The 72089-nt window shown below is 42.7% G+C and overlaps 2 protein-coding genes, 1 long non-coding RNA gene and 1 pseudogene across 3 annotated transcripts; 3 read left to right on the top strand and 1 right to left on the bottom strand.

The window, feature by feature from the left end:
* Nucleotides 1-13816, top strand: part of LOC117554381 — a 17372-nt pseudogene extending 3556 nt beyond the window's left edge.
* A 5432-nt stretch (nucleotides 13817-19248) lies between these two features.
* On the top strand, nucleotides 19249-21230 carry LOC117554385. Its single transcript, XR_004570266.1, has 2 exons — nucleotides 19249-19338; nucleotides 20339-21230. It is a non-coding gene; the product is annotated as an uncharacterized LOC117554385 (long non-coding RNA).
* Nucleotides 21231-25601: 4371 nt separating this feature from the next.
* On the top strand, nucleotides 25602-33120 carry eci1 (enoyl-CoA delta isomerase 1). The gene is made up of 7 exons (XM_034228797.1): nucleotides 25602-25756; nucleotides 26331-26450; nucleotides 26564-26691; nucleotides 27356-27502; nucleotides 28399-28520; nucleotides 31015-31193; nucleotides 32081-33120. Exons 1-7 carry the CDS (start codon nucleotides 25714-25716, stop codon nucleotides 32245-32247), a joined length of 906 nt encoding a protein of 301 aa, XP_034084688.1. The 5' UTR covers nucleotides 25602-25713; the 3' UTR covers nucleotides 32248-33120.
* Nucleotides 33121-37965: 4845 nt separating this feature from the next.
* LOC117554384 (deoxyribonuclease-1-like) lies at nucleotides 37966-51547 on the bottom strand. The gene is made up of 9 exons (XM_034228804.1): nucleotides 51456-51547; nucleotides 49645-49789; nucleotides 47321-47409; nucleotides 47124-47204; nucleotides 46900-47000; nucleotides 45714-45826; nucleotides 45470-45627; nucleotides 42807-42900; nucleotides 37966-38157 (listed from the first exon to the last, which is right to left on the bottom strand). Exons 2-9 carry the CDS (start codon nucleotides 49780-49782, stop codon nucleotides 38083-38085), a joined length of 849 nt encoding a protein of 282 aa, XP_034084695.1. The 5' UTR covers nucleotides 49783-49789; nucleotides 51456-51547; the 3' UTR covers nucleotides 37966-38082.
* Nucleotides 51548-72089: the final 20542 nt, after the last annotated feature.

The following is a 72089-nucleotide window of genomic DNA, read 5'->3' on the forward strand; positions in this document are numbered from 1 at the left end:
TCAATGATACAAACTCGCGACATTATAAACAAAAACAGACATCAAAACATGTGGCGCTAGGTAGCTAAAAACGCTAACATGGATTACCTGCGTCGTAGTTTGGTCAAAAGTGGTCTTCAATGGCATTAAAACGATAAAAACGCTGCTGAAGTTAATCCATAGGTTAATCCAATGTGTCTGTGTCCCTTTGAAATGATTTTTGATCATCCATATGCAATAAAACGGCTTTTCCGTTTCCAGATGTCAGAGCTAGAGATAGGTTCGCTCTGATGCAAAACTAATGCGCGAAGCCCACACCTTTTTTTTTTATACCGTGTGTGTGTGTGGGGAAATTCCCCTTCGATGTGCAAAATAGTCATTATATACAGTCTTTAATTAACTATTAGTAGAGAATAACGAGTAATGAATATACTTTATAGGGATCCTATTAATATCTAATAATAAAAATGATAAAATTCAATAACATGCTTTAACCACCAGGTGTCCCTTTCTATCAGCTGTGCACCGTTATGGTGTAAATACAGCCTATCTACCAATTGGATCAAATATAAAAGTCAGGCGAATTAGTGTTGATATTGCAAGGAGACGTATTGTGTGAAAAGAAATGTAAGATGTTGTTCAATTGCTTATATATTTATGATCCACGTCTCGTTTTCAGTTTTGGCGGCAGTTCTCCTGTTTGTCTAGAAGTCTTCTCATCAGGGCTCTATAAATAGAGAACTACGGCAGATATGTAATATTTAATGCAGCCGAACCGTGTATTACAATGCCGTTATGTGATGACTTTCAAAGAGAAAAGCAAGAACACTCGGAATAAAGTATTATTTTATTTTTTTTAAATGTTTTCGGATTACACATCACATAAACCCCATTTCCCAGCGTGCATTGTGGCTAAACCATCCAATCATCGAGCTGAGGATCTTGCCTACGTCTGTTTCCGGTATTGCTTATGACGTGTGTATTTTGTTGTACACACATTCCTTCACATTTCAATTTTAATGTACATTAAAGTATTTCGTGAGGCCTTCTAAAATGTTTTTCAATATAACTACGGTTGTAGTTGAAGAGTTTGTAAATTAACATGAACCAAAACTGTTGCCTGGCAACGCAATCGCACAACGTCACGTCCGTTAATTCCACATCCACACGCATGGATTAACATCGATTTAATACATTAATGTAGCCTTTGTTTCTGCTGAAAGAGGTGTCGACCAGCTGGGGCAACAAGAAAATCGGCGAAATCGAGTGTGACTATTACAAAATAAATCATTATTATATTAATATTGACAATAACCACCGACCGTCGTGGTAGAGCATTTGCTTGGCATTTCCGGGTATTTCTCCACTGGTTGGGCCATGTTAACAATACCGTGTAACTGTCACGTTTGAAGGGACGAAATCGTGACATCTTCACGTCTCCCAGCATGGTAAATCATCACATGTTCACGTCTTGCCGTGATACCGGGTTGGTCTCAGTAGATACAGGGAACATGTGCTCCTCTGGGTGGTCTTGAATCCAGACAGGATGCTGTTTGGTTTTTATAATAATGTGAAGTTTAAACTACCTACCTGATCGCAAATATATATTATATAGAGACCTTTTTAAAATACCAAACTAGAATTTTCCACCTTGTTGTACCTCTGGTGAGAATCAGCTCCACTAATGTAAAGTGCTTTTAAAGGATGTGTTGATCTCTACAGAGGGAAGAGGAAGAGTGGTGTTCCTGTGGAGGAGCAGCTGTCCAGCTGTGCTCTGTGTCAGGACGTCCTGAAGGATCCAGTCTCTACCAGCTGTGGACACTGGTTCTGCAGACAGTGCATCGCCTCATACTGGGAGCAGCGCCCTCCATCAGGAGACTCCTGCTGTCCTCAGTGTGGAGAAAGATGGAGCATTGTACAAAGTAAGAGCCGAACACATGCAGCATCTTTACCTCCGCCTGGGCTCTGGGTGTTTCCAACAAATATTGTCTCATCTGATCTGTTATATAACATTGTTTTTTAAAGTTTGTACACAAATATTTACCATGGGACAGCAGCAGTGTTTCCTTAAAAAAAGCTGTCAGTCTAAATCTCAGGAAAACTTTAGTCCTGCACAAATATAACACTTGCGTGTGATCAGAGGTGGGAAATAACTAAAGTGAATCTTAACTTAATCTTAATCTCAAGAACTGTACTTAAGTACAATTTAGAGGTACTTAATGCTGCCTGTACTTCTAGTCCACTACATGTATTTAATAGCTTTAGTTACTTCACAGATGAATGATGTGAAATCTAATCAAGTGTTGAATCAGACTTTAGTTCCACCTGGAGTAAATCCACCAGCTACCCTGCAGTATACAAAGTACTTCAGACTAGCTGCACCTTCACCAGCTTTGAGAACACTTTCATGATCAATCATTATAAAACATATCATATATATTATTCTGAAATGGACCAATCTGCACAACGACTACTTTTACTTTCGCTACTTTCACTATATTTTGATGAGAATACTTTCCTACTTTCACTTGAGGAACATTTTGAATGCAGGACTTTCACTGAAACAGAGTATTCCTACACTCTGGTACTTCTACTTTTACTCAAGTACAAGATCTGAGTACTTCTACTTTTACTCAAGAACAAGATCTGAGTACTTCTACTTTTACTCAAGTACAAGATCTGAGTACTTCTACTTTTACTCAAGAACAAGATCTGAGTACTTCTACTTTTACTCAAGTACAAGATCTGAGTACTTCTACTTTTACTCTAGTACAAGATCTGAGTACTTCTACTTTTACTCAAGAACAAGATCTGAGTACTTCTACTTTAACTCAAGTACAAGATCTGAGTACTTCTCCTACCTCTGCGTATGATAGTTATGATATCTGCCAGCTAGTATTTGGTTGTTCCTTCTGGAGTCTTCATGTCCAGAATTTGTTTATTTGGTTTATTGTTGAGTTGTAAAGCATGGACGACGGGGTGCTGGGTCTCCACTCTTGTATCACTTTATTATCAGATCTTCTTCCAGGTTTTTTGTGAAGTGTCACGATTCTTAGTTGACTTTATTTGATCATTTCAGTAAAAATTAACGTTCATATTTCTCTCTTTGATTATAATACTGATGAACGTTCAAAACAAAGCACTTTGGCAACTTACCACTTACGTTTTAAAATGCTTAATAAGCACCGTAACTTTCATGATATAATTTCTCCGTCATAATCGGTTGTTTCCGTGAACGGCCGAATGTTGTGTGACGGCAAATTCTGCGGCCGCAATGCATTGTGGGGCAGCATTTTCTCCTTTTCTTTCGTAAAGGAAGGTCCAGTGTTTCCTAAACTAAAGGAGGTTATAGAGGACATTTGAAACCTCCTTTCCTATCATCTAGAGCAGGGGTGGGGAACCTCCGGCCCCGGGCCATATACGGCCCGCAAGACCATTTGGTACGTCCCTCAAGGTAATTTATAAACGCACGCAAAAAAGAAAAAAATTAATGAAATCTAGACCGCAAAATAATTAAACAAGCGAGTGCCTGTTTTTCCTGGCGACGCGTGGTCAGGGTCAATGAACACAACACGAGCCTAACGTGTCATCACGTGGTATATGTCTCGCCTGGCAGGGGTGCAGTTCTGACGGAGAGCACCAGAACGCCGCTCCGGGCCGGGACTTCACAAATGTCAGTACCCATAAGGAGCCGTACACATGCCGCAGTTTTTGCCTGGCTGTGTCTTTAGCTGAAAGCCCAGTGGCGATCTGTTCATCTGTCATTCTGATCATACAGTCAATAACTTTGTTGTTATTAGCATCTGGTTAGCTAGCTATGCTAACGAATATAAGAAGCTTTTTCTACAACCAGTGAGGTAAAGGCACATCTTTATATGATCATTATAGTTATAAAAAAATAAGAGAATACAGTAAACGGGTATAAAATACTATATGACAGTAAACAAAAGTTGTTATTAATAAACAAGAATACAGTTTGAAAGGAGAGTGATTTGTAAAATATCTGCTTACAGGTCTGTTTCATCTGGGTGTTGAGAGATGTATCCATAGATCTCCTAATGTTGCTCTCAAAGTGCACCAGATTGATGCTTTTAACTTCAACATTTAAAAACAAATCTTCCCGGGGGAGCATGCCCCCAAACCCCCCGAGAGGAGGTTAGGTCCTCCCCCCCACTTAAATCATGTCCACATGGATAGGATACTAAATACCTTTGCACACATCTTGTGTCCATATCTTTCTGTTTTGGTGGTCATGCCACACCGTGCACGTGAATGCGTGCACGAGTCATGGTGAGATATCTGGATTCAGAGGTTGCTTTTTCTTTGCACAGAATGAAAGAAAGGCCAAATGAATGGGCTGTGATTTTAGTATTTTTAAGCAGAGGACAATAATTTTACGGCCCTCGGAGGGTGTTGAAAAAATTGAAATGGCCCTTGAGAGGAAAAAGGTTCCCCACCCCTGATCTAGAGAATTTGAACGGCTCTTATCATGGCGGCCACTGAGGGACTTCCGGGTCATTTCACTCCATTAGGAAGGTTCCTAAGCTAAACTCACAATTCGACTGCAGCCTTAGTCTTCTCTTCCCTTTTGCTCCCTGTTTGGTCGTCGTCTTTCCTGTCCATGTTACCTGCTCATGTCACACAGCAGTCCTTTATTTTCATCCTCAGATTCTCAAAAGCCTGTTCCTGATTCTCTCATGTTCCCTTCTCTTCCAGCAGATAGTGGTCTGCAGGAGGTTCTAGATGAACATAGGCTCAGTCTGAGGAGGAGATGTGAACGTGTGACTGAAGGGACTGATCAAAGTGAAACCCTCCTCAACAGCATCTTCACTGAGCTCTACATCACACAAGGCCTCAGTGAAGAGGTTAATACCCAACATGAGGTGAGGCAGCTGGAGACAGCTTCCAAGAAGAAGCCCCTCCATTACACTCCAATCAAGTGCCAGGACATCTTTAAAGCCTCACCTGACCAACAGACTCCCATCAGAGCGGTCCTGACCAACGGAGTCGCTGGAGTTGGAAAAACCTTCTCAGTGCAGAAGTTCACTCTGGACTGGGCCGAGGGTTTGGGAAACCAAGATGTCAGTCTGGTGATCCCGCTCTCCTTCAGGGAGCTGAACCTGATCAAAGGAGAGCAGTACAGTCTTCTCAGGCTGCTCCATGTTTTCCATCCAACCTTACAGAAGGTCACAGCAGAGCAGCTGGCTGTCTGCAAAGTGCTGCTCATCTTTGACGGCCTGGATGAAAGCAGACTTTCTCTGGACTTCAGAAACAATGAGGTTGTGTCTGATGTCTCACAGAAGTCCTCAGTCAACGTGCTGCTGACAAACCTCATCAGGGGGAAGCTGCTTCCCTCGGCTCTCGTCTGGATAACTTCCAGACCTGCAGCGGCCAATCAGATCCCTCCTGAGTGTGTGGACAGGGTAACAGAAGTACGAGGCTTCACTGACGCCCAGAAGGAGGAGTACTTCAGGAGGACATCGAGAGATGAATACCTGTCCAGCAGAATTATCTCTCACATCAAGAGCTCCAGGAGCCTGCACATCATGTGTCTGATCCCAGTCTTCTGCTGGATCACTGCTGCAGTTCTGGACCACATGTTGACTACAGACCAGAGAGGAGAGCTGCCCAAGACCCTCACTGACATGTACTCACACTTCCTGCTGGTCCAGACCAAGAGGAAGAAGCAGAAGTATGAAGAGGGACATGAGACGAGTCCACAGCAGCTGACGGAGGCTGACAGGGAGCTTCTTCTGAAGCTGGGGAGGCTGGCGTTTGAACATCTGGAGAAAGGACACATCATGTTCTACCAAGAAGACCTGCAGCGCTGTGGTCTTGATGTCACCGAGGCCTTGGTGCACTCAGGAGTTTGTACAGAGATCTTCAAAAGAGAGAGTGTGATCTTCCAGAAAACAGTCTACTGCTTTGTTCATCTGAGCATTCAGGAGTTTCTGGCTGCAGTCTACATGTTGCACTGTTACACCAACAGAGACACAGAGGTACTGAAAGACTTCCTGAAGGAAGACTGTGACTATTACTTAGGTGATGGCAGTGATCAGGATTACCCATCCCTGGATGCCTTCTTAAAGGGAGCCATGAAGAAATCCCTCAGAAGTAAAAATGGCCACCTGGACCTGTTTGTCCGCTTCCTCCACGGCCTCTCTCTGGAGTCCAACCAGAGACTCTTAGGAGGCCTGCTGGGTCGCACAGACAACCGTCCAAAGATCATCTAGAGAGCCATCAGCAACCTGAAGGAGATGAGAAGTGATGAAATCTCTCCTGGCAGGAGCATCAACATCTTCCACTGTCTGACAGAGATGAAGGACCACTCAGTACATCAGGAGATCACAGAGTTCCTGAAGTCAGAGAACAGATCAGAGGAACTCTCTGAGATCCACTGCTCTGCTCTGGCCTACATGCTGCAGATGTCAGAGGAGGTTCTGGATGAGTTGGACCTGGAGAAGTACAACACATCAGGGGAGGGGCGACGGAGACTGATTCCAGCTGTGAGGAACTGCAGAAAGGCACAGTAAGTCCAGGGGCCTCATTTATAAAGCCTTGCGTAGGATTCACGTGGGAAGGTTGTACGTAGGACAAAGCAAATAAATACGCACAGACATTTTCCGATTTATAAAACACTGCGTACCGGCGTAGAACGTGCGCACGGCACGTCCTACGCCGGTTTTCCCTTTATAAATCAACTCGAAATGCGGCACAGCTTTTGCGGGCTTCACGTAACGCCCATGTTTACCTATAAACAGTCAAAGAAACGCCCCGTATTAATATTCATTCAGACTGACTGCAGGAAGAAGATCTCAGGAAATTACGACAGAACAGCTTAAAAAGACTTTTCACACCGTGTCAGATTTAGGTTCTTTTGGGGAGGTCGAGAGACAAATTTGGTGGATGCCGTTTGAACCAGAGTAGCAGCATGGAGGTCGGATCGTCACCAAAATAAACAAGTGGTCCGAAAAGAGTTAATGACAAAATACACATAACCTTCCTCAGGCAGTGTGTCAGTGAAGGCTTCTCAATTCTCTAAATCCCCCTCCTGGACTCCTGGACTCCTGGACTCCTCCGGTAGTGACCCGGAAATGAATTTCAGCGCGCCATGTTGAAGGACATCTCATTTCTCTAAATGCACATCGAGGATCGAGCGTCGAGGAGGCTCTCTGGAGGAGCTATAATAATAATAATAATAATAATGCATTACATTTTTTTTTATTAGAGCGCTTTTACAGGTGCTCAAAGCGCTTTACAAGTACACATTACACATATTAGACATGTAAGAGTCATTACTGCGGACATTACCCACAGGAGCAAATGCGGGTAAAGTGTCTTGCCCAAGGACACAACGGCCTGACGCAGTGGCGGCCGAGGCGAGATTCGAACTGGAGTTCACCAATGATCTGATGACCAACGCTCTAACCACTGCGCCAAAAACGCCCCAATAACTATAACCGAGGATACACTGATGGTTCCTCCACGGCTCCTCCACGGATGTATTTCCGGGAACGGTGGAGGCGTGACGCACGGCCGAACTTATCTCAGCCAATGACAGCTCTGCATGCATCCCCTGGATATTATTTTAGAAACTGCTTTCATTGCGTCGCAATGTTTCCAGAGAGAACAGCTGTGAGGTCCGTGCAGAAAGCAGAGCAGTGTTTTTTATAATATATATCACTCAGTATAACAGGCCTACTCTCTTTATTTGCTTTAGTTTAGTAGGGATATATCCAGTCGCTGATAGTGTTGCGTTATTATGAGAGTGCTCTCATACTTGTTTGATTCTGAAATTATATATTTATATAAATATACGTGTGTGTATATGTCCGCATCTGTAGCCTGTTATAGTCTCATTATACCGCTCTGTGAATGAATCAAAGTAAATATAGAAGTGGTCATGAACACATCTGTCCATCAGACAGAGGGCTGCTGCCTCCTGTCATCATTAATGGACGTCTCTTTCAAATGACCGCTCAGAGGAGAGGAGTTCTCCTTTCTCTAACCGCCTGCTGCTTCCCCTCCTCTCTCCTCGGTTCCCCTCCTCGGCTCCTCCGCTCGCATCTCCTGTGGGCGGGACTAAGTATCGAGGATAGGAGTCGAGGAGGGGAAATTAGAGAATTGCCTTCAGTGTGTTTGTGCCGGGGACAGGAGACCCCCCCCCCCCCCATGATGAGAAACTATAAGAAAGAGTCAAAGAATTTAAATTGTTTTATTTGGTGGTTTGTGTTTCAGCTGTCAATCAGCTGTGCGCAGCGTCTCCACTGCAGCCTGTGCGTCTCAACCCCCCCGGCCCGCAGCAACTCTTACTTTCCATACCTGTGTTTTAAATAACATATCCTTATTTATTTATGTCTCCAAGTTATGTGTTTGTGTGCACAGAGGAGTCGCAAAAAGGCGTGTGTTTAATCATTTTAAGATTGGCTTTAATCAGATATTGTACTTGAGTAAAAGTAGAAGTACAAAGATCTAGTACTCCTTTTTATGCTAACACTTTTTGTAATATTTGTGTGACAGACTTGCTAACTGTAGGCTCTCAGAGACTCACTTTGAAGTCGTGGCCTCAGCTCTGAAGTCTGACCCCTCCCATCTGAGAGATCTGGACCTGAGTATCAACAATCTGAAGGATTCAGGAGTGGAGCTGCTGAGTTCTGGACTAAAGAGTCCAAACTGCAGACTGGAGACTCTCACGTGAGTTCAATAACTGTATATAATAAAAAATAATAATAATCTCATTATTATAATTATATATTTGTTCTCGTTGTTAGAGAATAATTCTGTCTTGCTCCTAAGATATTTAACCTTTCTGCCTGTTGACGTGTATGACCAACCCTGACTCTTCTATCTGTCTTAAGGAATGGAGGCCTCAGCTATAATGTTGATATTAGTTTTATGACCGGTCAACTCTCGGTCACAGAGCCTAAGAGTCAGACAAGTGATTGAGTGTCTCCAGATGTTGGGGCTATCTCCAGTGTTCCCAGAACTCTCTGCAGTCAGAACCTCTGGCTGTGTGACTTGTGATGTGAAATTCTCCGGCCGATACTTGTAATAAACCACCAGTGTTTGACATCAAAGCTCCAACTCTCCTCGTCTCTCTCTGAGTCCTGACTCTCCATGGCTGCAGAAGTTTCCCTTACACTCGTTATTTATGATTTGTAGATTTTGGCCGAGAACAAATATATTTAAAACGTTTTCTTTCAGTTTTTGCTTATTGATCAGAATAACAAAGATCAGATTCAGCTTCCACAGACTGTCAGTACTGATGATGTCATGGTCTATTTTTTTATTTTTTTTATTTTGAAATGTATGACCTCTTGCTTTTCTAGTTTGACTTCCTGTCTTTGGTTTCCCAGTGTTTATCTGATTGTGTTCACCAGTTGCCCTTGTGTTTCTGCTTGCCCTCCCCAGCTGTGTCTTGTGATTAGTATTGTGTCAATGGGTCGATCTCAAGTTACCTATTTTTCATTTCCTCGCTCCTCGGTCTCGGTATCACCGGAAATTGATTTGTTTGCGCCATCTTGAGGAGCGTCCCAGTGGCCTTATTTGTGCCGGAGGATCGAGGAGCGAGGAGCGATCCCAGCGAAGGGAGTTTCCCAGCGAAGCAGGGAAACTAATTTCCCTGCTTCTTCTCCCTTCTCGTGGTTTCCTTAGCTGCGTCTCACTTCTCTTAACTTCGATCCTTGCGTCCCTCACTTGCCTCTTTTCCTTGCGTCTTACGGCCCCTACACACGGCGGCGTGCGTTGCCGCTTCAACGCTTCTGCCCATTCACTTTGAATGGGGTGACGTCACGATTCGCCGAACTGCATTGTGGGAGCAAAGCGTAGCTTCTCTCGCGGTGCTCGCTGCAAAAGTAGAGCAATGTTCTACTTTTGACGCCTCGACGGAGGCGTCAGCCAATCAAATCCTGTTTATGCAAATCTGCCAGTACAAGCACTAGCCAAGACACGCCCACCGCCAAGCGGCAACGCACGTCGCCGTGTGTAGGGGCCGCGCGTCCCTCCCACCAGGGAAGCATGGAGAGACGTCCTGGTGAGTTTTAAGAGTTTCAATGGGACGTCCTTTCCTCCGGAGCGTCACGTGAAGCGACGCCCGTTTTTGATGACGCCGCACAGCTGATCGTCTGACACACACAAACACCCCCCCCCACCTGCTGTTGTAGACCCAAATAAATAAAATAAGAACAGCCATTCTTAAAATGTATAAACAAACAATAGTTTAATATTTATTTGAGTGCATAACAGAAATATTGTGGGTTAAATAATTGTGAACAGTAACGGTGTAATCGTAACGGTATTGTTAGGCATACAAATAACATGAAGTAACGGCACTACAATTGTGTTGGCTGTTAAACTGAGACAAATCACATAATTCATGTCTCAGCTGTGACTGAATGGAAATGACAATAAATAAAAATGTAAAACGAAAAGAGCTGTTCCTGCTCACAGACATTAAATCTTTCTCTCTTTTAATTGTATTGTGTTCATAATAAACATTTGTTGGAGATCATGAAATTTGTTTCCAATAAATTAATAAAATGATTTTTGTCCACTTTGTTGTTCAGATATATCACATATTTGTAACTAAATTATGCATTCATTGAAATAAAAAGCAGTTTAAACTGAGGAGTGAGTCCCGTGAGGTTCATGTGTTTTCTTCACTCCGCTGGGAAACTGCTCTCATGTCAAGAAGCATGAGATCAGTGCATGCACTGCATCGTCCAATCAGTGAGCGATACACAGTAAAGGGGGCGGGGCGAGTGGCTGAGGATTTCACCGGAGGATGGTCCGGTGGTTCCTCGGTTGTCGCTCCTCGGATCCTCGATCCTTCGGGCACAAATAAGGGCAATGGGACGCTCCTCAAGATGGCGCAAAAAAAATCAACTTCCGGTGATACCGAGGTGCAAGGAAATGAAAAATAAGTAACTTGAGATCGACCCATAGCGCCTCTCTATGCACCCCTGGAGGAAGGGTCTAAGACTCTGGGATGGAAGTTAAGAGAAGTAGCTTTAGTCTTGTCTTCCCTCGTGCTTCTCGTTGGTTCGTCGTTGTGTTCCTGGTTTGGTTCCTGTTCCCCGGTTTGTGCATGTTAAGTGTGTCCTTGTTATCTTGGTAATCTGCTTGTTGGTGGATTAAAGCTCGTCTGAACAGATTATTAAACCTTCACTTATTTGAAAAAAGGAACACTGTTTTCTAATCATGTTTTCTTTATTCAGACTGAGCGGCTGCATGTTGTCAGCGATCAGATGTTCTGCTCTGATCTCAGCTCTGAAGTCCAACCCCTCCCATCTGAGGGATCTGGACCTGAGTCACAACATTCCACAGGATTCAGGAGTGGAGCTGCTGAGAGATCTTCTGGAGAGTCCAGAGTGCAGACTGGAGACTCTCAGGTCAGTTCTCCATCTGTAACTTCTGTGCTGAGATGAAGAGAGTTGTGTTGACTCTGAGCTGCAGACATCAGGCTGATATCACTCTGATCCTCGCTGAGCATCTTAATGCTGACTCTCCTACCCTGCATAATGCACTCATCTCTAACACCTGGAACTCACCTTATATTCTGCAGCACGCTTTAAATACATTGTATTAAAAAAATACAACAAATGAATGTTTCTATTAAAACTCCGAAACACTAATATGTCTCTGTGTTCTGAAGCTACACGATGCTTCCACTGACTGAATAGTTCAAACTGAAGATGCTGTGATTTGATGACTAAAATAAATACTCTGGATGTTTTTCTTCAAAATTCATCCTGAAATATTTGCCATCTTTGTAAACGTTGTGATCTTGAGTTGAATCAGTTCCTGTGGGTTTTATTGGTCTGGCTGCACATCATGAGTTAGTGTAGATCAGGGGTGCCCACACTTTTTGGGCTGGTGAGCTACTTTTGAAATGACCAGCTCACCGAGGTCTACCAACCAAAAATAAAATCCCAAATTGCAAGGGTTGCTCAATAACACGTTTTATTTATACATGGGATAATAGGGCTGCAACAAACGACTCATTTGATAATCGATTAATCTATCGATTAATGAAACGACTAATCGACTATTCAGACTATTACTGTATGCCTTGCACAATTTCTCAAACCCTCTTGTTTAGCCATCAACTTTTAGATTTAGCTTGAGGTTGTTTTAGGCATGTGGAAACTAACAATGAAGACAATAAAGAGTAATACTTGATTCAAAAATACATATATTATTAAATTAACAAATTGTTTACAAAACTAACATTGCTTTTTATTTAAATTAAATAAATAATATTTCGCATCAAAAGAAACAACAATGTTTTAACAAATCGTATTAAATAATCTGATGACAGAACTGTGAACAGAATAGCTGAAACTTTAACAAAAGAGTAACTCAGTTTCCTCTAATCATTAACCCATGTTTGTATCATTGAGTTAACTGCGTGTGTTGCTGCTAGCATACATAACACCTGACGGGGAAACGTTACTCGTGGACGGGGCTGCAGAGCTGCTAGAAAGACAGTCGAACCCGGTGCATTCCTCAGTCTGGATGCGGTGCACTTTTGATAAATGTTTAGACACATTGCTCGTGTTCCCGCCCTCACATGCTGAACTCTCTTGGCAAGGAGCATTGTCCACCTCAAGACGGGTAACATGTAACCACACCTTGGAGCGCTTCTCTCCGCCATCTCCTCCGTGTGTTGCTACATGTAGCAGCCGCGTGTGTGTAAACTGCCCCGCCCCCTCGCGCACAGACGGGAGAGTCTGGATTGGAAAGGTCGAAACTACACCGACCATAGACGCATTTGTTTGTCTTTTTGCATGTTAGAAACGAGTTGGCGACACTAAGACTGCGAGATAATATTTGTGTAGCAATAATACATGACCTTTCTCTTTCTCAACTCGCTACTCGGAGGGAAGTCGCTGTCATATGCCTTGTGAACACTCCGATAATGCCTCTCCACGTTACCTTTCTTTGGCAGAGCGACGCTTGCTTTACAAATAAGGCAAATAACCTTTGAATGTGACATCACAAACAAATATTCTTCCTCCCATTCTGGGTGGAAGTGGTTTGTCTTTAGCTTCTTGCTCGGTCCCGCACTCATGTTGTTGTTTGTCTCTTGTTTGTCTCTTTAACTTAATTTGAGTTTTCCCGGCACTTGACTGACTTTGTATCGCTTTGCATTCTGGGTTAACAGACTGGAAAGCGATAGGTCGCTTTTTCTGTCAATCAAGTAAACTCCTGAATTAAGTGGCAGGGAGGAGGGATCAAAACCTGTTTTGTCTATTTTAACGGAACAGGATTTTTTTTTATGAATGACTCGCGATCTACCAGCATTGCCCTCGCGGTCGACCGGTCGCCCGCGGTCGACGTACTGGGCACCTCTGGTGTAGATGGAGCAGAGTCTCAGATGTGAAGTCACCTCTTTATTATTGAAGGAGAAGCACGTTGTCTTTCATATTAATGAGAGATCTTTTCACTTTTTCTCTCTTACAGCTTTTACCTTTGGAGTTTCCACTTTCTAACCTTCTTCTTCTCTGATCAGATTATTAAACCTGGAGTTATTTCAAACATGAACTTTGTTTTCTAAAGTGACATCATGTTTTCTTTATTCAGTCTGGAGAACTGCAGTTTGTCAGAGATCAGCTGTTCTGCTCTGGCCTCAGCTCTGAAGTCCAACATCCATCTGAGAGATCTGAACCTGAGTGACAACGATCTGCCGGATTCAGATGAGGAGCTGCTGAGAGATCTTCTGGAGGGTCCAGACTGCAGACTGGAGACCCTCAGGTCAGTGAGGGGTCTCTGCTGGTTCAGCAGTATTGTATTAAACACAGGGATGTGTTTCTCTCACTAGGATCACAACAAGTCAGTGATGTTACCCACTGACTGCAGGTTCAAAAACAAACACTGTAAGCAAAGCTACATTGAGTAAGTAACCTTTTAACAGACATATGGGATTTTACAGAAGAGTGAAAAGATACTCTATTTTGTTTTCCTGTTATGTTTTTTGTTTCTAGATTACTGAGCAGTTATTTCCTCCGATGCAGCTGAGAGCAGTCAGTCGTAGTGTTTGCAGAGAAGATATGATGGGATGTAAAGCCTAACGGCCCGTCCACACAGCGGCGTTGGAAGCTTCTGCCCTTTCACTTTGAATGGGGTAACGTCACTTTTCGTCGAACTGCATTGTGGGAAGCAGAGCGGAGCTTTCCTGGCGTTTCAGATTTCAAAGGTTGAGCAATGTTCAACTTTTGAAGCCTCGGCAGAAGCGTCAGCCAATCGAATCATATGCCAGTACAAGCTCAAACCGCTGCTTGTGTGTCAGGGGCGGGAGATTCATGTGATTGGTTGTTGGTCGAGCTTCAGACACGCCCAGCTCCAAGCTTTTTCCAAAGCCGCTGTGTGGACGGTCCGTTAGATCAGTCAGGACTCTGAAGCTGACTAACTCAAAGAACAAACTCTTATTTTTAAGAGTTTATCCTTGTTAATTACACAATATTGATTGGTTTAAATTGTGTACAATACTTTTGTGTTTTTAACCTTCGATTTAGAGAAACAAATAGTTTTTTCGGAATTTAGACACTACAGTTTCCGGAGACACTATACTACCCAGAATCCCCAGCTATCGTTTGGGACTACAACATCCGCCTTGCCTTACAAACCCCGTGATTAGTCATCAAGCTCTCTTACGACCACTAGAGGCGCTCTAGTGGTCGTGTAAGAAACGTTGGGTTACGTATTGTAACCCTTGTTATATTAGCACTAGGGATGCCAGAAACTGACCATGATCAAAATCGATTATTCGATTGCTGCTGGCTTCCTCCAAGTTTACAGTAAAACAAACTGGTGGTGTGACCAATGGCCATTTACAATTATTAATACTATTACTATTATTAGCATTAGTCTATATTTTGGTTGAAACTAAGCCGGAAAAAAAACTAAAAACATAAATAATAATAAAAATATATATAAATAAAATCGAATTTTTAAAATAATTTTCGATTATGGAGACTGTAACGAATAATCGAATAATCGCTGGCATCCCTAATTAGGGGATGCCGCCCTCCAGTAGAGGGCGGCATCTCTACTGGACTCTATGGGTACTACCCTCTATGCAAGCATTCACCTACTGAGACTTCTATAGACGTAGCCGGCCCCGGGGCGGGCCTACCTGAATCCGCGCGCATCTCACCGTATAAAAGCCTCCTGACTATCAACCTACACCTCTCTTCAGCGAGCGATATAGGACAGACAGTGCCCTGAGTAGAGGGCTCCGCCTGTGCTAATATAACAAGGGTTACAATACGTAACCCAACGTTATATCTCTCACAGGCTCCGCCCTCTACTGGACTCTATGGGTACAGTGGGTGGAGCCCTGATGTATACGCGCACTGTCGTCCAACAACATCATTCCACCCTACTGCCCCTGACCGGCTTTTCTGGTCAGCAGCTGCACTGCCCCACATTCTCCTTTAACCCGGTTGTGACCGTGGAGAAGTCTGGGCTGCGGCTGACAGAGCACACTCTGCTGCGCTTACCTCGCAGAAAGTGTGCTCAAAAAACAGTGCTGGAGAAAGAGCCAGACATGTCCAAGAGATAAAACTTTATGAAGGGGCCTGGCGTTGACCAAGACGCCGCTGTGCATATATCCTCCACACTCACACCGTCGAATAAGGCTGTCGACACAGCCACAGCCCGTGTGGAGTGCGCACAAATCCCCGTGGGGCAGGCTCTTCCTGCCTGTCCAGGCGATGAATGCTTGCATAGAGGGTAGTACCCATAGAGTCCAGTAGAGGGCGGAGCCTGTGAGAGATATAACAACATGCTCCCGTCCCGTTCATTGCAAACGCTCCGGAGGGACGTTTATTCACAAATAACCCTCTCTGGAAAATCCTAAATTGTGGAATAGTTTGGTCATTAAAATGCTTTTTGATTCGATTTCTAGCGAGAAGCGTGTATTGTACTCTTAGAATCCACGTCCAGTGGATGTGTAGGATCTATAGTTTGATAGATATTACGAAGATGATTTGAGGTCTTGTCAGGATAACGTGTATGCAGCTTCCATGTAAAGTTAGCGTGGGTGAAAACAGTTTTTCCGGTCTCGAAGTTTTCATAATAAAACCGGATATATTCCCCTCACTGTCAAATGATTACAGTGATATCTCCATTACTCATGCACTAAAAAACATCAGTTTATCCTTGTTAATTACACAATATTGATTGGTTTAAATTGTGTACAATGCTTTTGTGTTTTTAACCTTCGATTTAGAGAAACAAATAGTTTTTTCGGAATTTAGACACTACAGTTTCCGGAGACACTATACTACCCAGAATCCCCAGCTATCGTTTGGGACTACAACATCCGCCTTGCCTTACAAACCCCGTGATTAGTCATCAAGCTCTGTGATTGGATGTTGGATTGACAGTGCGACAAGGTTACGCTGAGCGTCACAGCTCTATGAAATGGAATGGAACCACTGCAGACTTTCCAAAAACTGGAATTGGTCGGGTCCAGCCCCCGGCTCCAGCCCCCGGGTCCAGCCCCCCCCCAAATTACACATGCTGGCTATTGTGTGTTTCGCAACATGTTCTACGGCACGTCTCTTTATAAGACGTTTTCGTATTTCCCACAATTAGAAGTTGCCAGTATTAAACTGTATACACCCTGGAGGTTTAGGGGATACGAAACACAGCGGTGTTATCACATTTAAAACATATCATTAATAAATGGGTGAATTAATAAACCCACATGCCAGCTAAGGTCAGAAGAGCTTTGTTTAACAGCTGGTCTTATGTCTGTGACCCCTCCTGTTGTTCATTGATAAGCATGAAACATGCACTTGTCAAGGTTCAGAGGCACATTGTGCAAAGATGGCAGTAGCCATCGATCATCTTAAGATAAGATAAGATATACTTTATTGATCCCAAGTTGGGAAATGTTTTTGTTACAGCAGCATACTACTTTGTTCTACTCCACTACAATTAGAGGTTAACCTGGTATTTTTACTCCACTACATTTATTTGAGTTACTTTGCAGATTGTGATTAATGATGTGAAATATAAACAACCCTTAAATCAGACTTTAGTTACACCTGAGTCAAATTCAGGGAAGGTGATTGTCAAGTGCCACAATAAACTATGCAATATATTAGACGTTAAGTACTTTGTCAGACTTCATATTTATCTGTTGATAACCCCAACGTTTTTTTCTTATTAAAAAGAAGACCTTAACTTAAAGTATTCTTTAATGTTTAAATAAAGCCTTATTAGTTGGTCTGTTTTGTTCCTCCTGTTAATATCTTTGGACGTCCTGCACTAAACTGTTTTATTGTAGAGATCACTACAGTATCTTCTTGATATTTTCTATTCTATATTTCTATCATGCCTTCTACTTTCCCCCAATGTTGTATGTAGGCTACTCTTAATATTTTAATGTTTTCATCAAATAAAACGTATTCAACAACAAAATGTAATAACGTGCTTTAACCACTAGGCGGCGCGGGTTCAAAAACCAGTGGTCTAGTTAATAAAACATAATAATATCAAACATAATATGACTATTAACTTTATTGTGAAATGAAAACAGAACGGTAAAGGAACATACAGTTTCAGTCTCTCGATGTGAAGCTTATGCTTTGTACCATGAACTTGTATAGACCTGTAACAGTCAACTGCTTGAGGAGTTGGAAAGGTAGTAAATAATATCTTTAAAAACTACAAAAAATCCCTTTATATCAGCTGTGCACCTTTATGGTGTAAATACAGACTATCTACTAATTGGATCAAATATAAAAGTCAGCCGAATTAGTGTTGATACTGCAAGGAGACGTATTGTGTGAAAAGAAATGTAAGATGTTGTTTAATGGCTGATATATTTATGATCCACGTCACGTATTCAGTTTTGGCGGCATCTCTTCCAGTTTGTCAAAAGATCTTCTCATCAGGGCTCTATAAATGTCTACGGCAGATATGTAATATTTAATGCAGCCGAACCGTGTATTACAAAGCCGTTATGTGATGACTTCCAAAGAGAAAAGCAAGCACACTCTGAATAAAGTATTATTTTATTTAAAAAAAATGTTTTTCAGATTTCATATCTTATAAACACCATATCCCAACATGCATTGCGGCTAAAACAATCGATGTTTTAGCCTGTCAAAACCTCTGAAAAAAGAAAGGTGTCTCTCAGAATCGAAAGAGAAAAACCTATGGGAAAAACACAAAAGCATTGGACACAATTTAAAACAATAAATGTCGTATAATTAACAATAAAGGATAAACTGATGTTTTTTAGTGGATGAGTTCTGCAGACATCACTGTTAAATCATTTGATCATTGGTTTTATTATGAAAACGTTGAGACCGGAAATACTGTTTTCAACCCGTAACTTTACATGGAGGCTGCCGCATACCTCAAATCATCTTCGTAATATCTATCAAACTATAGATCCTACGTATCGACTGGACGTGGATTCTAAAAGTACAATATACGCTTCTCGCTAGAAATCTAATCAAAAAGCGTTTTAATGCCAAACTATCCTACAGTTTAGGATTTTACAGAGAGGGTTATTTGTGAATGAACGACCATCTGTAACGTTTGCTTTCAACGGGAGCACTGGAGGCCGAACACTTTAAAACGTAATTATAGGACGTATTAAGCGCCTGAACAATCGGCCCATTTGGTCGTTTGAGTTGGAGGACTTGTTGAATTTATCACGTGTTTGAGACGTAAAGAGGAGCGTGGAGGCATTTTGGAAAATGATCAAGAATGATGAGAGACCTTCTGTCCTCAATATTAAACAAACTGACGGGTTATCTTCCATTAAAACAAACAATTGCACTGAAAGCTTTTGTTGAACAAAGATTTGTCACCTTAATTCTGCGGACGTTTAATTTACCAACTCGTATCAGAGTTAGGATTCAGTTTGTTGCCAATTAGGTTTTTCACATGTAAGGAATTTGCTTAGGTGGGAATACATTTAATTATATATCAGCTCATCTGCTGTGAGCAATGGTCCCGCCCCAATGCGCTGTGATTGGCTGGTGCTGGGCTTGTAATACTGTGCTGTGATTGGCTGGTGCTACTGTGCTGTGATTGGCTGTAACTCTGATTGGCTTGTAATAATGTGCTGTGATTGGCTGCTGTGCTGTAGGTTACAGTAGTGGACATGGCTCAGCACTACGTGACATGTTAACCCGTTACTTACCCGTTGGAAATCAACGATGAGCTGACAGGAACTAGACTCATTTGAATTTTAGATTTTTGTCTCATGATGCTCTGCTCTGGTTCATCGAGCTGTGCTTGATTTTTAGAACAATAACTCACTTTGTGCCTTTCATAATTCCAGGCTCCAGTTTCCATCCCACCTGAAAACACACCTGAATCTACAGACAGGTAATCAGGACCAAACACTACTTTCAAAATATTGATTTGTATTTAATATAATAATAATAATACATTTAATTTATATAGCGCTTTTCCAGACACACGCTTTACAAAAGTTACAATTAACAAACACAGTCATTCAGATTGGCGGACTTATGACATGGGGGGAGGACCGGAGTGACGTGGTCTCGGCGGTGGGTGGAGGTGAGCAGACGGGCGGGGGGGTTCTGGACGTAGAACCGTAGAGGATGCTATTACAGTACTCGAGTCTGGAGGTGATGAGGGCGAGGATGAGGGTTTCAGTAGCAGTAAAACAGTGTTCTTGAGTTGGAAAAAGGCAGTTTGGTGATCGGGTGAGATAACACAGAGGTTTCAGATCTGGGTGGAGGGGTCGACTTTGAGCTGTCAATGGTGAGTGAGAATCACTGGGCAGAACAGGTGAGGGAATCCAGGCCGATTCATGTTTGTGATTTATTGAGTTGGAGGAAGTTTTTTTTGCATCCATAGTTAATGGTCTGTAAGGCAGACGGAGAGGGTGGAGTGGGTGGTGGCTGTGATGAGAGGTAGAGTTGAGTGTCATCGGCGTAGCAGGGGAAATCGATGCCATGTTGGCGGAGGATATGACTGATGGGAAGGATGTACATGATAAAGAGGAGGGGGTCTCTGTGTAAGATGCTATACAGCAGTGGTTCTCAAACTTTTCCAGTCTCGACCCCTCAGAGTAAATTAAACTGTATCTGAAACATGTTGGATGATTCAATACAACATGTAGTCGTTTAGGCGATTCATGAGGAACTGGTACATGTATTGTATACTGTAAGTACATACATATTCATATTTTAGTTTAAGGGAACAAAAATCCACCTCGGGGTACGTTGAGGAATATAAATATCTCAGTTTTTCTTAAAGCAGAAGACAGGAAGTGATTCACAGAGCAGATGTTATCAGTAGCAGAGTCACTAAAGTTATAAGACCTCTGTATGAAGTGATTGTTTATTTTATCTTCCAGGTCCACGAGGGGAAACGTCCCATGGGAAAGATGCATTTTGCAGTGAAAATCAGATCAGAGCGTATTCCAAAACAACAAAGAAAACATGAACTGCTGAAACACTGCTGTTTTCTGCTGTATTAATTACAAGAGCTTAACGTGATAATAACATTTAAATATTGCAGCTCTGTTAAATGCATCCACTGTCATTTTAAAGTCATGAAATCATCTTCTATAAATCCTTATTTACACTTTACTAGCAGATTAACCCTTATGCCTCCCTCTGGCCTTTTTGCATTTTTTTCTCATCTCTTGAGTCCATTTTTTAAAATCCAATGTCTTTTATTCTTACATGTTTTTAAATCATATTATCATACATCAATATTTTATTCTGCTTTTTTTCATAAATCACTTAAAAACTTAAAACTTCCTCAAAACTAACAAACATTCAATCATTTTCAGGATTTGAACCCTTTACAGTAAATACCTTACACTATTTGAATGATTTAATTATTCATCTCAAAACATTAATTCTTTTCCATATAATAATTAGTAGGGGGCTTTGATATTCATTAGAGTCTTGAATATGTCCGAGATTAGCAGCAAAATTGATTTGATTGCATCAGTATTTTTTACGCAGTGTCAGATACTCCCTCTGGACTCCATCATGGTCAAAAATGCCTCATTGACTTCCATTAAAACCCATTGTTTTTCTTCTAACTGCTATTGCAGTGCAACACCATGCATTCTGTAAAGTCCGCATTTCATTTAGAAGAAAAGTAGTGATTATATTATGGAGCCGTGTGACTACCAGGGGCCCGAGAGGGGTGTGTGTATATCTGTGTATCTGTGTGTGTATCTGTACTTATGCACTGATAATTTCAGGGTTAAATAAAGGGTAACTTTTGAGGAATGTGTTTCATGTGTCTTTGAAGAGGTGCTAGCTAAAGTCGGCTGTAAGAAAAATATTTCCCAAATTGAGATCAATAAAGTATATCTTAGAGGAGCAGCAGAGCTCATAACATGAATAACACTGTACTGGGGCCTGTACTACGAAGCCGGTTCAACCTAACCTGGATATGTTTGAGTTAGCCGGTTGGCCTAATCCAAAACATACGCGCTCTCGCTAAGCGGTCCTACGACGCGGGTTATCAAGTGGATCGCTCAAGCCAGCCGTGTCCTATCTAGTTAGGCGTTCACATGAGAGGGGTGGTATCTGGAGCATTCGACCAATCACAGACATGGAGAAGCGTACTGACAGCGCAGCGTCATACTTCCTGAATGAAAAGTCAACTATATAATTAGACAAATATGAAGAAGTTAAACTTTAAACATCCATGACTTAAACACTTGATCCAGGATCAAAGCCACAGAGCTGCACCTGCAAGGTGAATACAGCTGGGAACAGAACAAGTGTTTGAATGCGTACATTAACAGGTTTATGATATCACTGCCCCGTCTAAAACACGATCTGACTTTCATTACATTTGTCTCGAGTGTTTCGTCAACTTAATGTGTTGCTTAAAATAATACTTCTGCATCCAGTCTGTGACGCTGTGAGTGTTGCACGGCCAGATAGCTGACTCAGATCAGGAGATATATGATACATTATGAAGTGATATGCCGCGGACTGTACTTAATGTTACTCTGATCCGGTTACTTATGTTGTGGCAGATATTTAAGTAAGCTTTCTTAACGCTAATGTTATAATAGTCAGATTGCTCTGAAGATGGAGGAGATATTCTATTCATGTTCACGTTCACACAGTCGGTGATTTTTGCCGGCCGTCTTTCCTGCAACGGCAGCTTTTCTGTATTTCCTTTCTCCTGTAATATGACTTGATCGCTTTAAACTCCGCACACTGAGCTCTGATTGGTCAGCAGACGTGGTGCTTTCGCTGAGTTGATCTCTTATCCTGGAACCTATCCTGCTTCGGATCACAGACTAGGTTCCAGGATAAGTCACCGTGGAGATCTAGCCCGCTAAAAAGTGAACCAGCTTCGTAGTACCGGAAATCCCAGAAGTGATCTTGCTAAACGAAAATCCTGCTTCGTAGTATACCCCCCTGGTCCCGACCAGGGGGGTATACTACGAATCTAATTCAACATATCCTGGATATGTTTTGAGTTAGCCGGTTGACTTAATCCAAAACAAAACCACTGTCCTACAACACTGGCTATCAACTCGTTCGCTCAAGCCAGCCGTGTCCTATCTAGTACATTATGATGTGATATATGATGTGATATGAATGATAATGGGACACATCGACGTCTGCACTCACAGTGCCGCGGACTGTAGGCAACGTAATGTTACTTTAATCCGGTTACTTATGTTGTGGCAGATATTTAATTAAGCTTTCTTAACATAATAGTATAATAGTTATAATAGTCAGATTGCTCTGAAGATGGAGGTGATGTTCTATTCATTTTCACGTTCACACAGTCGGTGATTTTGGCCGGCCGTCTTTCATGCAACGGCAGTTTAAACTGTATTTCCTCCGCACACTGAGCTCTGATTGGTCAGCAGGCGTGGTGCTTTCGCTGAGTTGATCTCTTATCCTGGAACCTATCCTGCTTCGGATCACAGACTAGGTTCCAGGATAAGTCACCATGGAGATCTAGCCCGCTAAAAAGTGAACCAGCTTCGTAGTACCGGAAATCCCAGAAGTTATCTTGCTAAACGAAAACCCTGCTTCGTAGTATACCCCCCAGGTTAGCCGCACAGCATAAGTTACCATGGAGATCTAGCCTGCTAAAAAGAGAACCAGCTTCGTAGGACCGGAAACCCCGAGTTTTCCCTGAAGTTAGCCGCTAAGCAAAAATCCTGCTTCGTAGTATTCTTTCACACACACATACGGGTATTGGGCCGAGGGCGACACCGTACTTCTGGTATCCGCCATTTCACACGAGGTGCAAGCAGAATATCATAGTCTATTGCCTTAATCAATATCTAGTCAACTCTAAAATACCACATAGGCCTATATGCAATGGCATGATAATATTATTGTGACAAGTGGGGTATTCACCTGGTGTTTCCAGAAATTAGACGTAGATGCAGCCAAAATCGACGAAGGCCACTTTCGAGGGTCGTTTTTCCATACATCTGCAGGCAGTCTGTAAGGGCAATCCGACAACCCACACAGCTCTAGTTTACGCTGGTAACGACCTAGAGCACACCCCTCAAGTCCAGAGATGTAATCCGAAGACATGCAGCGATTTCTTCGGTCGTTAATTCAGAAAAAAAAACTAGTGCGCTCTGCCTGGCCAGCTACGTTAGCTAGCTGTTTATATTTGCACCTCCAGGATATTTGCACCTCCAGGAAAATGGCATATTTATATATATATATATGGCGCGCGTTGCATTGTTGGTAGCTCGTGACGTCATTGTGTGTGAAAGAATACCCAGATCTTTCACTCCGGCTAACATTGGCCCTGCAGTAAAATAAAACACTGCTAATATACTGAGGACAGGTGTTTACTGAAGAGACAGGTGAGCTGGGCTGTGATTGGTTGTTCGTTGTCACCTGACAAGCGGTGAACACTGCTGCGTTCTGAAAGGTAAACTAACACACAGTTTATAGTGGGAAGATTTAACGGCTCAATTACCAGTAAAGCCATCATGGCTGTTTCCCTCAGTGTATTTCAATCAGGTAGCAATTCAGTAGCTTTTCCATTAAAAGAGGGAACAAGGACTAAACACTATTATATTAATATTAGTGCTGTCAAAATTATCGCGTTAACGGCGGTAATTAATTATTTGAATTAATTGCGTTAAAATATTTAACGCATGTAACGCATGTGCAGAATGGCCCGCCCCATACGTGCCACCAGTGGCAGCGCCAGGGTATGGCTGGGGTAGGCTACACCCATACCAAGAAATGGCTTAGCCCCACCATGAACAATGATGTTAAAGGAAGCAAAATAAAGTCTGCCAACTCGCGCGGAGTAAATTGCACAGATAGCAGTTAGTAAGATTGATTTCAGTATCCACGGTTTTGAAAACTTTTGTCACGTAGTGATCGTCTTCTCAATAGAACATCTTTGATAACGGCGTGGTGTTGTTGCAGGAAGTCCCGACGAAGAATACTTTTGCTGTAGTACAGGGGTGCACATAACTGGTACGCAGGTTATGTGCGTAATCTCTCTGAAATGCGTACCGTCACTTGTGTCACAAAGCGCATTTGCGTACCGACGTACTTGTGAAGCTTTTCCAGAAGGCGGTTAGATCACCGGACGACAGTCGGTCTCCGTGTGCACAGACAGGGCTGCTGTTAACGTCGGTCTGTACAACGGAATTGTGCCCAAACTACGCCAACCGGCTGCGGAGGGAGACTCCCCCCCTTCACTGGAGAACTGCGCTAAAACAGCCAAACACAACGTTCACACTCTGTGGTCACGAAGTACTCCACTAGCCGCCCCCCCCCCCCCCGTCGACTTTCCTGAAGTACTCCCCCGTTGATAGAAATCAACACGTAATGAATTAAGACCCCACGGTTTGATGATTGATAGGTGTGTGGGCTGTCTTTCATTTTGACACGCAGAAAAATGTTATAATAAACATAGATACTGTGTTAAATGGATATATCCGCCTTCTTTCATTTATCTTTCCATTCCCACAACAATATGCATAAATAAATGGCATATTTTGGACATAGTTCGAATGGTGGTTAATCATGATTAATTAATTTTTAAGCTGTGATTAATCTGATTAAAAATTGTAATCGTTTGACAGCCCTAATTAATATACTTAACAGTTCATATTAACATAATTTGTAGGCTATTATTTAAGCTCACGACAGGCCGTGGTATATGAAGTGAGCTATTGCTTTTATAAAACGGTTACCAAGTGTGACAATATGAAAGAAAAATACACACTCTAATTTAAATAGTTTGTATTAGTAAATAATGATGTTCAAAATAAAATAGTCCCTCGGTTGCCTTCTGCACGAAACAGTGCGAGGTGGTTGCTATGCAACAACACTATCAGCTAGCGAACATATTAGACAGAGAGCGTTGATCCATTATCTGGCTGTTTATTTACATGAATGTGTTTGTTGCCGTTTATTGTGCGCCCACTGAAAACCTGTCCAGCATCAGTAGAATGGCTTACGAGGTTACTTGTATAGGTTGAGGTTGTTCTAGGCTGTTGCTTTGCGTGACGAGAATATTGCATAAACATTTTTATTATTTAATTATATTTGTACCTGTATTTATTTATATTATTATATTACAGTTGTAATAGCCAACATGTCTTATGTCCTCCTCCGCAGCAGAGGGCACTAATGCTCTCCAGCTGCTGCAAAACACTCATCAGAAGAAGAAGCAGAGGCTCGGAGCTGCAGACTGGAGGAAGTTTAAGAAGCTTCTTATTTATTTAACCCATAAAGTAAAAACAACATGGCTTTAAGAGCTGCGTTAAGGAGCAGGAGCGGACTGACGGGTAAGTGTCTGAACATATAACAGTTACTGAATATCTAACATGACTCCTGCTGTTAGCTGTTAGCTCCAACTGGGACAAAGGTCACATCTCACTACGACTTTATCCTTCATTTGACCGTTAGGTTATAATGTATTGAGGATACATCGCAATATGGACTAGTGTCATATAAAGCAATGTTCGGTAAGATATCTGATACTTTGTGGAGCTGCAGAGAAGAGTCAGCCTAAGGACACTATTCTCCAGACTCTATAACATATACTACTTCTACCTTTTCCTATTGGCGTTATTTTTATATATTATTGTTTTTGGATCTCTGTTAACTCTAACGTGTGTGTGTGTGTGTGTGTGTGTGTGTGTGTGTGTGTGTGTGTGTGTGTGTGTGTGTGTGTGTGTGTGTGTGTGTGTGTGTGTGTGTGTGTGTGTGTGTGTGTGTGTGTGTGTGTGTGTGTGTGTGTGTGTGTGTGTGTGTGTGTGTGTGTGTGTGTGTGTGTGTGTGTGTGTGTGTGTGTGTGTGTGTGTGTGTGTGTGTGTGTGTGTGTGTGTGTGTGTGTGTGTGTGTGTGTGTGTGTGTTAGGTCTCCTCTCCCAGCGGTCCTCCTGCAGCAGTGATATCAGAATGTCTCCTCTCCTCGTCCCTCAGCAGAGAAACTACTCCACGCCTCCGAAGATCAGAGTGGAGTTCGACCAGAGCACAGGTAAACTTTTTAATATATCGTGTGTGTCAGGGTAAAATAAAAAAAGGCATCTTTTGAGGATCCTAATCTGCCGTTACATATTCCCTGTATTTTATTTGCGTGTGTGTGCGCAGGTGTGGCTGTGATGCACATGCAGAGTCCTCCGGTCAACAGCCTCAGTTTAGACTTCCTCACCGAGCTGTGCATCAGTGTGGAGAAGCTGGAGATGGATAAGAGCTGCCGAGGCCTCATCATCACCTCGGTACAGTGGGAAACATACTGTCTATAGACTTTGGATTATTGCAGAAAATAATCTCTGTGTCAAACAAACATTAATGATACTTACACGCTTCTTTTCTTTCAAAATAAAAGCCTATAGAGTAGCTGTATCCTAGCAGGAGTCAGGATGAGGCTTATTCTTTTCAAAATAAAAGCCCCATAGAAGAGTAACCGTATACCTACAAGAAGCTGAGTATGAGACATGTTTTTCAAAATAAAAGCCCCATGGAGTAGCTGTATCCTAGCAGGAATATACGGAAGAGGCACATTTTTCAAAAATTAAAGCCCCATAGAGAAGCTTTATCCAAGCAGGAATTGGGATCAGGCATGTTTTTTCAAAATAAAAGCCCCTTAGAGTAGTTGTAACCTAGCAGGAGTCAATGCAAGAGGCATGTTTTTCAAAATAAAGCCCCCATAGAGAAGCTTTTTCCTTTCAGGAAGCTCAGGAAGATGCTAGTTTTTCAAAATAAAAGCCCCATAGACTTACTATATCCTTACTGGGAGCTCACTAAGAAGCATGTTTTTCATAATAAAAGCCCCATAGAGTAACTGTATCCTTACAAGAAGCTCAGTAATATACATGTTTTTCAAAATAAAAGCCCTCATACAGTTTACAATGATAATTGACCCTGAGTGTGTGACTTCAGGCTCAGCCGAAGGTGTTCTCCGCCGGGCTGGACATCACGGAGATGTACGGGAAGAGTCCGGAACATTGTGGAGCGTTCTGGAGATCCGTTCAGGAGATGTGGCTGAAGCTCTACGGCTCCAACATGGTCACTATCGCTGCTATCAATGTAGGTACAGAACCCACTAACTTTAGATTTTATTAGATAAGAAAACAGCTGTGCACGTACATGACAACCCAAACAAAATAAACAATGCAATAGGCAAGGCAAGTCTATTTACACAGCACCTTTCAGCACACGGCAACCCTTTACAAAATAAAATAAAAGACATTTAAGAACAAATACAGTGGAAGCACAATATAAAAGGCATTTAAAGACAGGCATTTTAAAAAGCAAAGATAATGAAATAAACACGACAGGTATAAAATACATGGATAAAACTGCAGTGTGAATTTGAACAACTCATCTAAATGCTGCGTCAAAAAGATACGTTCTTCATCTTGATTTAGCAGCGGACCTGCAGGATTCAGGCAGTTTGTTCCAGATGGTCGGGGCATACAAACTAAATGCTGCTTCTCCATGTTTAGTTCTGACTCTTGTAGCAGAGAGTAGACCCGTCCCAGAAGACCTGAGACTCCTGGATGGTTCATATTTATGCAGGAGATCGTTCAGCAATAGTACTTTAAAATCAATTCTTTGGCCGACTGGAAGCCAGTGTAAAGACTTCAGAACCGGACTGATGTGATCCACTCTTTTAGTGTCTGTGAGGACACGAGCTATACAACTATAGATGCAAATACAGAGATAATATAAAATAAAAATGCAGTTTAGTCACGTTCTCATTTGTCAGAACGGTTCCTCTCAATCAGTCAGTATTCCTTGTCGCTGGTTTGAATCTTAAACGTTGACCATTTCTCCCATTTCTCTTCATATTGTGTTTCTTGCCGTCTCAGTCGATATGTCATTTCTTCCATTATATGCATTTCCTCCACGTTCTCCGTCCACGGTAGGAGGCTCCACCTTGACATCATCATCAGTTTAATAAAGGAACATGTGTCTCTCAGGGCTCCAGCCCGGCCGGAGGCTGTCTGATGGCCATGACGTGTGACTACAGGATAATGGCGGATAACCCTCGTTACAACATCGGCCTCAACGAGACGCAGCTGGGCATCGTGGCTCCTTTCTGGTGAGGAGGAATTATCAATTGTTGGAATTTCACAATTTCACTTTTTCTCTCTGTATCTGTGTTATTGTGTTCTCTGTTGGAGGAGCTCAGGACCTCAGATTTTCATCGTCATAACTACACTGTAGCTCTGTACACGTGACCAAAACAAACCTTGAACCAACATGTTCACAGATAGAGCTATTTTAAGAAAACTATAATAACATACATTTATTAAAATACATCAATATGAACGTGAGCATTCCTTTGCTAGAACAGTGATAATAAAACAGAGCTCCATAAGTCTGTGTGCTCAAAAAAAGAAATACATAATAAAATCCCTTTGCTAGAACAATAACTTCTACGCCACTTTGCAAAGAAAATGCTGATATTTGGTAAGTGTGTCCTATCACAGCATGAGTGGCTGCAATGACCTGTGTGGCTGCACATGTCTTCAGAACGGGGTCGCAGGCTCAGTGGCGGCGCCAGAGATTTATTTTGGGGGTGCTGTGGGGTAGCTTGACGTTTCATAGAGGTTGCTCAAACATGTAGGGTTTCCCATTAATGCACCGGGCGCTACAGAGGAATGTTCTACTGCAACACTCCCCACACACACACTCACACTCACACTCACACACACACACACACACACACACACACGATAGGGCTGCACGATTTTGGGGAAAAATCCAATTGCGATTTTTCTGACAGATATTGCGATTCGAATTGCGATATTTGTTTTTGAAGCGCCCCAACGGAAGTTTATTGTAAAATGCGACCATAACTCCGGCTAGGAAGGTCGTATCAACGTGCTCCCGTCTCTAGCGCCCCCGCAGCCCGAGCTACGAGTGAAATAACTAAACTTACATGAAACTTCCGTTGGGTTGCTTTAAAGTCGAGCTTCAGTTTAAGATTCACCCTGTGATAGAAACATGTGATGGAGCATCACTGACCTGACTCAGAAACCATCTAAAGCTCCATTGGAAGCCATCTGGAAAGGGCAGGCACTTTCAGAAGCACTTGGCAGGTGATTGGATCAATCTGTCTATCACCTTCTATCATGGGCTACTTCTGATTGATTAACAATGGCTGGTACATGTGGAGCACAGCGCTTCTGATTGGTGCGGAGGACTGACACACAAGAAGAAAATCAAAAAATTGTAAAAAGAAAAAATTGTAAAAAAAAAAAAAGATGTTAAAAAAAATCGCAGGCTTTGCGATTTGATAATCGCATCATTTCAAATCGCGATTTCGATTTAAAATCGATTAATCGTTCAGCCCTAGCACACACACACACACACACACACACACACACACACACACACACACACACACACACACAGTGTACCTGCGACTGTTACAATGAAGGCTGCATAATCAGCTCACGGCATATAGGCAGGGGGTAAAGTGCTGTTTTCTATGAGTGGGGAGTGGACCTCACCTCCTCTAGGTCCTCACCTCCTCTAGGGGGGTCCTCACCTCCTCTAGGGCGGTCCTCACCTCCTCTAGGGGGGTCCTCACCTCCTCTAGGGCGGTCCTCACCTCCTCTAGGGCGGTCCTCACCTCCTCTACGGGGGTCCTCACCTCCTCTAGGGGGGTCCTCACCTCCTCTAGGGCGGTCCGGGGGCAAGCTCCCCCGGGAGGATTTTTTTTTATTTATATTGAAGTTAAAAGCATCTATCTGCTGCACTTTGAGCGCAACATGGAGAGATCTATGGATACCTCTCTCAACACCTATGAAACAGAACTGTAAACAGATTTACTTTTTCTTTATGGATATTTTACAAATCACTCCCCTTTTAAACTTTATTCTTGTTTTAGTGCCATATAGTATTTCATACCTGTTTTTCATTTATTCTCTTATTTCTTTATAACTATAATGATCATATAAACGTGTGCCTCGGAAATAATTGTATACATTAATGGTGACCAAAACGTTTGAGACCCACTGAGATAACACTGAGAGTCCTTTAGTTCACTGAGTCTCTCAGTCTGACAGGAGAGGACTCTCCTCCAGCTTGTTGTTGAAAAAGCTCCTTATATCCGTTAGCGTAGCTAGCTAGCACCAGATGCTAACAACAACAATCTCCGGTACCGGTGCGCTCTCTCTCTCTCTCTCTCGCACACGCACACAAAATAGCTCGTGCCAAACACACACACAGAGCCCAGCTTGAATGAAACACAGAGACCCAGACGTACTTGTACTGTAGCATATTATTTTCTAATCAATCATTTTGCAAATTATGAATTTCACACATAAAAAATAAAAAAGACATACATTCCTGGGGGTGCTATGGCTATCCTGGGGGGAGCTGCAGCACCTCCTAGCGCCCCCTATTGACCTTCCATCCTCAACATGCACATTACACACCTGTGTCCTACAGCGCCCTCATAGGTTTCTAAGTGTAACTTCCGCCGGTCATGACAAGTTTTTCTCCTGGTCTCTCGCGCCCCCCTGTCATGCCTCTGCGCCCCCACTTTAAGAAACACTGTCTGATGATGATGATGTTGTATGCAGGTTTATGGACACCATGAAGAACACGGTGGGCCAGCGGACCACAGAGATGGCCCTTCAGCTGGGACTCCTCTACAAACCAGCTGATGCTCTGAAGATCGGACTGGTGGACCAGCTGGAGCCTGAAGACCAGGTCATCGCCGCGGCAACGCAGACCATCAGCAGGTGGCTGGCTATTCCAGGTGTGTTGGGATATTTAAATCAGCTTCCAGAGACCATAGGGACCATCACTCTCACTTTTTAAGAAAAGCCTCAAACCCTCCTGTTCCACACCGCATTTCACTGTCCTTTATTTTATTTATTTTTTATTCTAACCTTTTAAGCTCTTAACCTTTTTTATATTACCATATTTTATTCAATATGCTCCTTGGATAACTTTTCATTTTATTGTATTTTCTCCTCATAGCTAGAGGATGCATGATTTCAAAATAAAAGCTCCACAGAGTTACTTTATTGGAAGAGGTAGCTCAGAATTAGGCTTGTATTTCAAAATAAATGCACTACTTTATCCTTACACACAGGAAGCTAAGGGAGAGGCTTTTTTTCAAAATAAAAGCCCCATAGAGTAACTGAATCCTAAAAAGATTCTCGGGATGAGCCTTTTTTTCAAAATAAATTTCCTTTAGTTACTATATTTTTCCAGGTAGTTTGTGAAAGAGACATGTTTTCAAAATAAAAGACACAGGAAGTAACGACACAACTACAGGAAGCTCAGGATGAGGCATGGCTTTCAAAGTAAAAGCCCCAAAGAGTTACTCGCAGAGAGCTAAGAAAGAGGCATTTTTTTCAAAGTAAAAGCCCTAAAGAGTTACCTGATCCTTACAGGCAGCTAAGAAAGAGGCATGTTTTTCAAAATAAAAGACACAGGAAGTAATTACACAATTACAAGAAGCTAAGGATGAGGCATGGTTTTCAAAGTAAAAGCCTCACGTATTTGCAAAATAGCTTTTTTTCACAACATCTACTCAGTTCTGGCAATACTAGCATTAGGTAGTAATTCCCTACCAAGACACTAGTCATTATGTCTTGATCTGAGGATGATCTAACTCTTAATTTCCACATTTCACAGACCACGCCAGACAGATCACCAAATCCATGATGAGGAAGAAAACCATCGACAAGCTCACGTCCAACAGAGAGTCCGACATTAAATACTTTGTCAACTTCATCACCAAAGACTCCATCCAGAAGTCTCTCGGCGGGTACATGGAGATGCTGAAAAAGAGAAGAGCCTAGAGGAGAAGGGGAAATAATAACGTGTATACTTTCTTTAGGGTCGCGTTGGATATAAAAACACATCTGGCCTCATATTTGTATTGGTGTCAAGATAAGATCCTTGACTCGCTCGGCAGTTCGCCTTCATACCGGTTCGACCAATGGACGTACTCCTAATGATTGTATGACGAAGTACATTTACTCAAGTATTGTACTGAATGTGCAACATGTAGGTACTTGTACGTATTACTGTACATTCATTCATTTTGCAGTTGCTTTACAAAGATTTGCCTAAAAATAAGGGTTTATAAGATATGGTATTTTGTTATTAATTAAACTAGCAAACAATTTTACAAGAACGACTTCGTCAATTAATCAATTAGCCAATTAAGGGATAATTAATCAGCATCTATAAACATTAAGTCATTTTCTGTTTGATTAGGAATAGGGGTGTGTCGGTACATTTGGCCGTTAACACTAACAATGCATTACTTGTACCTGGAACAGATTATTTTGACAGTGTTGTTTTAGACCTCTCACTTCAGTAGTGGGTTACTTCTTCCACCACCGCTAATGATTCAGTGACAAATACATTCTCTTTCTACATTTCAAAGTACTTTGGTTGAAGTTACCCCTATCTTTGATCCAGCCGGAGTTAAAAACGCTATGTTTTGGAAATAGACTCAACATTAGTAAAACAAACTGTGAATGATTTTCTAGTTCTCCACCAAGTGCCTAGTGCCTTTTAAGAACCATAACAAATGGTGAGGAAGTAACCCTGGGACTTCTGTGAGATTTATGTACAACTAACAACACATGTGCTTTAGCCTGATAACATGTATGTATTCATGTCGTTAGAGAACTGTGGTGTGATTAAATAATGGATTGTCAAAATCGTTACTTCTTTAATTTGGCACTACTTTCTCGAAAAAAACCTTTAAAGAGTCCTCTCTTGCTGATGTTCAGGTGTATATCAGTATGTAGTGTCTCTACTTTAAAGAGTCCTCTCTTGCTGATGTTCAGGTGTATATCAGTATGTAGTGTCTCTACTTTAAAGAGTCCTCTCCTGCTGATGTTCAGGTGTATATCAGTATGTAATGTCTCTACTTTAAAGAGTCCTCTCCTGCTGATGTTCAGGTGTATATCAGTATGTAGTGTCTCTACTTTAAAGAGTCCTCTCCTGCTGATGTTCAGGTGTATATCAGTATGTAGTGTCTCTACTTTAAAGAGTCCTCTCCTGCTGATGTTCAGGTGTATATCAGTATGTAGTGTCTCTACTTTAAAGAGTCCTCTCCTGCTGATGTCCAGGTGTATATCAGTATGTAGTGTCTCTACTTTAAAGAGTCCTCTCCTGCTGATGTTCAGGTGTATGTCAGTATGTAGTGTCTCTACTTTAAAGAGTCCTCTCCTGCTGATGTTCAGGTGTATATCAGTATGTAGTGTCTCTACTTTAAAGAGTCCTCTCCTGCTGATGTTCAGGTGTATATCAGTATGTAGTGTCTCTACTTTAAAGAGTCCTCTCCTGCTGATGTCCAGGTGTATATCAGTATGTAGTGTCTCTACTTTAAAGAGTCCTCTCCTGCTGATGTTCAGGTGTATATCAGTGTGTAGTGTCTCTACTTTAAAGAGTCCTCTCCTGCTGATGTTCAGGTGTATATCAGTATGTAGTGTCTCTACTTTAAAGAGTCCTCTCCTGCTGATGTTCAGGTGTATATCAGTATGTAGTGTCTCTACTTTAAAGAGTCCTCTCCTGCTGATGTTCAGGTGTATGTCAGTATGTAGTGTCTCTACTTTAAAGAGTCCTCTCCTGCTGATGTTCAGGTGTATATCAGTATGTAGTGTCTCTACTTTAAAGAGTCCTCTCCTGCTGCTGTTCAGGTGTATATCAGTATGTAGTGTCTCTACTTTAAAGAGTCCTCTCCTGCTGAATATCAGTATGTAGTGTCTCTGCTTTAAAGAGTCCTCTCCTGCTGATGTTCAGGTGTATATCAGTATGTAGTGTCTCTACTTTAAAGAGTCCTCTCCTGCTGATGTTCAGGTGTATATCAGTATGTAATGTCTCTACTTTAAAGAGTCCTCTCCTGCTGATGTTCAGGTGTATATCAGTATGTAGTGTCTCTACTTTAAAGAGTCCTCTCCTGCTGATGTTCAGGTGTATATCAGTATGTAGTGTCTCTACTTTAAAGAGTCCTCTCCTGCTGATGTTCAGGTGTATATCAGTATGTAGTGTCTCTACTTTAAAGAGTCCTCTCCTGCTGATGTTCAGGTGTATGTCAGTATGTAGTGTCTCTACTTTAAAGAGTCCTCTCCTGCTGATGTTCAGGTGTATATCAGTATGTAGTGTCTCTACTTTAAAGAGTCCTCTCCTGCTGATGTTCAGGTGTATATCAGTATGTAGTGTCTCTACTTTAAAGAGTCCTCTCCTGCTGATGTCCAGGTGTATATCAGTATGTAGTGTCTCTACTTTAAAGAGTCCTCTCCTGCTGATGTTCAGGTGTATATCAGTGTGTAGTGTCTCTACTTTAAAGAGTCCTCTCCTGCTGATGTTCAGGTGTATATCAGTATGTAGTGTCTCTACTTTAAAGAGTCCTCTCCTGCTGATGTTCAGGTGTATGTCAGTATGTAGTGTCTCTACTTTAAAGAGTCCTCTCCTGCTGAATATCAGTATGTAGTGTCTCTACTTTAAAGAGTCCTCTCCTGCTGATGTTCAGGTGTATATCAGTATGTAGTGTCTCTACTTTAAAGAGTCCTCTCCTGCTGATGTTCAGGTGTATATCAGTATGTAATGTCTCTACTTTAAAGAGTCCTCTCCTGCTGATGTTCAGGTGTATATCAGTATGTAGTGTCTCTACTTTAAAGAGTCCTCTCCTGCTGATGTTCAGGTGTATATCAGTATGTAGTGTCTCTACTTTAAAGAGTCCTCTCCTGCTGATGTTCAGGTGTATATCAGTATGTAGTGTCTCTACTTTAAAGAGTCCTCTCCTGCTGATGTTCAGGTGTATGTCAGTATGTAGTGTCTCTACTTTAAAGAGTCCTCTCCTGCTGATGTTCAGGTGTATATCAGTATGTAGTGTCTCTACTTTAAAGAGTCCTCTCCTGCTGATGTTCAGGTGTATATCAGTATGTAGTGTCTCTACTTTAAAGAGTCCTCTCCTGCTGATGTCCAGGTGTATATCAGTATGTAGTGTCTCTACTTTAAAGAGTCGTCTCCTGCTGATGTTCAGGTGTATGTCAGTATGTAGTGTCTCTACTTTAAAGAGTCCTCTCCTGCTGATGTTCAGGTGTATATCAGTATGTAGTGTCTCTACTTTAAAGAGTCCTCTCCTGCTGCTGTTCAGGTGTATATCAGTATGTAGTGTCTCTACTTTAAAGAGTCCTCTCCTGCTGAATATCAGTATGTAGTGTCTCTACTTTAAAGAGTCCTCTCCTGCTGATGTTCAGGTGTATATCAGTATGTAGTGTCTCTACTTTAAAGAGTCCTCTCCTGCTGATGTTCAGGTGTATATCAGTATGTAGTGTCTCTACTTTAAAGAGTCCTCTCCTGCTGATGTTCAGGTGTGTATCAGTATGTAGTGTCTCTACTTTAAAGAGTCCTCTCCTGCTGATGTTCAGGTGTATATCAGTATGTAGTGTCTCTACTTTAAAGAGTCCTCTCCTGCTGATGTTCAGGTGTGTATCAGTATGTAGTGTCTCTACTTTAAAGAGTCCTCTCCTGCTGATGTTCAGGTGTATATCAGTATGTAGTGTCTCTACTTTAAAGAGTCCTCTCCTGCTGATGTTCAGGTGTATATCAGTATGTAGTGTCTCTACTTTAAAGAGTCCTCTCCTGCTGATGTTCAGGTGTATATCAGTATGTAGTGTCTCTACTTTAAAGAGTCCTCTCCTGCTGATGTTCAGATGTATGTCAGTATGTAGTGTCTCTACTTTAAAGAGTCCTCTCCTGCTGATGTTCAGGTGTATATCAGTATGTAGTGTCTCTACTTTAAAGAGTCCTCTCCTGCTGATGTTCAGGTGTATATCAGTATGTAGTGTCTCTACTTTAAAGAGTCCTCTCCTGCTGATGTCCAGGTGTATATCAGTATGTAGTGTCTCTACTTTAAAGAGTCCTCTCCTGCTGATGTTCAGGTGTATATCAGTGTGTAGTGTCTCTACTTTAAAGAGTCCTCTCCTGCTGATGTTCAGGTGTATATCAGTATGTAGTGTCTCTACTTTAAAGAGTCCTCTCCTGCTGATGTTCAGGTGTATGTCAGTATGTAGTGTCTCTACTTTAAAGAGTCCTCTCCTGCTGATGTTCAGGTGTATATCAGTATGTAGTGTATCTACTTTAAAGAGTCCTCTCCTGCTGCTGTTCAGGTGTATATCAGTATGTAGTGTCTCTACTTTAAAGAGTCCTCTCCTGCTGAATATCAGTATGTAGTGTCTCTACTTTAAAGAGTCCTCTCCTGCTGATGTTCAGGTGTATATCAGTATGTAGTGTCTCTACTTTAAAGAGTCCTCTCCTGCTGATGTTCAGGTGTATATCAGTATGTAGTGTCTCTACTTTAAAGAGTCCTCTCCTGCTGATGTTCAGGTGTATATCAGTATGTAGTGTCTCTACTTTAAAGAGTCCTCTCCTGCTGATGTTCAGGTGTATATCAGTATGTAGTGTCTCTACTTTAAAGAGTCCTCTCCTGCTGATGTTCAGGTGTATATCAGTATGTAGTGTCTCTACTTTAAAGAGTCCTCTCCTGCTGATGTTCAGGTGTGTATCAGTATGTAGTGTCTCTACTTTAAAGAGTCCTCTCCTGCTGATGTTCAGGTGTATATCAGTATGTAGTGTCTCTACTTTAAAGAGTCCTCTCCTGCTGATGTTCAGGTGTGTATCAGTATGTAGTGTCTCTACTTTAAAGAGTCCTCTCCTGCTGATGTTCAGGTGTATATCAGTATGTAGTGTCTCTACTTTAAAGAGTCCTCTCCTGCTGATGTTCAGGTGTATATCAGCATGTAGTGTCTCTACTTTAAAGAGTCCTCTCCTGCTGATGTTCAGGTGTATATCAGTATGTAGTGTCTCTACTTTAAAGAGTCCTCTCCTGCTGATGTTCAGGTGTATATCAGTATTAGTGTCTCTACTTTAAAGAGTCCTCTCCTGCTGATGTTCAGGTGTATATCAGTATGTAGTGTCTCTACTTTAAAGAGTCCTCTCCTGCTGATGTTCAGGTGTATATCAGTATGTAGTGTCTCTACTTTAAAGAGTCCTCTCCTGCTGATGTTCAGGTGTATGTCAGTATGTAGTGTCTCTACTTTAAAGAGTCCTCTCCTGCTGATGTTCAGGTGTATATCAGTATGTAGTGTCTCTACTTTAAAGAGTCCTCTCCTGCTGATGTTCAGGTGTATATCAGTATGTAGTGTCTCTACTTTAAAGAGTCCTCTCCTGCTGATGTTCAGGTGTATATCAGTATGTAGTGTCTCTACTTTAAAGAGTCCTCTCCTGCTGATGTTCAGGTGTATATCAGTATGTAGTGTCTCTACTTTAAAGAGTCCTCTCCTGCTGATGTTCAGGTGTATATCAGTATTTAGTGTCTCTGATCGGTTTGCTCGCCGGCTCTGTTGTGATTGGTCAACCGATTAGAGATGGCCCGCCCCTCAGCCTACAATGTGTTTGAGCGCTAGCCAATAGAAGCGCCTATATACCTTTTTAAAAACCTTTTACACAAGACAATAAGAGACTTTTTCCAGATCCAAGAAGACACGTTTTCATTGAAATAATCAGCAAATGTGTTTATTTTTGGTAAATTCAAAGATTATTAGAGTATTAGAAATAGTATTAGAAATTAGAGTAATCCTAATTAAAATTCCTCCTGGAAATATTTGAAGCGGTTATTGGGTCTCAGGACAGCTGCACCTCGAGGACAGCTGCACCTCCACAGGGTAATGGTCACTCACACCCGACGCCTGAGAGAACACACAGAACAAAACTTCAATACGTGCTTTTTGTCTCACTGAACATATAACAGCCGTTTATTTAAGACTATAAAAACAAAATCAATCAATGTTTATTTATAGCCCAATATCACAAATGTTACATTTGTCTCAGTGGTCTTCACAGTTTGTACAGAATATCAGTATGACAATACGACACCCTCTGTCCTTAGACCCTCTGTCCTTAGACCCTCACATCGTACAAGGAAAAACTTCTGGAGAAACCCCACAGTTTAAAGGGAAAATGGGCCCGGTTCTACGGGAGGTGCATGAGGGTGCATTGCACCCTCAGTTGAAAAATGAAAAAAAAAATATTATTAAAAGTGAAAAATATTACATATATAATAACAATAATAATAAGAAGAATATAGTTCAAATGAAATAAATTGTAATTGTGGTTAAATAACATTGTCTGCTGCATTTATTTGGTCAATTTAAACGGCAAGGCAAGTTTATTTATATAGCACTTTTCAACACAAGGCAATTCAAAGTGTTTTACAAAAAATGAAAGACATTAAGAAAAAGGCATTTAAAATCAGTCATTAAAAATAAAAGCTAATAAAATAAACATTAAAAGAAAAAATACATGGATAAAAGTTACAGTGCAGTTTAAGATATGAATAGTTCAATTAAAAGCAGCGACAAAAAGAAAAGTCTTCTTGCTGGATTTGAAAGTAGTCAGAGTTGCAGCGGACCTGCAGGTTTCTGGGAGTTTGTTCCAGATATTTGGAGCATAATAACTGAACGCTGCTTCTCCATGTTTAGTTCTGACTCTGGGGACAGAAAGCTGACCAGTCCCTGAAGACCTGAGAGATCTGGATGGTTCATAATTTAGCAGGAGGTCAGAAATGTATTTTGGGCCTAAACCATTCAGTGCTTTATAAACCAGCAGCAGTATTTATAAATCTATTCTTTGACACACAGGAAGCCAGTGTAAAGACTTCAGAACTGGAGTGATCCACTTTCTTAGTGTTAGTGAGGACTCGAGCAGCGGCGTTCTGAATCAGCTGCAGCTTCCTAATAGATGTTTTAGTGAGACCTGTAAAGACACCATTGCAGTAGTCGAGTCTACTGAAGATAAAAGCATGGACACGTTTCTCCAAATCCTGCTGTGACATTAGTCTTTTAATCATAGATATGTTCTTTAGGTGATAGTAGGCTGATTTAGTAACAGTTTTAATGTGACTGTTGAAACTCAGGTCAGAGTCCATGACTACACCTAGATTTCTGGCTTTATCTGTTGTTTTGAACATTGCAGACTGAAGCTCAGCGCTAACTTTTATACGTTCTGCCTTGGCTCCAAAAACCATTACCTCAGTTTTATCTTTGTTTAATTGGAGAAAGTTCTGACACATCCAGTCATTGATTTGTTCAATGCACTTACTCAGTGTTTGAATTGGAGCATAGTCTCCTGGTGAAATTGTTACGTAAATTTGTGTGTCATCTGCATAGCTATGGTAACTTATTTTGTTGTTCTTCATTATCTGAGCCAGTGGTAGCATGTAGACGTTAAAGAGAAGAGGCCCCAAGATGGAGCCTTGAGGAACCCCACATGTCATATTTGTCAACTCAGATGTGTATTTACCTATAGAAACAAAGTTGTTTCTGTCCTTTAAGTAGGATTCAAACCAATTTAGAACTGTTTCCGAAAGTCCCACCCAGTGTTCCAGTCGGTCTAGTAATATGTTGTGGTCAACAGTGTCAAACGCAGCACTGAGATCTAATAATACTAACACTGAAGTTCTGCCACTGTCTGTGTTTAAGTGGATGTCATTAAAGACCTTTACAAGAGCAGTCTCAGTGCTGTGGTTTGGACGAAAGCCTGCCTGGAACACATCCAAACAGTTATTTAAATGCAAGAAATTACTCAACTGTTGAAAAACAACTTTTTCAATGATTTTACCTAGAAATGGGAGGTTTGATATGGGCCTGTAATTGTTCATTACTGAAGCATCTAGATTATTCTTTTTTAAGAGCGGTTTAATGACTGCAGTTTTCAGGGCCTGTGGAAAAATACCTGAGTGAAGAGATTTGTTTACTATATGAAGTAGATCTGAGGCCATGCAAGGCAAAACATCTTTGAAAAACCCTGTTGGAATAATATCAAGGCAGCAAGAGGAGGACTTCAGAAGTTGAATAATGTCCTCTAGGTTTTTATCATTAATCTGATGGAATTGTGTCATGATGTCTGAATTGATGTTAAGTGGAGATAGGGACAACACATCTGCTGTTCCTGATGCAGAGGCACTGACTGCTTGTCTGATTTTCTGAATGTTGTCAGTGATGAAGGCAAAATCATTGCACGCCCTGCTGGATAGAAATTCAGAGGCTACTGACACTGGGGGGTTAGTTAGTCTGTCGACGGTAGCAAACAAGGCACGTGCGTTGTTTTTGTTTTTGATAATGATGTCAGAGAAGAACGATTGTCGTGCGTTTTTCAATTCCAAATTATAAAGGCCAAGTCTCTCTTTATAGATTTCAAAGTGAACCTGGAGTTTTGTTTTTCGCCACCTGCGTTCAGCTTTTCGACATTCTCTTTTTTCTGTTCTCACGGTCATGGCCTTTCTCCATGGAGATATTTTCTTGCCAGACACTTCCTTTACCTTAGTTGGAGCAATGGCATCTATAACATTTAGAATTTTTGAATTAAAATGATCTACTGGCTCATTTACTGAGATGTTGGCAGGGGCAAGTGTGGAAGAAACATTCTGAGTAAACATTTCCCTAGTATTTTCAGTTAAATATCGCTTTGTGGTTACCTCTTTTTGAACATTTTTGTGAACAGAAATAGAGCTCTCAAAGAAAACACAGGAATGGTCAGAGAGTGCAACATCAGTCACCACAACCTTAGAGATATTCACACCCTTTGAGATAATTAAGTCCAGAGTGTGCCCCTTATTGTGCGTGGGCTCCGTCACATGCTGAGTCAGTCCATAGCTATCAGTCCATAGCCTAAGTAACGTTATTATGTCAGGTGTGCGTGACCTGTGCCAACACAGTCTCACTCCCTGAACGTCCAGGAGCGACGCTTGGTCAGGGTCCTATGGCGTGCAGTTGTGACGTGCCGAGTCTCCTCTGAGCGTTCATCATCTGCAAGGTGCTTACACGGCAGTCAATGGTGGACATCAGAAAATGGTTAAAACAACCAGCCCTTATCGCCAGCAGTAACACTGCATCTACTGCAGGTAATAACAGTTCAGATCATGGGGACATTACGTTACCCGCGGCCACTGTCGTGGACACTAACGTCCTCCCGCCGACTTGCCGGCTTTGCCCGCCTCGCCCACGGTGGCGGAGCAGCCGTCTTCGTTGCCCAAAACACCGCCACCCCTCGGCGGCCCGCAAGTGCCAGAGGACCTCGGCAAAACAGAGCCTGCCCAGGTATATTTAAAAAAGTACCCAACTCGCCTGTGCAGTGGGGTAAGGCGCTCATTTTGCAGCTCATGGTTTCAAAACAGAGATTGGCTGGAATATTCCTGTAAAAAAGATGCCATCTTCTGCATGTAGACATTTCGGTCTTAAAAGGGGAGTGATTTGTAAAATATCCATAAAGAAAAAGTAAATCTGTGTATATGGATGTTGAGATGTTTCCATAGATCTCTTCATTTTGCTCTCAAAGTGCACCAGATTGATGCTTTTAACTTCAATATTTAAAAAAACATATCTTCCCGGGAGAGCATGCCCCCGGACCCCCCTAGAGGAGGTGAGGACCCCCCTAGAGGAGGTGAGGACCCCCCCTAAAGGAGGTGAGTACCCCCCTAGAGGAGGTGAGGACCCCCTAGAGGGTGTTAGGTCCACTCCCCACTTATAAAAATAGCACTTTACCACTGCACCCTCTCTAATCTCAGAGGCATTTTGTTCTGGAACCGGGCCTGCCTCAGGGAGAGCAACAGAGGAGGGATCTCTCTCCAGGACGGACAGACGTGCAATAGATGCGGTGTGTAAATTGAAAAGATAATACATTTGCAACATAGGTAGTCCAAATGTTTGGAAATGAACGAAAAAGCAATACAAAAGTACTTCCTTAGGCTGTAGGACAGTTTCTTCTCTGGGACCAATCATTTCCTTTCTGAACAAACTAGAAGTTGAGTTACCGCTGGACAGAGTAATGCTAAGCTAAGCTAACAGGCTGATTGCGGGACTGCCTATGATATGTTATGTATGTCAACATGTCACAGGACTCTGATTGGCTGCAGGTATTAGTTGCATGTTGGCGCCAAATATGAAACTAGATCTCCCTCTTTTTGATTGGCTGAGCTTTGCGGTAGAATCAACAGAAATTCTATTCATTTTGTCGTGTTTGTCTTTGTAAATTGATTACATATCCACTGTTTACGTGTTGCAGAATTACAGTAAATAAACCTATAATCTATGGATGCATGCTAGCACTGTTTGGTGTGTTTTCACAATAAGCGTATTTCTCAACATGTTGAACTATTAATTACAAAAAGAAAGCGTTTGACACCTCCTTGTTCAGATGATGCAGCTACTGGAAGTCTAATCAATATCTTCAGCACGTGCCAAGTTGCTCTTCATAGACCTTTACACTTCTAAAAAGACGATTGTGTACCTTACAGCAGCAATGAGTTAAACTATGGAGGAGAATGAAAGTAGTTTTTTACCAGACTGTGGCTGAGTTTCAGGTCCAGCATGTAGTTGTAGAGCTTAGCGCTGCTGGAAACCACTCCTTTGTTCATGTCAGCTGTGACCACAATCCTGCAGAAACAGGGAGAAAAGAGGAATTAAGAGGGTTGGTTTTTACGACCTAATGATTTAAATTAGGGCTTTTTCAGTGATTGTTCTGGGAGTTCTAGGTGAGGCTTGTTTTTCAAAATAAAAGCCCCAGAAAGAGACTGTATTGTTAGATTGTCCTGAATGGAGTTTGTCTTTCAAAATAAAAGCCACAGAAAGAAACTGTATTGTAACAGGTTGTACAGGAGGAGGCATGTTTTTCAAAATAAAAGCCCCAGAAGGAAAACTGTATTGTTACAGATTGACCAGGAGGAGGCTTGTTTTTCAAAATAAAAGCCCCAGAAGGAAATCTGTATTGTTACAGATTGTCCAGGAGGAGGCTTGTTTTTAAAAATAAAAGCCCAAGAAAGAAAACTGTTGTTACAGGTTATACAGGAGGAGGCTTGTTTTTCAAAATAAAAGCCCCAGACAGAAACTGTATTGTTACAGATTGTCCAGGAGGAGGCTTGTTTTTCAAAATAAAAGCCCCAGAAAGAAAACTGTTGTTACAGGTTATACAGGAGGAGGCTTGTTTTTCAAAATAAAAGCCCCAGACAGAAACTGTATTGTTACAGATTGTCCAGGAGGAGGCTTGTTTTTAAAAATAAAAGCCCTAAATATCTGCTGATTTACAGATGGTTCCAACCCGATGTGAGTCAATGGGAAAAAGCATGTTTGGGACTAATTACGTCACAAAATTGACACTGAAGTGTAGTACCACTGTTTGTCCACTACAATCATTTGCTGGCTTACTTCCATGCGGCTTTGTGTGTGTCAGAGGTGGAAGTAGTGGAGAACAAATACTTTGTTACTGTACTTAAGTACATGTTTCTGGTATCAGTACTTTACTCCACTACTTATTTGTCTGATGACTTTTTACTTCGACTTCTTACATGTTGAACACAAATACCTGTACTTTCTACTTCCTACATGTTGAACCCAAATACCTGTACTTTCTAATTCTTACATGTTGAACACAAATACCTGTACTTTCTACTTCTTACATGTTGAACACAAATACCTGTACTTTCTACTTCTTACATGTTGAACCCAAATACCTGTACTTTCTACTTCTTACATGTTGAACCCAAATACCTGTCTACTTCTTACATGTTGAACACAAATACCTGTACTTTCTACTTCTTACATGTTGAACCCAAATACCTGAACTTTCTACTTCTCACATGTTGAACTCAAATACCTGTACTTTCTACTTCTTACATGTTGAACACAAATACCTGAACTTTCTACTTCTCACATGTTGAACACAAATACCTGTACTTTCTACTTCTTACATGTTGAACACAAATACCTGAACTTTCTACTTCTCACATGTTGAACTCAAATACCTGTACTTTCTACTTCTTACATGTTGAACACAAATACCTGTACTTTCTACTTCTTACATGTTGAACACAAATACCTGTACTTTCTACTTCTCACATGTTGAACTCAAATACCTGTACTTTCTACTTCTTACATGTTGAACACAAATACCTGTACTTTCTACTTCTTACATGTTGAACTCAAATACCTGTACTTTCTACTTCTTACATGTTGAACTCAAATACCTGTACTTTCTACTTCTCACATGTTGAACTCAAATACCTGTACTTTCTACTTCTTACATGTTGAACTCAAATACCTGTACTTTCTACTTCTTACACGTTGAACTCAAATACCTGTACTTTCTACTTCTCACATGTTGAACTCAAATACCTGTACTTTCTACTTCTTACATGTTGAACACAAATACCTGTACTTTCTACTTCTTACATGTTGAACTCAAATACCTGTACTTTCTACTTCTCTCATGTTGAACTCAAATACCTGTACTTTCTACTTCTCTCATGTTGAACACAAATACCTGTACTTTCTACTTCTTACATGTTGAACTCAAATACCTGTACTTTCTACTTCTTACATGTTGAACTCAAATACCTGTACTTTCTACTTCTCACATGTTGAACTCAAATACCTGTACTTTCTACTTCTTACATGTTGAACTCAAATACCTGTACTTTCTACTTCTTACATGTTGAACACAAATACCTGTACTTTCTACTTCTTACATGTTGAACTCAAATACTTGTACTTTCTACTTCTCTCATTTTCCAAACAGCTGGTTCCTTTAGTCTGAATGTGTGTTTGATGCGTGATCATTATTCTTTAGAGTCATTGCGTGCCTATTGATTTGAACACGATCCGTGTATCGATCATTTCCTGGTCTTCTCTAAAGAAGAGGGACCAATGGAAACGTTGTCATGTTGCCGTTGTTCAGCATGGAAACATTCATTAGCTAACAATGACATTATTGTTCTATTAATATAAAGGGAGGTCAGGTACTCTTTAAAGCAGCTGCTAGTTATGGGTACTTTTTACTGAAGTACACTTCAAAGCCTCTTTACTTTGACTTGAGTAAAGAAGTTTAGTCAGTACTTCTACTTTTACCAGAGTATTTTTAAACACTACTTCTACTTGAGTAAAGGATGTGTGAACTTTTGACATCTCTGCTGTAAGTGCATGTAAATGTCAGTTTTCTGTGTGTGTCCACCTGTCGTAAGGGCAGTTTGTGTTCTCTGAGACCGTAGTGTCAACATCGTCTTTGATCAGCCAATGGAAACTCTTATCAGTGAAGAGGCGGATCTGCTGCCAGTCGGCACCGGAAACATAAGAGCAGCCGGCGTTGAAGTCGCCCATCAGAATGATGTTCTGCAGGAAAAGGGGAAATGGCTCAAATGTATTAATTGGTCACATCTTAATTACAGTTTCTGGAATAATTGTTATAGAGGTTTTACATTGGTGTTCCAGCGAGCGCGGACATCAGTCACCACGTCGAAGAGGGAATTCACTTCCTTTACAGCCGAGTCCGGAGACGTGTGCTGAGGAATCAGAACAAAGTCCTTCACAGCTGGAGAGCAGGAGAGAAAAGAAACAAGAGACCAGTTTAAAGCCTTTGGATATGTCAGACATTCTGTCGAAGTAAGCCTTTTAGATTTAGCAAGACAGAGCTGACAACCATATTTGTTGGACATAAAAATGGCAGAAAGAGTGAAGCAAATAGAAACCCAGATATTAGCACTTCCTGTCCCCTGGTCTGGAGGTCAAGGGTTTTCTGAATGTGTTTTTGGTTTTTAGTCTGAAATAAGGTCTGTGGTCAACACAAGCTGGAGAGGTTTTAACGATTTGTTCTACGACATAAAATACCCCTCTGGTGAATTTAAAAACAGAGGTGGCTAACAAGTGTCCAAATGATACGAGTAAACGTCATCATGGCCAATATTAGCCACCTTTAGCTTAGCAGTGGTGACGTGAAGTCATGTGACCGTGCTGTAGTTCCTTTATAGCCCAACATTAGCCACCTTTAGCTTAGCGGTGGTGACGTGAAGTCATGTGACCGTGCTGTAGTTCCTTTATAGCCCAACATTAGCCTCCTCTAGCTTAGCGGTGGTGACGTGAAGTCATGTGACCGTGCTGTAGTTCCTTTATAGCCCAACATTAGCCACCTATAGCTTAGCGGTGGTGACGTGAAGTCATATGACCGTGCTGTAGTTCCTTTATAGCCCAACATTAGCCTCCTTTAGCTTAGCGGTGGTGACGTGAAGTCATGTGACCGTGCTGTAGTTCCTTTATAGCCCAACTTTAGCCTCCGTTAGCTTAGCGGTGGTGACGTGAAGTCATGTGACCGTGCTGTAGTTCCTTTATAGCCCAACATTAGCCACCTTTAGCTTAGCGGTGGTGACGTGAAGTCATGTGACCGTGCTCTAGTTCCTCTATAGCCCAACATTAGCCTCCTTTAGCTTAGCGGTGGTGATGTGAAGTCATGTGACCGTGCTGTAGTTCCTTTATAGCCGTTAGCTTTTTACTTCAGAAATCATAAAGTGGTGTTAATATGTGGAGATGATCCTGATGAACTAAACGTGTTGGTATCATAAAAGTTGTTTGACACGAAGATTAAAAGAACAGTTTCTCTCTCTTTATTACCCGTCTGTTTGGAGGTGAACATGACCACAAAGGGCTCTCTGCTGAAGGCGTCCATCTTGTCATCGTAGGTGAAGTTTTTAACCACGGACACCGTCTGCTCCCTGGAGAGGAAACATGGGGCAAGACGTTTTGAAACAGTGTCTCTTACTTATAGAAACTCTGTGCAAATCTCAAGTAAATGAAACTTTAAAAATACAAATATTTAGTAGTTGTTTGTGTCTCACCTGTAGAGGAAGAGGTATTGCTCCTTATAGGTGCTGCGACCCAAAGGCTCACTGACGATGTACTTGTACTGAGGAGAAGCTCTGGGAAAACACACACACACACAGATTTACCAAATATATATTGCATTTACTGTGATTTGGATATCGCACTATAGGCTATTTTGCAAATTTGATCCGCCACTTTTCTTAATTCTTACTTGTTGACACGGTCCATGAGTCTTTTGGTTGCTGACAGATCGCTGTCTCTGACCTCCTGGATCAGAACGATGTCATAGCGATGGACAATCTGAGAAAATGTAGTTACTATGTCAGTAATTTTAGATTTTAAAGGTCACCTATTATGCAAAATCCACTTCTTCATGTCTCTTCTACATCAGCATGTGTCCCCTCTTCTTCATGTCTCTTCCACATCAACATGTGTCCCCTCTTCTTCATGTCTCTTCATCATCAACATGTGTCCCCTCTTCTTCATGTCTCTTCTACATCAACATGTGTCCCCTCTTCTTCATGTCTCTTCCACATCAACATGTGTCCCCTCTTCTTCATGTCTCTTCTACATCAACATGTGTCCCCTCTTCTTCATGTCTCTTCTACATCAACATGTGTCCCCTCTTCTTCATGTCTCTTCTACATCAGCATGTGTCCCCTCTTCTTCATGTCTCTTCTACATCAACACGTGTCCCCTCTTCTTCATGTCTCTTCTACATCAACACGTGTCCCCTCTTCTTCATGTCTCTTCTACATCAACACGTGTCCCCTCTTCTTCATGTCTCTTCTACATCAACACGTGTCCCCTCTTCTTCATGTCTCTTCTACATCAACACGTGTCCCCTCTTCTTCATGTCTCTTCTACATCAACATGTGTCCCCTCTTCTTCATGTCTCTTCTTCATCAACATGTGTCCCCTCTTCTTCATGTCTCTTCTTCATCAACATGTGTCCCCTCTTCTTCATGTCTCTTCTACATCAACATCTCTTCTTCATGTCTCTTCTCCATCAACATGTGTCCCCTCTTCTTCATGTCTCTTCTACATCAACATGTGTCCCCTCTTCTTCATGTCTCTTCTACATCAACATGTGTCCCCTCTTCTTCATGTCTCTTCTACATCAACATGTGTCCCCTCTTCTTCATGTCTCTTCTACATCAACATGTGTCCCCTCTTCTTCATGTCTCTTCTTCATCAACATGTGTCCCCTCTTCTTCATGTCTCTTCTACATCAACATGTGTCCCCTCTTCTTCATGTCTCTTCTACATCAACATCTCTTCTTCATGTCTCTTCTCCATCAACATGTGTCCCCTCTTCTTCATGTCTCTTCTACATCAACATGTGTCCCCTCTTCTTCATGTCTCTTCTACATCAACATGTGTCCCCTCTTCTTCATGTCTCTTCTACATCAACATGTGTCCCCTCTTCTTCATGTCTCTTCTACATCAACATGTGTCCCCTCTTCTTCATGTCTCTTCTACATCAACATGTGTCCCCTCTTCTTCATGTCTCCTCTACATCAACATGTGTCCCCTCTTCTTCATGTCTCTTCTACATCAACATGTGTCCCCTCTTCTTCATGTCTCTTCTTCATCAACATGTGTCCCCTCTTCTTCATGTCTCTTCTACATCAACATGTGTCCCCTCTTCTTCATGTCTCTTCTACATCAACATGTGTCCCCTCTTCTTCATGTCTCTTCTACATCAACATGTGTCCCCTCTTCTTCATGTCTCTTCTACATCAACATGTGTCCCCTCTTCCTCATGTCTCTTCTACATCAACATGTGTCCCCTCTTCTTCATGTCTCTTCTACATCAACATGTGTCCCCTCTTCTTCATGTCTCTTCTACATCAACATGTGTCCCCTCTTCTACATCAACATGTGTCCCCTCTTCTTCATGTCTCTTCTACATCAACATGTGTCCCCTCTTCTTCATGTCTCTTCTACATCAACATGTGTCCCCTCTTCTTCATGTCTCTTCTACATCAACATATGTCCCCTCTGTGGAAAGAGACTCTGAAAGTTTCAGGAACAAAGATTCTCTCTCTTTTTGATCCATTTCTATAAAAACCTGTCTGAAAATGAGCTGATCAGATTTTGGCCACTTGATGATGTCATAACGATGTTGCGTCTTGTGTAACCATTAGCCAATCAGCAACCAAGGTAACCCCCCCCCCCCTTATCACCTGAATCTCCTCCTAGAGCACCATTGAGTTCTTTGTAACCAAATGTCTCTCAGAGGGGCGTGGGGAGGGGCTCCTTGTTTTCATCTAAAGTAACAGACAGAGAATCAGCACTTTGGAAACAGGGCTGAAACAGAGGGGATTATGGGTAATGCTGCAATGATCTGTTTGGTGTTTCAGCCAATCAGAGACAGGCTCTGGATATATCTGAGACCTGTGATATATTGATCAAACACAGTATAATAGGGGACGTTTAAATCATCATGTTAAGATAATAAGTCAGCCATTTGAAATACAGTCACATTATTGACATATTCAGAAATATTGGATGCAGATTTCAGTTCCTGACCGTGCTGATGAGGTCCATCAGAGTCGAGTTGGACGACTTCTTGTCTCCAAACTGTTTGATGTTGAACGCTCCAATCAGCAGACAGGAGGTCACATGCAGCAGAGCCAATAGGAGACTCAGAGAAAACAGCAGACGCATCCTGGGACTAACAGGTCAGAAAATACATTTAAAAAACTCTTAAAATGAGGGTTGTGCTATATATTTCCATCCAAATTCAATATTTAAAAAATGCAAAAAATAGGCATTATTCATTGTTTCAATAATGGATCAGTTAAAAAAGAAAAATCTAAAATAATAATACAAAATAAATAAAATAATCTCTAAAATAATAATAATGCATAAATGAACTCAAATAAAATAAAATATTAATAATATTGATTTATTTTTCATTGCATTCATTTACATACTGTAATTACTGTGCATCCAACCTGATACACAAACCCTGCATAACATCATATTATTATATTGATATCAAACTAAGACTGTACATTGCATGAAGGTTAAAGCACTTTATGAAAGTCATTCCTGATTGGAGGACACATGCACTGTTAGCATGTTAGCGTCCTGCTCTCAGTGTGGGAGGAACTGAAGGACAAACACCTGCAGCAGCTCAGCGTGTGAAGCTTTAAGAGGCGTTCACACCGGGTAGAACATTAGGAGAACGCGTTAATATATAATCAGCTCTTAAATCAGACTTTAAAGTAAATTCACAAAGTACTTCAAACTAGCTGCACCTTCACCAGCTTTGAGAACACTTTCATGATCAATCATTATAAAACATATCATATATATTATTCTGAAATGGACCAATCTGCACAACGACTACTTTTACTGTCTTTCACTATATTTTGATGAGAATACTTTTCTACTTTCACTTGAGGAACATTTTGAATGCAGGACTTTTACTGTAACAGAGTATTCCTACACTCTGGTACTTCTACTTTTACTCAAGTACAAGATCTGAGTACTTCTACTTTTACTCAAGTACTAGATCTGTGTGCTTCTACTTTTACTCAAGTACAAGATCTGAGTACTTCTACTTTTACTCAAGTACAAGATCTGAGTACTTCTACTTTACTCAAGTAGAAGATCTGAGTACTTCTACTTTTACTCAAGTACAAGATCTGAGTACTTCTACTTTTACTCAAGTACAAGATCTGAGCACTTCTACTTTTACTCAAGTAGAAGATCTGAGTACTTCTACTTTTACTCAAGTACAAGATCTGAGTACTTCTACTTTTACTCAAGATCAAGATCTGAGCACTTCTACTTTTACTCAAGTAGAAGATCTGAGTACTTCTACTTTTACTCAAGTACAAGATCTGAGTACTTCTACTTTTACTCAAGAACAAGATCTGAGCACTTCTACTTTTACTCAAGTACAAGATCTGTGTACTTCTACTTCTACTCAAGAACGAGATCAGAGTACTTTTACTCAAGTACAAGATCTGAGTACTTCTACTTTTACTCAAGTACAAGATCTGAGTACTTCTACCTTTACTTAAGTACAAGATCTGAGTACTTCTACCTTTACTTGAGTACAAGATCTGAGTACTTCTACCTTTACTTAAGTACTGAATATGCTTCTTGAAAGGCAGGTTTTCTTTTAAATAACATCATTTTTGATCCTAAATATCTTTCTTTTCTTCGCTCACATTGTTCTGCTGTCTGACATAAGAAGTCAAAAACACCTCATTGGTTCCTCTTGCATTTGAGACTCAGTTTCTCATCTCCATATCTACACTGTAGCTGCTGAGCACATGATGAGAGAGACTTGAAACTGGAGGTAAACCCCCGAAGATATGACCTACCTGTTCACAGAGCGTTGAGGAGAAGCTGCTGTTCAGGAACAGAGACTCAGTCAGTGAGACGAGAGGCTCTGGAGAGACTCTTTATCTACCCGATGGGGGGGGGGGGGGGGGGTGGACAGACAGCACTCAGTATGAGGGAGGGAATTCAGTTCAACCCCTTTTCTTTTCTAGTGAGGCTCGCAGTCTCACTAGTGAATTATTATCTCTAAAAGTGACTTATTATCACAAAATACTAACTTTTATCCCAAAATACTGACTTTATATCTCACCTAAATGACTTAGTGTCTCAAAATGCTTACATAAAACCTCAAAATACTGTGTTCATCTCAACATATAGACTTAGTGTGACTTAATATCTCAAAATAATGAGATAATGTCTCCTCGTAATGACTTAGTTTTATAATATAAAGACTTAAATGTCAAAAAACGGACTTAGTTTCTAATAACATAATATCTGGAAATACTGACTTTTATGTCAAATAATAACTTAATAACTCAAATACTTACGTAATGTATTCTCACAATAACTTAAATGTGTATTATCTCTACATAATCAGGGATGTAAACTCATCAGGTATGAAAAAGGTGACAAGGATCCGATCCCCCGACCCCACAGAATATCGGCTTTGAAATGAGGAATAACAGGATGTTAGCAGTCAGAGCAACTAAAGCAGCCGTTAATAATAACAGAAACGCCAAAGAGTCACATCTAATAGAAATATATAAAAGCATTTATTTTAATTGTGTAGCAGTCAGTTTATAATTTTGGCAGCACTGCTGAGCATTTTGAAAATGTATTTCCATGCCTCTGTTCAAGGCTTAGTCTTTCTATCTGTATAGCCAGTGGTGTAAAGTAACTAAGTTCATCAACTCAACAAGTAGGCTACTATACTTGGGTACAATTTTGAGATACTTCAATGTTTTGCTACTTTGTACTTCTACTCCTCTACTGTTCAGAGGTACATGGTGTACTTTTCCTCCACTACAGTTCAGAGGTACATGGTGTACTTTTCCCCCACTACATGTATTTAATCCCTTTAGTTACTTCACAGATGAATGGTGTGAAATATAATCAAGTGTTGAATCAGACTTTAGTTCCACCTGGAGTAAATCCACCAGCTACCCTGCAGTTTACAAAGTCATTCAAACTAGCTGCACCTTCACCAGCTTTGAGAACACTTTCATGATCAATCATTATAAAACATATCATATATATTATTCTGAAATGGACCAATCTGCACAACGACTACTTTTACTGTCTTTCACTATATTTTGATTTGAATACTTTTCTACTTTTACTTGAGGAACATTTTGAATGCAGGACTTTTACTGTAACAGAGTATTCCTACACTCTGGTACTTCTACTTTAACTCAAGTACAAGATCTGAGTACTTCTACTTTTACTCAAGTACAAGATCGGAGTACTTCTACTTTTACTCAAGTACAAGATCTGAGTACTTCTACTTTTACTCAAGTACAAGATCTGAGTACTTCTACTTTTACTCAAGTACAAGATCGGAGTACTTCTACTTTTACTCAAGTACAAGATCTGAGTACTTCTACTTTTACTCAAGTACAAGATCTGAGTACTTCTACTTTTACTCAAGTACAAGATCTGAGTACTTCTACTTTTACTCAAGTACAAGATCGGAGTACTTCTACTTTTACTCAAGTACAAGATCGGAGTACTTCTACTTTTACTCAAGTACAAGATCTGAGTACTTCTACTTTTACTCAAGTACAAGATCTGAGTGCTTCTATTACTCAAGTACAATATCTATACTTATACCACCTCTGTTTATAGCCTATGAAAAAAAACTAGATTAGAAAACGAAGGCTAAAGCTAACGTTAGCAGATAGTGACAATGTATGCTAGCTAGCTAGCTCAACGACTCATTAAATAATATTGCGACAGAAAAACTTCTCAGTGCACATCACGCTCTGCCGCTCTGACAGGGAGCTCCGCTCTGAACGCCACAGTGACTCCGGACCACACAGTTAATATTAACAAACGCACCCGTAGGTAATGTAGCTGCTGAAGCTAGACGCTCATCGCGGAGCAGCAGAGCCTTACGGCCCCTACACACGGCGGCGTGCGTTGCCGCTTCAACGCTTCTGCCCATTCACTTTGAATGGGGTGACGTCACGATTCGCCGAACTGCATTGTGGGAGCAAAGCGTAGCTTCTCTCGCGGTGCTCGACGGAGGCGTCAGCCAATCAAATCCCGCGTATGCAAATCTGACAGTACAAGCGCTAGCCAATCAAATCGTGTGTATGTTGGGAGAGCCAGACCGCAGTTATTTCCCATATGTCAAAAAATGGAGGAGAAAATTATCGTGGCGGTAGGGAATCACCCGGTACTATATGCAGTGCTGGAATTGGGCCGGTACTCACCGGTACGCAGTACCGGCACTTCTGGTTCTGACCCATGGAGTACCGGCACTTCTTGCTCAGTACCGGCATGCTGGCGGTACTCCGGTACTCATGCACCGTGCCAGTACTCAACACTCTCCCGCCGTTCTTATTATACATCCATATATATATATATATATACAGCCGCCCCGGTACTCAGTAGATGCGTCATGAGGTGCCGAACGGACATTCTCATCGCTCTAACCGCTGGAGTTTCACAGCGGCTGTCAGCTGTTTACTCCTGTCATTCAAACAGAACGTGCTGGAGAGGGGGCGGGGCTTATCTTCTCCATGTAAATACTGTGGTGGAAACGACTATGTCAAAATTAACCTATTTGACCGTGATTTAATAGTAATACACGTTTCAAAATAATAATAATAATAATGCCGAAGTAACAACATACTGAAAACTGTTAGTAAAACCATGTTTTAATGCTTTACAATTTACATACCTAGATGCACGTGTGTTGTGTTTATGCAGTGCAACTCCCACCCAGTGGGTGGCTATGTAGAGTGATAGAACAGAGCAGGCACGCCCCCGAGAGAAGGAAAGCAAGTCACGTCACAAATGAGCATTTCTAAAATGTTAGCGTGGATTAATAAAAGTGCTAAAAGACAGCGGTTGTCGCCGGAAGAAACTTCAAATACAGAAAATGCTGTGCCTGTGTTGGAAATTGTGTCTGATGGGGAGCTTTCTTTGGTTGATCCTCCTGCTCCAAGTTCTAGTGCATTAGCATTAGCACTAGCTCCGCCGCCTCCTCCAGAGCCTCTAACGTTAGCTGCTGCTGGCTCAACTGCCACCACCAACACCGGGCAAAGCGATGCACCTGACTGCTGGACAACGGACCAGGTGCAATATTTTTGCAAGACCAATGCATGGCTCCTTCTTAAAGATAAGAAGCTAGGATGTCGGATATGCAGATAGGTCAAATCTTTGGGAATACACACTGGACAAGGACTGCAACTGTCAACTGAATGGGGTGAGTGTGCAGTGTCTCATTTCGGTGTTGACAAGGGCAAACAACAAGATAGCCTGAGAAAAAAAATCAAAGAACATAAAGAATCACAAGCCCATGTACAAGCTGCTGACATCCTTACATCTGCTTCATGTGAAACTATTCAACATCAAGTGCAGTCTATGCATACATCTGAATTAGACACCACTATCAGAGTTTTTCGAACGGCATATAAAATTGGCAAACATAGCCGGCCATTCACAGACATGCCAATTGATTTGAATGTACAGAAACTGAATGGGCTGAACATGGGCAGGGTTTTGCACTCCAATAAAACCTGTGGCGAAATCATCGACCACATAGCTCATGAGCTGAAGAAAAAAATGGCAAAAGACATTACAGAAAACCAAAGAAAACTCTGTGTTTTGGTCGATGAATCTACCACTATTAGTGGTAAAACGGTGCTTGTTGTGTGTCTACACTCAGCATTAGCTGATGCTGAGCCCGAAACGTTTTTTTGGGAGCTGATCGAGTTGGATGGAACAACGGCTGATGACATCACAAAGGCGTTAATGGAGTGTCTTGGAAGAGATTTTAACGAGGACTTTTTAGGTCAGTGTTTCGTTTCTTTTGCATGTGATGGGGCTTCAGTCATGCTAGGGAAGAGAACAGGCGTTGCTACCCAGTTGTGTAGTAAATTCCCAAGCCTGTTTGTGTGGCACTGCTCCAATCATCGTCTAGAGCTGGCAGTTGGGGATGTGGTCAAGGAGGTCTCAGGGCTCAATCATTTCCAGATCTTTTTTGACAAACTCTATTCCTTGTTCCATGCCTCCCCCAAAAATCAGAGGCAGTTAGCGCAGTGTGCGCAAGCAGTCGGACAGCGTCTCCTGGTGATAGGGCGTGTTTTGTCCATCCGCTGGGTGGCTTCAAGTGAAAGGAGCGTCAGAGCAGTCTGGGAAAACTACCGAGTGCTTAATGATCACTTCACAAATGCTGCAAACGACACGAGCAGGGATTCCAGAGACAGAGCAAAGTACAAGGGCCTGGATGATGTGCTCACATCTGCAACGTTTGTCAGCAATCTGGGACTGATGTACGATGCGCTCACAGAGCTCAGCGACCTCTCTCGGCAACTCCAAAAAAGAGAGATGACACTGCCTACAGCAGATAGGCTCTTAACTCGAGAAATACGAGTTTTTGAATCCATGGTCACCATGCCTGGCCCACACATGACTACAGTTCATACAGCTCTAGCTGAGAAGTCCTTCAAGGGTGTTGCCCTGCGTGAGAATGGCAGGCTTGTACAGATTCATGCAGGTCAGTTTTTCCGCAGTATGGTAGAGAATCTGAGACACAGAATGACTTCCACAACCTCCTCTCATGTCAGCACAAGAGAAATCCCATTACATGGCCGGGAGGCCCGGGACAATCAGCTAATCCAGGACATGAAAGTTATCCATCCTGGAAGTTGGCCTGAAGAGGAGTTAGACGTACAGTATGGGGACGTAGAGGTGCTACGTTTGTGCGAAGTGCTGAAAGTGGACAGAAGAGAGACTGTTCAGGGCTTTCGCGAATACAAGGAAACCAGGGCATCCCGTACACCTGCTGCCATGGAGCCTGTACTGAAAGCAGTCCGAACCATCGCTGTCTCCACTAGTGAGTGTGAGCGGGCATTCAGCTGCATGAACGATATCCTTACTGCAAAAAGGAATGCTCTCTCTGTCAGCCGACTGTCCAGCCTGGTTTTCATTAAATGTAATGGACCATCACTAGGACAGTTCAATCCGGAACAGTATGTGAGGTCCTGGCTGGCAAAGGGAAGGAGAAGTGCTGATGAAAGAGCCTGTCCAGCTCCAGCCCCTGATACTGATGTCCCCAAGGCCTTCTGGAGCCTTTTCTAACAATGTGAAGTATATTGCAAAGCAGCTCACCCAGTGAGAAGACTTTTGGCATAATGTGCCGATTTGTACAGATCCTGGAGATAGAAGGACTTCAGACCAACCAGGGAGTTATCTGATCAGCTTGGTGTTCAATGTAACTCTTTACCATGGCTCAGACTTTGTTACTTGCAGTTACAGTTTCTCATTTTAGATTGTGCAAATTTTGCATTTGTTTTTACATGTTCTTTGTTCATGCTCTTTATCATTTTTCTGAGTTGGAAAGTTAGATTGCATCATAGTTTACTTTATACATATTTGTATTCTTCAGTGGTGAAGTATATTGCAAAGCAGCTCAGCCATGTGAGAAGACTTTTGGCACTTTTTCGTTTTTCGTTTTCTGAGTTGGAAAGTTAGATTGCATTCAAAATGTACAGAAATACTTAATTTTGTTAAAGCTTTTTATAAAAAATGCTTCTGACCAGAGCTTTGTTTCCTTGTCATTAATGTTGAACACCACCAGAGGGGCTCTCACCTGAAAGGTCTCTGCTTCATGTGTCTTCAGCAGAAGATCTAGACTTTGATTGCTATATTTTCAGTTAATATTGACCTTACTGAGCTTTAGCCATATCCGCTGCCTATCATAAAAAATGTTAAGTACAGTGAACCTTTCTAAAATATACAGTAGTAAAGAGACAAACCCACCAGCATTATAGTAGCCAAATTCTTGTTTGTGGGCTATATATATAAAATTGACTTGAAAAAGTTGCTGATTTTAGAGTACTGGCACCTTTTTCATTCCAATTCAAGCACTGACTATATGACCAGTCCCTCTTTACATACAGGGATACAAACCGGAGGAGCCAGGCATGGGGGGAGGTGGCAGAGACAGTGGGTGAAACTGGTAGGTTTTCGCCTGTTTGGGGAGTTTATATCCAGTGTACTTCGTTTGAATGGACAGCTAGCAAACATATACAGTATATTTAGCCAGCATGGATGTAGCATGAATGCTTTGCTTTGTATGTTCGGGGCGGGACATTCATGTCATTGGTTGTTGGTCGCGTTGCTCGCATTGACTCCCCAAGCTCAAGACACGCCCACCGCCGTGTGTAGGCTCTGTTATAATACATCCATGAGCAGAGCCGACAGGCAGGAAGACTCCAGCACACAGCTCGCGCTTCATTATAATATATAAAAAAAGAACACCATGCGTGTATGATGGCACATAACAGCTCGCGGCCGCAGATTACTCCGGGTCCCAGACCCCCACCAGACCCCAAAAATATTTTTATTGCAGATCTACATGAATCACACAAACGACCTATTTTGGATACAAAACGGCGAATTTCGCCGAAAGGTGACAAGTTTGCATCCCTGAATAATGCGTCTCTTGGTTCTCTGCTTGGTCCAGGTGAATTGTTGGAGACTGAAACTGGTTTAAATCTGACACCAGCTCTAACTGGCCCTCCTCCATTATACTTCATCTGTTTCTCTTTGTACCATTTGTTTAGAAACATTTCTAAAAACCAGATCAAAATCTATGGTTTGCCAAAAAAATATTTAAAATATCCTTATTTAATAACCTTTATTCGTCCCACAGTGTTACGGCATAAGTGTGTTACAACCCGGCTCGTGGGCTGTAACATAAAGCAGGGAGGCGAGACGAGAGGTAAGAATAATATAGTTTGTTTGTTTAAAACACAACAAACTAAAACCCCAGCATCAGGTCCCCGAAGCTGGCGCAGAGAGAGAGCGCAGAGAGAGAGCGCAGAGAGAGAGCGCAGAGAGAGAGCCCAGAGAGAGAGCGCAGAGAGAGAGCCCAGAGAGAGAGAGCCCAGAGAGAGAGAGCCCAGAGAGAGAGCGCAGAGAGAGAGCCCAGAGAGAGAGCCCAGAGAGAGAGCCCAGAGAGAGAGCCCAGAGAGAGAGCGCAGAGAGAGAGCCCAGAGAGAGAGCCCAGAGAGAGCGCAGAGAGAGAGCCCAGAGAGAGCGCAGAGAGAGAGCGCAGAGAGAGAGCCCAGAGAGAGCGCAGAGAGAGAGCGCAGAGAGAGAGCCCAGAGAGAGAGCGCAGAGAGAGAGCCCAGAGAGAGAGCGCAGAGAGAGAGCCCAGAGAGAGCGCAGAGAGAGAGCGCAGAGAGAGAGCCCAGAGAGAGAGCGCAGAGAGAGAGCGCAGAGAGAGCGCAGAGAGAGAGCGCAGAGAGAGAGCCCAGAGAGAGAGCGCAGAGGAGTGAGAGACACGTAACCGGCTGGGCTCCTCCTATATCCTGTTTAATCAGGTGTAGCTCATCCGGCAGGTGCGCCTCATCAAACAGCTGCAGCTGGAACCTACAATCACACACAAGGCACCCCACGTGGTGTGGAGGGGTCGTCACACTCCCCCCCCCCCTGTAAGAAAGGAGTTCCCCTAAGACAGGGGTCTGCAACCTTTTTGACCAAAAGAGCCATTTTGCTCCTTTTTCCAAAACATTTTTTTGTCTGGAGCCACAAAACATATTTCATAGTTTTTTATTGTTATATCAGACAAAAACTACAGTTTTTTGCATTTATTAGGCTATTTATTACATGATATAAAACTGTTAACCTCTAATAAGAAACAAAGAACTCTTATAAGGAGAATTAAAAATACACAGGCCTACTTTAAAATAAATTAAACACAGCACTTGGGGAGTCCTCTGCACATTTGAAGGGGGAAAAAAATTAAAATGGGCCCACTTTGAAATAAAACATATAGCTGCACCCTAAAAAGAGTTAAAGGTAAGGTCGGTAAGAATGGAGAAACCAGCTCGAGTGCGCTAGAATTTGAAAATACACAACCGGAAAAAATATGTCTCTTCCTTCAGACTTCCTCACAGAGTCCCTCCTCCAACACACACGAACGCGCACATGACCAATGAGGGCACGAGATAAGTTTGTGCCCAGATGGAAGGCTGACAGGCAGGTAGGCCATCCAGTTACTTTAGCCGGCTCAGATGATTGGTCGTGCTTTCTACAGCGCCACGGCTTCCACAGATTAATTTTTGTATGTATTTATTGTCAAAGCATTTAATATATTCATTGCTATCGGGACGTTAAGAGCATTCCATTGAATATAACAAAAAGTGTTTTCTGAAATAAATGACATACCCCATTGAATGATGACTGAAGATCGTCAGCCGTCTTCCTCTCCCGTGTTGTTCCTCGATACGTAAAGGCTGCACCACCTTTGACAACTTCTCTCTACATATCAAACATCCCGGTAAACCAGCATCGTTTGCTGTGAAAGCAGATAACTCTGTCCACACAGAATTAAATCCTGTGTTCAGGGGCGGACCTAGCACATTCGGTGCCTGCTTCACCACTGCACCTTTATTTATTACAAGCAAGAACAAGAGCTAAGAATAAATGTAAAGTGCACACTAAATAATTAAAACAAATAAACAACTTAGCTAACAAACAATAACAATAAAATAACGTGCAAATTTGCTTTTAAAGAAAATGATTAGGGCTGTCAGTCGATTAAAATAGTTAATCGCGATTAATCGCAAATGTATCTGTTCTAAATGTAACTTAGAGGAATCATTTTCAAGTTTTTAATACTCTTATCAACATATGAGTGGACAAATATGCTTTATGCTAATGTTTATTATCATTTGAACAATGACAAATATTCTCATGAATATTAAACACAACCTCTGAACATTACAAATATTCGCCTCAATTCAACCTGGAACCTCTCATACAATAATACAATACAAATGGTTGGTGTGTGTGTGTGTGTGTGTTGGATCATTGGAGCTATGTGCAACTCAAGACATATGCTCGAACCGGAGCTGCCTGGACGCTGCAATCATGTTGCGCACTATCAGTGCTGAGTGTGCTGACTTCTCGTACAATGTCCCACTGTCTGGCTTCCTGCATAAAGTCAAGTGCTCGGCGCAATTGTGGCGAAATGTCGCTTCTCTGTTTTCATTTAAACAGCTCCTTATATCCGTTAGCGCAGCTAGCTAGCACCAGATGCTAACAACAACAATGCACGTAAGGTCTCTCTCTCTCTCGCTCGGGCCACACATACACACACCCTCCCGGTCCTCCCGATAGCCAGTCGGTGCCTGCCGGTGAGCGTGGAAGTGTGGTCTGCCACAAGCGGGCGGCAGGAGCGGGGCTGTCAGCATCAGCTTGTAGATGGTATTTTAAACTCGATGCGCTCTGAAACTACGGGGCGGCCGAGGACAACAAATACGTATGCGTTAATCGCGTTAAAATAATTAGTGGCGTTCATTTTTGTTTGCGTTAACGCGTTAACTTGACAGCCCTAACAATTATGTATTGTAAAATATGTTACACATGTCAAATAATCAAAATATAATATGCTAAATAAACAAACAAATAAATAAAAATTACAAATTCACTTTGTCTCAATAACTATTTATATTCCACTCCCTATCATCACACAAGGTTAGCCTATTAGCTCCTACTGGTTTCCATTTACAGTGCAATCCTTCTGGCCTTCCTCGCTGCAAAGTCATCAATCACATCATCATATGAAATCTGACCACCAACCTCATGGTTAATACTGATTACAGCCAGACCACTGAGGCGTTCTTGAGCCATGGTTGACTTCAGGTATGTTTTCAAGAGTTTTAATTTGGAAAAACTCCTCTCGGCTGAAGCTACTGTTACTGGTAGCGTTGCACTGATCCGCAGAGCAATACACAAGTTGGGATATATTTCGGTGAGCTGCTTTGTGTGTATGAATTTCAACAACTCAAGAGTTGTCATGCTCTTTGATGGCAAGTCAGGTACATTTTCCAACTCCTGAGCCAGCTACTTCCCATCCAAATCAGATTGCGCTCCATGGCTTAAGGTGTGTGCAAGTGCCTCTGCTTGCTTCATCAGCTCTTGGTGTGGCAGGTCTGGGAAGTTGTACAGAATGCCAAACTTGTCTTGCACAAGAGTGGTAAACCTCTCCTTTTGTGCTGACACTGCAGCATCCACCACCACGTTAAAGAAGGTTACCTCCAGATTTTGCAAGGCCTCCCTCAATGGCTCATCAGGAGACTCATATGAGAAGTGCCTCTTTGTTGACTTCAGCCGCTTTTGCACAAGGACTGCGTCCACATTCATGTCTTCACACATGTCCTTGGCTGATGTTTGTGCAGCCACAAAGCCTGTGGCTCTGTAGGATTCGAGAGTTTTTTCAGTCTTTTTCAGTAGACTTACTGCTACATTCAGTTGCATTGTTTGGGACTGCAGGAGTTTGCTCACCTGCTGAATTTGACTTAACACATCATACCAGACCACTGTGCACAGTGAAAAGCAGAATGATCCCACTTCTTCTGCCAGAGACTGGGCTTCAATCCTGATGATCGGGTCTTTGGCCTGGTTTCTCACCTCAAGCAGTGCCTCTCTCACAGCTGCGGCTTCATATCGCAGAGGCTCCACAGCTTTCACTCTGCTCTCCCATCTGGTTTCTGACCACATTTTGAGTGAACGGTTGACGTGTTTCTTGAGGATGGCCCATCTCTGTGTAGAGGCAGAAAACAGGCAGTATAGCTTCTGCACAATGCCAAAGAATGATATGGCATCTTTGGAGCTTTTGGCAGCATCAGCAATGACCAAATTGAGTGTATGTGCCCCACAAGGCACAAACAAAGCTCTGGGTTCAACTGCAGTAGCCTGGCCTGTACTCCCTTGTTCTTCCCTCGCATATTTGCGCCGTTGTCATATGACTGTCCTCTGCAGTCATCAAAGGCAATCTGCAACTCCTCCAGCCTCTTCAAAATCAGGGCGGACAAACTTTCACCAGTGGACTCCTCTGCTACTAGGAATCCCATGAAGTGCTCTTTAATCTGGGGGTCTTCTTCCAGTGTCACAATTCTGATGACTACTGACAGCTGTTCAGTGTGGCTAACATCTGGGGTGCAATCTAAACTGAGGGAAAAGTACTTGCATTTCTTTATTTCTTGCACTATTGTAGATAGAATCTTTCCACTGATGCATTCAATCAACTCATTCTGAATGGTTTTGCCCAAGTAGCTGTGGTGGGATGTTTGACTTTTAATCTCGTTAGTGTGGTCTTTCATCACTGGGTCAAACTGCGCCAAAAGCTCAACCTCTTTCAAAAAGTTTCCATTTGAAGGAGAGTGGAGTATTTCTGTCTTTCCTCTCAATGCCATATTTCGCCCTGCCAGAGACTGTACAATAGCAACCAGTCGTGTCAACACTGCTCTCCACCGACTCTTCTCTGCCTCAAGGAGGGCCTGCTCTTGTTTGTCTATTGTTTTAATCGAACTGCCAATTATTTCCATGACGCCAAATTGTTCAAGTGTTCCGGACTATTTTCATGGCTGGTCAAAGCAGCACTTGCATTTTTCCAATCCGACAGTCCTGCATTTGTTAAATGAATTTGTTTTGGAGAGAAAAGTTAACAAAAAAGACTGTTCTTTTTTGAATATGTCACCCAACTTCTTTTGATCCTTTCTCCATTTACTAAGGTCCTGCTGAAGTACTGGTGGTGGCAACTTCTCCCATCATCTCTCCTTGGGAAAATGAAATCAGGTGTTATCTGATATGGTCCTCTCCGAACAAACTCTGTCCTCATTGTGTCTGAGATGTGAAGGGCAGTCAGCAGGTAGTGGATCGTCTGTCTTTGCTGCATCTCTCTCTCCACACACACACACACACACACACACACACACCACACACACACACACACACACACACACACACACACACACACACACACACACACACACACACACCACACACACCACACACACACACACACACACACACACACACACACACACACACACACACACACACACAAGTTGGGCCAGTGTGTAAAATGTAAATAAAAACAGAAAGCAATTATTTGAAAGCATGAGGACAATTAGGTTTATAGCTAAACATCTTTACATTCATCAGGCACACACCTGAGAAGAGTGTATGGGTGGAATCTGTGGTGCAATCAGGCTGGTCTGACGTTCCTTGCAGTGGTTCTGGGCCTTTACATATATAGAGAACACACAAGAGCAAATATATTGGCTGGATTAGAAATGACACAACAGTCATTTTTACATTCAATTATTTATCATCACATCAGGAACATCTATTGACATATTGTACTCACCAGAACAAACAGGCACAGTGGTCAGTGGCAGGGTGGAATCAGTGGTCATCTCATCAGGATGAGCAGCTTGCTGTTCTGACATTCATGTGGTTCTAGGTCTATAAATATAGAAAGAACACACAAGAGCAAATATATTGACTGGATTTCACATTAAATTATTTATCATCAGGAACATCTATTGACACATTGCACTCACCTGAGGAAGCCGGCACAGCTGAGCTGCATGGCTGTTCCTTGTCAACTGATGCAGCAGGTGGTCCCAGATATTTTAAAAGTGAATCTAAAATGATATAACAAAATGTGTATTATCAACATTGAATAATTTCCATTTGTTAAATGTAGCTATTATTTAGTTAGTAAGCATTTGGACAGCCTGACGGGTCTGATTCAACTAATCAAGAGCTATGCCTATCTTATTAGAACAGTTGAATCAGGTGTGTTGGAACGAAAACATTCAACAGGACTGGAGTTGAGAACCACTGAGCTAGTTAGCTAACGATAGCGCACATTATGACAGGGTTGAATTTGGCAAATGTTTGACTCGGATAGTCAATGTGCTTTTTGAGGTAAACTTAACGTTAGCTAACGTTACCAACTAACTAACATCCCACCACACTGGCTAGCTCGCTACACCAAAACTAACATTATTATTACTAATATTTCTATTTCATGACAAAACGAAAATAGCCTTATGACAGTTTCGACTGAATGGCAATAACAAACGCTGGCTAGCTAACGTTGGCTTGGCTAACTAGCGAGATTACATGATCCATTCGCCAATGTTGATAATACAATCAAAATTGCATACCTTTCACCTTGGCACGTTTCTCTTCTTCTTCAGTTTTTATACTGCGCCCCGGAAGGCTTTTGCCTCGTCATAGTTCTCTAACGTTAGTCTTTCTTTCCTCAACGCTCAATTTTATAAACACTTGACCGATGCACAGCGCTCTAGCATGTTCTGACTGTGAACACCTAAAGCCGAGGCTCTTACGGCCCGTCCACACAGCGGCGTGCGTTGACGCTTGCCGGCGGGCGTGTCTGACACTCGACCAACAACCAATCACATGAATCTCCCGCCCCTGACACACAAGCAGCGGTTTGATTGGCTAGAGCTTGTACTGGCATATGATTCGATTGGCTGACGCTTCTGCCGAGGCGTCAAAACTTGAACATTGCTCAACTTTTGCAGCGAGCCACGCCAGCAACGCTCCGCGTCGCTTCCCACGATGCAGTTCGGCTAAAAGTGACGTCACCCCATTCAAAGTGAATGGGCAGAAGCGTTGGAAGCTTCAACGCACGCCGCTGTGTGGACGGGCCGTTAGACCGACCGTTTTAGATTGTTGGCTCATTTTCCCTTATGTTAGAATTTTTTTTTTATGTAAGAATAATGGTTGCAGATATAGAGGTGGGCGCCAAAACTGCGCCAAGCAAAAACACAAAAAAAAAATATTTTTATTTATTTTTTGTTGCAATTTTTGGTGCCCCCCTCTGGGTGGCGCTCTAGGCAACCGCCTATATCACCTGTAGGAAGCTCCGCCCCTGCCTGTGTTCCTCCGGTACTTTTCTTTGATTTATCCATAGTTCGCTCATCGAGCCGGGGGTCAGGTTATTCGCCTCCAAGAAAAGGCGCTCGTAGCAGGATGTGACGCATATTTTAGTTGACCTAATTAAAACCGTTTTGTTTTTTATTTATGTGTCACAGTATCACCTCAAAATACAAGATACGAAACATTTTCAACCATGCAACAAAATATAAATAGTCCTACAAATACTTGTATTTTATTTCCTTCTTATTTTTTGTCTAAACTCAAGGGAGCCAGAGCAGAGGGCTTAAAGGGCCGCATGCGGCCCGTGGGCTGCGGGTTGCCGACCCCTGCCCTAAGAACACCGTTAATTACCCAAATTGGCTCTTCTCCGATATTCCGGCGCGGACAGAAAACCACTCTGACCAGTCCCTTGACCGTGCACCTGGAAGAACCCGGAATGTCCCCCCAGAAACCGCAACCTAGCCCCCGGCAACAAACCCAAGACCTGACCCCCAGGTTGCTGCCGAACTGGCCCACCCGTCCGACACGCGTGACATGATCCAACATGCCGAGACACATCTCTCCTCAACCCAGGCCAAAAGAAATACCGCAACATGTAACCACATGTTCTACGGACACCCAGATGTCCCGACTGCCCATGCGCTTTTCTGAGGACCTCCTCGCGAAACCTGACAGGAACTACAATCTGATACACTGGCCCACCAACGAAGCCTTTCCCACGTGACCACCACTTTCTGACCAGCAATCCCCCATGCAGCTGACAACCCCTGGTGGTACCATTTCCATCCTGGGTGGAGAGAACCGCCTCAAAAAACGGACTGAGGGAGACATCCGCTTTCTGCTCTATCACCAACTTACTGCGGGATACCGACAACAACCAGTCAGGAATAACCACAGAATCTCTCGCACTGACCTCTTCACCCTGCTCAGACTCCCCCTGTGCACGGCTCACAGAACAAGCCACCAACACTGCAGGAGAGCACTTGGCATACTGCTCTGCCTTAACAATCCCAGTAGGTGAAGATGACTGCATGGTAGGCGGTGGACCCTCAGCCCACACACGGCTGCCAGCCAGGCCGTTACCCAGGATAACATCCACACCACCGATTGGCATTACAGGACGGACCCCCATGGCGACCTCACCCTGCACCAGACCTGAGTTAAGCACAACAGAATGCAGAGGAACAGGCACAACATTCATTCCCATCCCTCGCATCTGGACAAAATCCCCAGTTCCAGATTTGTCCGAAAACGGTAACACAGAGCTCAGAATGTACGAGTCATACGATGCAGTGTCTCTCAAAATCTTTACCGGCACGCTGATATCACTTCCCACCAATGAAACGTATCCGGTTGACACAAATGCAGAAAACGGTGGGTCCTTCCACCCGCATGGCTCATCAATCTGATGACAGGGAGAGATGACAGGTAACTGCACCACAGACACAGCACAAGCAGCAGAGTTAAACTGGTCTACACAGTTCCCCCTTTTAGCCTTAGCTTTGGGACAGTCAGCCTTCCAGTGCCCTCTCTCCCTGCAGAAATGACAGATTTCCGAATCACCCTGTGGCTGACCTCGCATCTCACGCTCACCCCAGTGCGGATTAGCTTTCTCTTCCCATATCCCTCATGCACGATACATTCCCCCTTCATCCTGGACCCTGAAGTCGCGACCGCCCCTGTGCGTTAGCACATAGTCATCTGTCAGAGCAGCAGCCTCTGCAGCAGTTATCACCTTACGCTCGCTGATATAAACCGCAATGTGGCCGGGCACCATACTTGCCAACCCTCCCGATTTTCGCGGGAGACTCCCGATTTCATTGCCCTCTCCCGGTTTCCTCCCGGGGTCATATTTCTCCCGCATTTCTCCCGATTTCTGACATAATCAGATTTACTCAGGACTGTTTCCACTCGGACTTTAATACAGCTACACCATTGTTTGGTTTCCATGGTAGCGCGTCTCTTTAGCAGCGCGCGCAACTCAAAGTCTGAGAGGGTGAGCAAGATTGGCACAGAAAACTGAACAAGAATCGACAACTCGACCCTCTGCTCACTCCTGTCCTGTAAAATACAGGTCCAGCCCAAACATATGCTCCATCAAGGATGCTGCTACAGGCCAAGGCAGTGCACTTACAGCTACAATAAGCATGTTAATGTTAATCTAATACAGCTCCGGCGATGATCCACTAGCTAGTCTTCAGGTGCTAGTTATGGCGGGTACTTATGCACTTAATACCGTAAGCTCGGCGAAGCGACCAGCAAACCGGCAACTCCACCTGCAGCCTCTGCGTGCTCCCGAGCTAATAGCTCTAACCACTTTCACACAGCACTAACAGCCCCCCCTACGACCTCCAAGGAAGACCGTACTAGACCTAACAGGGACAGATACCACGGTAACTAACGATCTGTGCTCGTACTCGCTGCCATACAATCTCCGTGCACTAGAACTGCAAAACACTCACCCCCGCAACGCTACTCCCAAACAACCAGCCGCACCCAGCGACAACAGCAGCTGCAGAAATCCGTCCCCACAACGGACATGCAGTTGCACACGCTTCCCGGGTCCAAAGCAACGAGCCCCCATCTGTTACAACCCGGCTCGTGGGCTGTAACATAAAGCAGGGAGGCGAGACGAGAGGTAAGAATAATATAGTTTATTTGTTTAAACACAACAAACACCAGCATCAGGTCCCCGAAGCTGGCGCAGAGAGAGAGCCCAGAGGAGTGAGAGACACGTAACCGGCTGGGCTCCTCCTTTATCCGGTTTAATCAGGTGTAGCTCATCCGGCAGGTGAGCCTCATCAAACAGCTGCAGCTGGAACCTGCAATCACACACAAAACACACACACAACCAGACGGCACCCCACGTGGTCGTCACAAGTGGCACGCAGAATAAACTAACTTGTTAATATATTATTAATAAAGAGAAGACATTCGTTATATTAGAATAAGAAAATAAAGACAGTTAAGTAGGTAAGTACACATAGCATACGAGTCTGTTTTTCAGGATAATTTTTCCTCACTGTTTGTTGTTTTGCTCGTTTTGGATGCATGAGGCCGAGTGTGTTGACTTAGAGGCCCAAATACTGATTTAAAATATCAACATAATGACTAAGTATTATGATATAATGACTTTAAATGTCAAAAAACGGATTAAGTATCTCCAATAATAACTTATTATCTCAAAGTACTGACTTAATAACTCAAAATACTGCATTAAAGGTCCCATGTCATGGCCATTTCTACTGATCATAATTCCATTGTTGAGGTCTACTAGAATAGATTTACATTGTTCAATGTTCCAAACTCACATTGGTTTCCCAAACAGCATCTCTGTATAGTACGTGTATTCACTCTCTGCCCCTGCCCCTAGTTTCTTATTTGGTGTGATGGTGTTATTTCCTTGAATGCAAATAGACTCCTTTTGTTAGAGTCCTCCTTTTGTTTGGTTCCTGTGCTCTTTTGGTCTTTGTGTTGTTCCAGGCTACATGCCTGCCATTTTGTTTACCTCTGCTATTTAAAATAAACCCTTTATAATTATACCAATTCCAACTGGTGTGTGTTGCACTTCCTCATCCCTAGTGGGGACGTAACATACATGGGGACTCGTCCGGGATACTAACTACTTTCCTGGTGTTATAAGTGGGTTTTATAGCAAAAAACAATTTGGTAAGGTTTGTGAGCAGTTCACCTGAATATGGCATCTTTCGATTTAGAGTCTTTCTTAGTCTGTCCGTCCTATGAGCAGCTGGACCGGTGTCGTAAGGACGATTTGAAGGAGATAGCGCGGCACTTCAGTCTTGTGGTGAGTAGGCAATTGTTAAAAAAAGAGTTGAAGGCTTTGGTAGTGGATGAGATGGTGAGCTGCACCAGCTGAGCTCCCTGTGTCCAATGTCCTATCTGAAGAGATGTTAAGTCAGAGGCATGAGGCGGAGTTTTCGTTTGCTAAAGGAGAGGGTGGTGACAGTGAGGGCAGTTTAAAGCACCGTTCACGCCGCCTCGCTGCAATCCACCGTCTCCTGGCAGTTTGGACTCTGAGGAAGGGAGGAGAGGTCCGTCTCGCACGTCTCCAGTTAGAGGCAAAGGACAGGGAGCAGAACCGGCAGTTTCAGTTGGAAATAAGAAAGCTCGAAATCGACAAGGAAGTCCGGATGCGTCAGCTGGAGTTACGGAGCGTCCACACAGCAGCGTGCGTTGACGCTTGGAGCTGGGCGTATCTGAAGCTTGGGGATTTTTTGCGAGCAACACGACCAACAACCAATCACATGAATCTCCCGCCCCCGACATACAAAGCAATAGCAATGTTAAAACGAAGTAAACTGGATATAAAATCCCCAAACAGGCGAAAACCTACCAGTTTCACCCACAGTCTCTGCCTCCTCCCTCCATGCCTCGCTCCTCCGGTTTGTATCCCGGTAGATGAACAGAGACTGATCATACAGCACCGGGTGATTCTCTACCGCTACAATGAATTTCCCCTCAATTTTTTTGAATATGAGGAAATGACCTGCGTAATCTCTCCCAGCATACACGCGGTTTGATTGGCTATGCGATTGTACTGGCAGATTTGAATAAACGGGATTTCATTGGCTGACGCCTCCGTCGAGGCGTCAAAAGTTGAACATTGCTCAACTTTTGACGCCAGCTACGCCAGCAACGCTCCACGTCGCTTCCCAAAATGCATTTCGGCTAAAAGTGACGTCACCCCATTCAAAGTGAATGGGCAGAAGCGTTGGAAGCTTCAACGCACGCCGCTGTGTGGACGGGCCGTAAGTATGGCACCCTTCACTAAGTCGTAATTTAGACTGTCCTCTAGCGAAAGAGCAGCAACCGCCTCCTGAGCTCTCCCATAAAGTTTGCACTGGACTAACAGAGCCCAGGCCTCAGCCGGCCACCGTAGTGCAGCTGCAATGCGCTCAAAGGCGCCAAAGTACGCATCCACTTCAGTTTCACGGAATAGTGGCACTAACAAAACATTTTTAACTACGTTGAAAGCAGGTGGATTGGAAGGAAGTAGCAAGCTTCTTCCGGCATGTTCAAAAGCGCCGGATGCGCGCAGCTCGGAGTGTACGAGTTAGTTCCTGAAGCCTATCGGCAGAAGTTTAGCATACATAGGAAGGGTCCCAATCAAACTCATGTGGAGTTCGCCAGGGAAAAGGGAATGATGTTCACTAAGTGGGTTGCTTCATGTAAAGCGGCGGATTTTGCTGCTCTGAGGGAACTGATCATGTTGGAGGAGTTCAAGAGATGTTTGCCTGATCGCATTGTGGTATACTTGAATGAACAAAAGGTAAACTCTCTCTCTGCTGCTGCTGTGTTAGCTGATGAATATGTGCTTACGCATAAATCTGTGTTTTCCCCTGTTTCTACTGAGAGGTCCCGCCGTGTGCCAGCCGGCCCGTTTACTCAGCCGTTAGATGTGACTAATGTGAACAGAGAAGAGAGAGAGTGTTTCTACTTCTACTAACCTGGACATGTCATCGCCAACTGTGTGGCTCTGAAGCGTCAAGAACAGCGGCAGAACATGTCCCCGCCAAGAGGCATTGGCCTGGTTACACATACACGTGCACAGGCGAGTAAAAGTGATTATGATGTCCCATTGTCTGATTCTTTGATCGTGCCGGTGCTTTCAGATGAAGCTGTGCCCGAGGGAAAGCCAGAAATGGTGGCTTCCCCTCCTCATGAGGACGTCGCGAGACCAGCGCAACACGCCAGCTCAGACAAGCCTCTCGACTTTCCGACTCTCTCAGTAACCCGAGAGTGTCTGCTAATATATCAGATACTCATCCTAGTTTTGGTGTTAGCTCTACAGCACGTTGAGATCTATGTAGGACTCAGCCTCTGGCCAATCATAGTCGTGTTCCTTTGTTACGATCCCTACGTAGTCTGCCCCAGCGTGCACAAGCACGGTCAGTGTCTCATGCGATGGGCTCTGATCGGGCGGGACTACCACATAAGACATCCGTCTTAAACAGGGCTCAGAGAATGTGTTGGCCGATGCTTTGTCCAGGTTGAGGTTGTGATGTTAGTGTGTGTTATTAGGAGTTTCGTTAGTGTGCTTAGGTTCACAAAGCCTGTGGGTTTGTGTCTTATGGGGGGGAGTGTTACGGCTGCTGCCTTCCGGGTCGTCTTTATTGTGTTAATCTGTGTGGTATGTAAATGAGCTGTGCGATTGCCTTGACGTCATTGGCTACCATCTCCTGGTCCGCCCCCGGAGGATTGTGATTGGAGCACGCCGGGCCCGACGCACTCCAATCGCAGCGCACAGCCGGCGTGCACCTGCTGGAGATGACTTCAAAGCCTGGGGACAATCCTCACTCTGGAGGCTCTGTGATGTGGGACAGACGCCTCTCGCTAGTTGCTCCTTAGAACTGTGGTTAAACCTGTGTGCCCATCTCCGTGTGATATTGTGTGCGAGTAGTGTCTAGAGTAGTTTAGTTAGTGTTTAGAGTAGCTTAGGATGTTGTGACTTGCCTTTAGTTTAGCTGTGTTTTTGTATAGATGCTTTGTGTTAGTTGTCCATCCATCCATCCATCCATCTTCTTCCGCTTATCCGTGGTCGGGTCGCGGGGGTAGCAGTTCCAGCAGAGAGCCCCAAACTTTCTTTTCCCTGGCGACATCAACCAGCTCTGACTGGGGGATCCCAAGGCGCTCCCAGGCCAGCGAAGAGATATAATCCCTCCACCTGGTCCTAGGTCTACCCCTTGGTCTCTTCCCAGCTGGACGTGCCTGGA

Source organism: Gymnodraco acuticeps, unplaced genomic scaffold (assembly GCF_902827175.1).
Source record: "Gymnodraco acuticeps unplaced genomic scaffold, fGymAcu1.1, whole genome shotgun sequence".
Classification (NCBI taxonomy): domain Eukaryota; kingdom Metazoa; phylum Chordata; class Actinopteri; order Perciformes; family Bathydraconidae; genus Gymnodraco; species Gymnodraco acuticeps.

Coding starts and splice junctions, on each gene's coding strand:
- eci1 (XM_034228797.1), top strand. CDS start 25,714: ATGGCTTTAAGAGCTGCGTTAAGGAGCAGGAGCGGACTGACGG. Junction 26,451..26,563: donor GGAGTTCGACCAGAGCACAG/GTAAACTTTTTA, acceptor GTGTGTGCGCAG/GTGTGGCTGTGATGCACATG. Junction 27,503..28,398: donor TCACTATCGCTGCTATCAAT/GTAGGTACAGAA, acceptor TGTGTCTCTCAG/GGCTCCAGCCCGGCCGGAGG.
- LOC117554384 (XM_034228804.1), bottom strand. CDS start 49,782: ATGCGTCTGCTGTTTTCTCTGAGTCTCCTATTGGCTCTGCTGCATGTG. Junction 47,205..47,320: donor CTCATGGACCGTGTCAACAA/GTAAGAATTAAG, acceptor GTGTTTTCCCAG/AGCTTCTCCTCAGTACAAGT. Junction 45,628..45,713: donor GCGCTCGCTGGAACACCAAT/GTAAAACCTCTA, acceptor CTTTTCCTGCAG/AACATCATTCTGATGGGCGA.